Genomic DNA, 72,089 nt, shown 5'->3' on the forward strand with positions numbered 1-72,089 from the left:
ACATAGATATACCTGAAAGAAACCCGTAATAAATGACACACTTGTAGATTCAGTCATGCCAGACATCATTTAGAGGATGGACTTGTCTGAAGTCCCTAAGCTCCTCTTAGCTTCACTTGTTGACTGCTAGTTCATTTACAGCAGAATGAAAACCAAAATTAATGGACAAATGCCAAACAGTCCTTCACCTTCCACTGATCTGAAAATGATGGAGTCAAAAGGTGATGAGTAATATGACAATTTCTCCATATGTTAACATACTGCTTCCCCTCTGCAGAGTGCGTTACCATCTACCAGGAGATACTCAGCTTTTGTGAGCATAATGTTACACCACATTTGTTTTTCTCAGGAATCCACACTAGAACTACTGGAGACACAAAAGGTGTTAAAATATTTGGAAACTGTGAAAACACTTGCAGTTCAAATAGCAAAAAATCATGCCTAAAATGTAAATCACCTCTCATTATAAAGGCCTGACTTTGTTCCACTGCTGGAGTAGTTTAACAGTAATGTGACTAAACTCACTGAGTTGAGCTGATGTAAAGTTGGTATGACATTAGCTTCAGGCATACCTCTACGTGGAGTGCTGATAACTGTTTTAGAGCTTTCCATGCTCCAAGATTAGAAAAAGAAAGATGTAGAAAGGGCTTACATGCAATGAACAGACCTAAAACCTGGGGATGGGTTGCCAAATGCTGCATCATTCAGGTAACCAATGCATGTACAAGGGGGTAGGGTAGTCACAGTACAGACAAGTGCTGGCATAATTTATGCAGGACATACAGAATTGCTAGAAGTGGCTGCTAAGATGGCTGACCACTCTGGTGCGTTCACATCTGTCTGGGCACTAATGCCTGTGCCTGACAACCTCAATGACAAAAATTTATCAAGATGCTTAGGAGGGATTTTTTTCAGGTTCAGGCAAGTGGCTTATAACTGCCTGTTCTCTCGGATCTGCTCCCAGTGTGTTGGCTGCTATAGAGCTGCCTGGATGACTGGCTCAGAAGCCTCCTGCCCATGAGTATAGCAATTCATTCCTTCTCACATGAACAGCACTAGGAAACTCCTAGGTTTCCTAAAGCAGCAGTTTTAGGAAATTCCTGCTAGCACACAGTGGTAGAAAGCAAAATGTGACCTGTGGCAGCAAAATGGAATCCCTTGTGATCCAATAATTAGTCTAAAATTGAAGATACTGATTTCCACGCCATCTTCATTTTAAAAATAAAGCTTAGATTTGTTATCTGCATAGCCTCAGCAGTTATAAAACACTAAATTCGATAGTGCATACTACTTACAGTGATTTTTTTTCTTTTTTTTTTCAGGCAGGTGCCTGCTCGTAGTGACTCATGGGATTCCCACATGCAGAGTTTTCAGAACAATGTGTTTTTTCGTAAAATGTAAAATCCAGTGTAGATCCAGCTGAGTGATCACAATATCTATGGGACTTTGCTTACCCCACAGTACAGTACATGTTGAAAGTGTTTTTTTGTTATGATGGACTTTTTTGGTAACAGATGTCCAGAGAAACTTTTAATACAGTTAGAATATATATTGCCTTTTGAAAGCAAAATCTAATTCTGAAGTGATTTCCCCAAGAAGTTTATGACAGGTATTATGCAGAAACATTTTTAATGGCTTGACTTCGCACCCTTCTTCTCAAAACACAAATTTTGTTTGAATAACATGAAGATAATTACACAAATTTAAAAAAAATACTTTGATATAAAGGGGAGGAATGAGTAATTCTACATTATACAGTGGAATTCAAGCTGTGAAGGACTGCTACAGGTAAGTGTGAAAGAATTTTTTTAGCTGGCATAACTTCATTGATTCCAACACATACCAGTAATCTGAATGTAGTTTCTCGTTATTTACACTGTGTGATATGTCTTTCCTTTTTTTCTACATCAGGATTACACCAGAAGTGCACATTTTTCTTTTTTATTTCCCCTTTTTGGCATTAAATGACTCTGTGTAAGTTGATATTTGGGTTTTCTGTCTACATATTTTGGAAAACCTTTTGTTCTCCAAGTTGATGTTTATTTTTCTGTAATCATTGCCATTACTGTGTCAGTTTGGAAAAAGGCAGAGTAATCTAACCCTCATTTTAGCAAGCTATTCCAGCAAGCAGACTGGCAGAAGGCGCAAGTTGGGGCTGTATATGCTCAATCTTCTGTCCTCCCTAACCTCGACCCAGAGGATACCACACTTACAACCTTCTGGAGAGCTGGAGAGATGAAACACTCAATCCCTAATCCTATGGCACTCGACTTTCCAAATTTCTGGCAGCCTTTTGTGCCAGGGTACCCATGGTCAGAGTGGTCTGTTACAGCTTCACTTGGTCAAAGAAAAGTGCTACACTGGTCTAGTCTAGTAAGACAGGACTGTCTGCATTAGCTTTGTGTAAATATATAGCCTAATATGTGTATATAACAGGTTTAATGTCAGTTCTCTATAGATTTTTGCCTATTTGTGCTGGGACTTCAGCCAAATTGTCATGACTTTTCCCTTTTCCTTCTGTTTTCTCAAGAATACAATTTTTCAGGTGACATACAGTATTCATCTGGATTTATGAATATGCATAAAAGTCTCTTTGGTAAGGGAAAAAAGTGATTATACACTGTAGAAAAACCATTTCAGAAAGATAAGTTAATTTACGACTTTGTAAATTTGATCTTTCTCATTTACTTATGTGTGCACACAGGTGCAATACAGAAGGGTCTGACAGTTAAAACTGGCAAAAACAGAGACAAACTGTTCTTTTTTTTTGTCTTTAAAAATCTCTGTGTGTTCTTAATAATTATTGGGAACCACAGATTTCTAACTTGCGTGTTTTCTAGTGCGAAGAGAAAGAATGTTGGCATGAGCACAGATGTGTTAAGTTCTAGATAATTGAGCATAAAAACCAGTAAAACAGTTGCCTTTTTGGCATCCTGCACCCAGTTGATTGCCTTTGACTCCATGCAGCACTGTACATTAACCATAATATGGCTTCTGTAAAATGCTAATCCCTAGTGTGAGATTTGCACAGTGAAATGCAGCAGCCTAAACCTACCCACTGTTAGACCTTACTCTTGTATTTCTGAAATGTCACTGTAAGATGAAAGTCAAACCCACCCTCCTCAGAACAAATGTATATTCTACTGGCTTAGCACTACTAAGGGCAATAAACTGCAATACTTTTTCTTCTTTTCAGTAATCATTTTCTCCTATTATTTCCTTTTTTGGGAAATTACTGTAGCAGGGGATGCAAAGCAGAACTGCCCTATAGCTACGTATGTATTCCTCCAGATCTGTCTCTGCTTGCTTCTAAACACTAGTAGCAGTTGGTTTGTAGTTCCCATGGGGTGAACTGTTTAATGGTAACCAGAATATTCCTTTCATTACTTTTGATTTTTAAATTACAATTCACTTTCTCCTATTTTCTTTGCTTTGTCAAACAGCTAGACTTAGGCACAGGTTAAAATAGAACATCCCTAAGTGTAGTTCAACAGCTTCTCCTAAAAGTTTTCAAGTGAGGTACATTTATAAGTAAATAAATCCTCTGGCCCTTGTGGACCTGCATATACACACATCCACAGAAAGAATATTCCCATAATTGTAGAAACACATGGTCAACAGCATGTTCATCTTGCGATATGTTGCAGCCATACCTGTTTGCCAATGCTGTATGTTAACATGTTTGGATGCCTGAAGTCACTTAGTGATTGCAAAGATACAGGTGCTCATATACTTAGAGCCCAGAAGTCAGGCTGTTTATCATTTGGCTATGTGACTGAATACATTTTGAAAGCTAATGTTTGCGTCCCTCTCATACAGCACATACCCCGCTCCCTGCAAAAAAACCCGAAACCTCTGTTGTTAATGAGATGAAGAAGTGAGAATTTTTAAAGTTCTATTTCCCTGTGTGAAGTGGATGTGTCAAAAAATTCCTTGGGGGAAAAAAAAATCAAAGAAAACCTTGTTGCAAGGTCCTGTGTCCCATTGGCTGAGTTTGTAATTAAACTTGCATTTGTGCTCAGTCTGAAACAAGGTGTTGTAGGGCCCCCGTTTCCCATCCTCCACCCCAGCTCCTTCTCTCCTGGGCCCAAGCCCAGGCTGTGTCCTGGCACCCTGTACTCCTGCCATCCCTCCCCTCTCTCCCAAAGATGTCTGGGGTGGTTAAGATTCATCAGGTCACACCTCAGCCTGTCAGGATGCGGCGCCTCCTTTGCCCTGCTTCAGCCCATCGCTTCATTTCATCTGCACAGAGCCTGGCGACGAGCTGGCCTCGTTAGACGCAAATAACCACAGCCAGCCAAAACGAGACGGCTATTTCCTTCCCGCTTACCTGTCACATCCCTTTGGCTTTTGTTAAACCAGCCAGCGCTTTCATTAACCCCAATCTGGGCCACGGTAGAGAGGCAAGTGCGTACATGCAGTCATGTGCACATGAGGATACAGAAACACACATGCATGGAGTCTGACAAGAGCTTCTGGTTTTGGGCTGAGGGTGGTGGGTGCCAGGCTACACCCCCCAGCCCTTGCCTCTCCCACCACCCTCCTTTCTCCCCTTCCTCTCTCCACCACATGCTGCCTGCAGAAACTCCTCCTCACCTAGCCGCGCACTGCTTTTGGCCTCTCCCACCTTTCCATATGCTGCTTTCCCAGTATTTCCCTCATTTGCCCAACGTGAAGGTTTGACTTCTTCCCCTGCTTCCCCTCCCTTGGTCTGACACCATGTTTTCTTCACTGCACTTCTTTCCTTCAACCTGACTCACAGTGACTCCCCCCAGCCTGCCCTCCTCCCTGTCATCACCAGCTCTCCCTTTCCACCTCCACTTCTTTTATTGCTTCCCTAGCCCAGCCTGAATCTGGAGTGGGGACATGTGTTGAAGAGATGAGGTCTCACTCCTGGCAAGCCCTACAGCCTCAGCTGCAACCATAGCAAACACTCTTCCTTCGTCTCCTCCGCCTCCAGCAGGTTCCCATTGACATCTCTGCACGTGCAGGGAGGAGACCCCAGGCAAAGAAATGTGGGATTGTTGACCACAGTATTCTCTTGGGGCTGGGGCAAAAAGGTATCTCTCTAAACATGACATTACATACAGTATGTGCACCCCTGAAACTCAACTGCTATTTCATACTTCCTCTACATTAAAGTTGGTCACTGCCGTTTTATTATAGCTTGCACTACCAAGCCAAACAACCAGCCTACTTGTAACAGCAGTGTGAGAACAGAATCAGGACGGCACTGAATGTATTTAAGATCACTAGAGACTCAGATTTGTGTTTTAACATAGGAAATCTTCCAGAGAAGGTCTATCAAAAATTGTGTTATAATATATTCTATATACAGATGTCTACACACAAAATAACTTATAACAGTAAAAGTGAAGAGTGAAAACCTATTGTGCACGAACATAAAATCTAGAAATTACTCTATTCATGGCTGAGAAAATAACACATTGTTTTTACACTGGATCATTCAGTACTACCTTCCTCTTTGTGCATCTGTGCCTATTTCTAACTCCCAGCATAAGGAAAACTACATTTAAATCTGTTTGGTACAGTACGACAAAACCTGGCATTTCCCTGGCATTTTTTGTGAAGCTTAGAAAGAACAGACCACTTTCTTCCATGAGTAGTTTACATGGTATTTTCTTGGCAAAAATATCTACTTCAATAAATTGTGGGTACATGCCTGAGAAAGCTGTTGATAGCGGAGCAATAGCTGGATTTTGGAATCTGAGCTGTTCTCCAGTGGGTGCTGAAGTATTTCCTAACGAGAAGCAAGAATCTGACTTCAGCACAATGTTGGATTGCTTATATTTCTTCGGTGATTTTGCAAGGCATCTTTGCCTTTTCTTGGAAATGAAGGGCAAATCTGTTCTCAGGCCCTTCTTATCCCCTACCTTTCAGCCCAACTGTATCTGCACCTCCTCCCCCTCCCTCTTTTATCTTTTCCTTTCTCCATCCCCTTTAAGTTGTAATTCAATCTCTTCCAACTCATGATCTCTTTTCTCTTTTTGGCACTGCCTCCACCCTCTCTCTCTCATTAGTTTAACTTGAGTTAATTAGGAATAGTAGGCAGCCCTCAATCTGTTATGTGTTAAAATAGAACAATCCAAAACAGAAAGGCACAGACACGACTATGTGATTTCATTGTCTAAGGGAGACAGAAAACCAGTGGGGATTCTCTTATCTAGACTAATATCTTCCCAATGGTTAATCTAACTGGCTTTAAAATGTTCCGTAAATGCAGATCTAGGATAACAATCTTTCCATGTTTCCTTTTCTTTTTCTTTTTTTTTTTTTTTTCCTCATTTCATCATTGGGAAGAATGAGTGAATTGGATTGACATGGAGGTGATAGAGGAAGAGAAATAGTCTACACGTCAAAATGACAATGTATATTACATGGTTAACAGAATGAGTGGTACGTGCAATGGCTGCTGGTATTTTCATGTGCTGTGTTGTACAATAAGCTCCTTTTTTTTCCCAAGTGTATCATCAAGATCACTCCCAATTCAATGCAGATTAAGTGTTTGCTTGAAGGATCTCTTTCTATGAGTGATCTCCCTTGATAAATGTGGAACTGAAGTAAGAATCTAAGTATTCACTTGTTGCTGTTACTGAACTGTGTATATATAAAGGTCATGCCTGGTACTCTGACTGTAGTGCTGATCAGAGACCTTAGGGCAGAGTGTGCTGTGGAAGTGAAATACAACAGATCTAAGAAATTAAGCCCTGATTGTAAAGGTAAGGCCTTGCTTTTTTCATTGACTACATATGGTACTGTTTGGATTAAATGCATGCCCAGGAAAGACAGGTATAACTGTGCAACTAACACAAAAATACATGCCTGCACAAAATATATATATGTCTGTGTTTGCTTGTATGTACATATATATATATGTAAATACATAAATACATAAAGTTTAAGCCTTTAAAGAGAGTGGCATAAGATTCATGGACTATCAACAGCAAAATTTACAGCAATGGTTACATTAAATTGCTAATTTTGTATGTATGTGACTGCATGCATATGAAGATTTATGGCAGTAATTAGTGTTAATAATTGATCCATTAATTAGCAATGCTAAAGCAAATATGCTTTGAAATTAAAAGAATTCCAGTGGTCTTTTTGAAATCTGATATCCAGGAAACAGAATAAAAAATCTATTTGAAAAAAGGGAAGAAAGAGAGACATTGAAAGTACTGCAATCAAAATGTCATTATGTATGTTAAGAAAAATTAATATCCTTTATGCTAAAAACATCTCTTTATGACAGAGAAAACATCAGACTAATGGGGCACAAAAGGAATGTGTAATGACAAAGGATAAGCTTGATTATCAGAACATACAAGAACATTAAAGCATTGGAGAAGATAATATACCCTCAGAAAACATCCTTGGCAGTTTCTTTTGGGGGTGTGTGGGGGAATTTCTAGCTGGACAGAATCAACGAGACCAAATAAGGAGATGTTGCACTAAGTTTAGAGGTTTTTTAAAGTTTATGGCTAATATATTGATTATTTATTTCCCCAAATATTGGTACAAGTATGTGCAAACTGAATTAGATCTAATGAGGAGAGACAGCTTTGGTCCTTATAATGATCCTCTGTTTGATCTTCGCTTTATATAGTAATCCAAAGTGCAGTGATGGGTGTTGGTCTATTTTATGCCACAAATGAAAAATACTTTTCTTTCTCCATGGAATTAAAATATCTTACAGTAACACCCCTGTTTCAATACTGACTATTAAGACTGTTTAATTTACACATTTTTCTTTTTATAAGGGTTATAGGTCACAATGTGAGAGTTGCATGAGAAAAAGGTCTAAACATGTGATTTAATAAAAATCCAGGCCATTATAAATCTAGACACTAGATGACATTAATAATCTTATGCAGTTTTGACATCAGAGATTATATCAATCCCAGTTCTACAGGGATGCTGAAGCATCTTCAGGCAGCCATAAAATACATATGACCTCACACGTAAAACCATTGTTTAGTCAGAAAGTAAAATAGTAGGGAAAAACAGTAAAACTAAATTAATCTAACACCTACCCAACAGATATGTAGAAAGTGCACACCTTTAGAAATTAAGAAAATAATTGCCATTCTACCACACATATAGTAAACATACTTTTAATTTACAAGAGGAAACATGTTTATCCCCCCACATGCAGCAGATTAGAACCATAGTTTCTGTCATTCCTCATTGCTTTCCCCACGTAAACCTGAAGTGCAAGCCCTGAAAATGCTCCATGCCTACAACAGCACACTTTTCAGCGCAACGCACACAAAACCCCTGTCTTCCATCAACGTATATACTGGCATGGCAAGAGTGGGAGAAAGATAGCTCTGTGGTCTGAGAAGAACCATTTTAGTATGTAATAAACTAGGGCAACTATTTGTAACGAGCTGAGTGGAATGACTCTAGAAGATTGTTATGTAACACAAAGAGGAATCCGCAGTCCTGAGTGTTTCTGATTCACTGCTATCTATGAAACGCTCTGGATAGAGCTTCCACAGCAAGCTGGGTTTCAGCCATGCTGACTATGAGACTTTGTCAAAGCTGCAGAATGCGGGATCAGATAATAAACAGCTACAGAACCAAGAGCAAAGTAACGTTTAAAAGGCACAGGTAATGCAGGGGTGGCTGTGTCCTGTGGGAGTTAGTAGCACATAGCTATTCATACATGTGGTTATATAACCAGAAACATTACAGAAGCATAAAGTCAATAGTTTCAGAAGTCATCCTTTAAGAAACACTGCTTCAAGTGGGTTAATAACTTCAGTACTGAAAACTGTTGTAAATCATTTTGGTGTGATGACAGTTTATCATGTGTTACCAATGTTTGTATTGCAGTTGATTTTGCCTTATTCTTGAGACATATAGAGATAGATTAAGATAAATATGCATATAGGACGAAATAATGGTATTTTGGCACTTGAAACAATGTCATTTTGGGATTTGTTATAATGCTAAAATTCACCTCAAAACTAAAACTCAGACTAAGAAATATTTAAAAATGCATTGCTTATATGTTTAGACAAATTGCTAAAAAATACGTAAAAAATACTACTGCTACCTACACAAAGAAATACAAGAAAACAGAAAAGAGGTATTAAAAGCATAAAGGCAACAAAACTCACAATATTCAAGTTGTAGCAGTATAATTCATGATTTCGCAGAATTTGTTTAGGCTAAATATAAAAGAATATTAACTACAAACAGAGTTGTCTTACGTGCTATCTCAGGAACATGCAGAATATTAATCAGATTGCTAATTTCCTCAAAGGCCAGAGGTTCAGCAGAAAATTTTAGTGGTTAATAAGCTCTAATGTGTTAATAGGGACACTGAAAAAGCATTTAGATAGTCAGGACAGCTTGCTGTATATAGAAATATGCTACAATTTTAGGGCATGGCTCTACAGTATGTTTCACCCTGCTTACTATTGCCTTTGGCAAGAAATTCAGAGATTAATTAGATCTATACCTTTAAATGCATTTGCATTGTTGGACTGATGCTAAAAAAGTGTGATATATGGAACAATGAGGCCCCATAAATCTAACATTTTCTCATGAAACATTAACTCCACACTTTTAAATAAGGAAAAGGCCTCCTGTGTTTTAGATTTAAACAGATTATTTTCAGTATCTGGGTGAGAATAGCAGAGTTGGGAATATGCATGTGCTCCTCTAACTTCACAAATGAAATGGAAAACATTGAGAAAGGACTGCAAGGTCCCAGCAGACACAGGAACCACCCACACCTTTAGGTGAGGAAGCTGCCCTCAACAACATCATGCACAGACCCTGCCACTGCAAATAATTTACTCTCACTGACACATGGCATGGTCCTGTCTTCTGACAGATGTTTTGTTTCTGTAAAACAAACCCTTATTTCAAGGAATAACGTGGCTGACACACCTCTAGTTTTAAACCTAATGAAATAAGATGTGATTATTCTAACTGTTAAATGAAGTTTGCTTGTTGTTGGGGGGCGGGGTGTTTTTTGTTTTGTTTTTTTTTTCTTCTTCTGTCTTTTGACTGAAAAAAATAGAAGTATAAAGGTAAAAGTTCTCATTAAGATTTTGGATGATGTCTGTGTCTCAGGTGACAATATTTTCTTTTTTCGTCTTAAAAGAGCAACGAAAGATCTATAAAGAAAATATTTTCATCTTTTACCTAGGCATATTTGAGTGCTGTTATATTTTAATCATGAAGAGAGATATCTGGAATTATTAGGACAAAAAGCAGACAGGTTCTTACTGTAAGGCAGTCACCCACCCAAACTATCTTTTCATTTTTTGAACCCTGACCATCCCTTTTCACAAACACTCCCTTTTTAATCCACTGCATGGCATTACATAGAGTCCGTGCTTCTGTAAATGCTCACCAACAGGCAAAGCACTTTCTACTATGAATATTCATGTGGAATTTTCTGTATTGGCTGTCCAGCTACAGGGACAAACATATTTGACAAAAGATCTTTTATATAATACCCAGGTAGTATCTTTTCTTGATTGTTAGCATATTGCTTAAGCCTGAATTTGAGTAAATGAATTTGATTTGTCTGGTTTTCTAACTTCAGTTAGCATTAATAATTATTCCAAAACTAGTAAAGGAAGTTTAGAGCCCTAAAAAGTACTATCCTTTCAGATCAAAGCAAGCAGCTTTTCTTATTTTGCGGTGGGGGGAAATGAAAAAGAACTCAGATAACTTTTATTTGGAGATATTTGTGAAGTTATGACATTCTCGTGTGTTTGGTAATTTAAAACTTTTTCCAAAATAAATTGCCATGACTTATTTTCAGAAATATTCTTTGTGGTCTTTGAATAAACTGGACAATGAAATGTTGTACAAAAATACATAGCCTTAATACTATGTTGTCAGTGTGTATTATTCAACTAACTCTACACTTCAGTTCATGACAGAATTAGGGATTAGATATCACACAAAGGGAATGGATTTGAAATGCCTTATCAAAACTTCATTACTTTTAAGTTCACTCTTGCAGTTTCCACGGAAGTAGCATGGCCAGATAGCTATTCCTCTATCCTCATAAAAAACCCACACAAAAATGAGTAGATGTGTTGTTGACTTGCTTTTAAATGCATTATGTGTACAGATGTAGCTACACTAAAATCAGACAAGACACTGTAGTCCAATCTAATAAAATGTTCATATTATTTTTTTCACATGCTGTTACAGAGAGAAGAAATGGGGAAATAGATCATGAGACTAAAATTTTCAAAACAACTTGTGCACTTTGTCAGAGTTTCTTACATTGTTTATCCTTCCATCCAAAAGCTGCTGTCTATGATTAAATATTTTTAACTGTATTAGGTGAACTGAAAATGCAATTCTGCAAACACTGAACATTTCTGAACTGTGAGTACTAAAAGTATCGATAAAGTCACTTACATACTAAGCGACATCTTAATAGTCCCCTTTGACTTAATACGAACTTGCCTGACTTTTCTAGATAGATTAACCTACTCTCATTTTACAATTGTTCTTCCTCTTCATTGCAAATTACAACACTTGAATCTCACATAATTTCTCCTCAGAGAACAGATATTCTATAGTTTTTCTAAGAATGATCCTGACTAGAAACAGATCTTTCTCTGCTTTTTGCAGAAATATGACAGTATTCTCTTCTGCTATTAATTAAGTGTCCTTGGCAGTGGAGGACACTTTACAAATGAATGAACAGATAGGTTTCTATTTCTAAGAACTTACAATGCTGGGAAGATATTAGACAGGTATTGCACAGGTATTACACAATTATGACAACTATTTTTTTTATTATTATTATTTCATTTTATTTCTGACAAGAAATCAGCTACACGGATTTTGCTGACAAACTGAACGCTGAAAGAGCTGGTATTGATGAAAGATTGAAAAAGGGAAGCGAGTCTTGTGAAAAACAGACCACAAAGTGTAAGGATTGACAGACGGTAGACTCCATCCTGATACTGCAGTTGCATCAGTGCATAGAGTTACTCGTGAGAGAAGAACACAATGGAACATATTCTAGTGTACAGCGCATTCTAGCTGCTAGCTTTACCACTTACACTTGTAGTGTACTGGATTGACTTAAAACAAGGCAGAGGAAAAGCAGATTTATTAAAGGGCCATGAAAGAGAAAGTGAGGTTTCAGTGTTAGAAAGAAGATTGAGAGCCTCTATACGGCCCCAGCCATGGTGATTGACTGATTAGAGTAAAATGGAAGGAAACTAGTCTTAAGAATGCATTTGCAGTTCGAGCCCCAGCTCCCAGCAACTGACGAATTGTACAATGGCTTTGGGAGTATTTCTCTTCAAAAGGCACATCACAGAGGTATGGACACTTATGCACTGAAAGAGAATGTGAATTGTCTGCTTGTGTTTTCACTGAGGTGGTGAAAGGAGGGTTTGGCCATCATTAATATATAAAGGGGAAAATAATCGGAGTGCAAACTAAGAAACCAAAATTTCCTATTGAGATCTTTTCTAACAATTTTGTTTACATTTTCTCAGCTTGTTTAAATAGTTTGATATATACAATTCTTTTTTATTCTAATGCATATCTTAGCCCCCAGTAGCTAAGTTTTCATCTCATCAAACCTTTCTTTATCTTCATTATTGTTCTAAGTTTTAGCTTGTATGTAGTTTGATAATCTCTCCTTTCTCCATTGCTTCTCCCTTCAATCTATCTCCTTTTTTGCCTTCTAGTTCAGTAAAAGTTTTCACACTTGGCTATGCAGAATTAATACAAATTTCAAGGTGAAACTTCGAGATAAAGTCAGAATTTTACTTAGTTTTGAGCTGAAATTGTAAATCTTTCTTGTCAATGGTAGGAAAGGGGTAGTTTTATGCAAACCTTATCCTGAGCAAAACAACTGTGAATTTATGTTGGCTGTGAAAGACTAAATACTGTCTCCCACTGCCTGCAAAACTTCTGTGTCAGTGGAGTTTGGCAAGCTAACTAAACAAGAAAGAGTAACAGTATTTTAATTTTCCAAGCCGGATTTATAACTTTAGCTATACGCAACTTGTTTTTCAGGGAAAAATTATAAGGAATAAATAGCAACTCTGCCTTTGACCACTGTCTCCTGCCTTTGACTTATTTTTGCTTCTCTGCTTTCTCCAGAATCTGCTAATCATCCTGGTAAATTTGAGTTTATTATTATCATTATCACCATCCCAGAATACAACTTTGGGTTATCATCCAGGTAACGTATAATTTGTAGAATTTTTTGAGTGCTTAGTATAAGCATAATTATTGTGCATAAAACTTAACTTTCTCACTACCAAAGCAATATGTCAATGTATTTGACAAACCCAAGCACTAAAATGTTATATACATGAACTGATTTTTCTTGCAAATAAGAAACCTTGATGTTCTTAGCTCTCATATTCTTCCTTACACAAAGTTACAGAACCAAGAAGGTTTTTTTAATTACTCTGCTCTCTAGTAAATGGAGCAGTCAAGCCAAAATAGACCTAATTTTATTTTAAAACTTTAAAAACATACTAAACTCCTCAGAGATTTGCTTTAATGTTTAATTTGTTTCTTTTCTTGGGACACTTTGGCAGCAGCAGCCAAATGATGTTACACAGAAATAGTGTAAAAAAGGGGTTTATTTACATTCTTAGTTATATAGATTGCCAGTGGCCTGGATCCACTGATGATCAGAGTAAGATTTGGAGCATTAGGCTAAAGTTACATCAAATCAAACAATATGAAAAGCATGAGACTGAAAGCAAACACACCCCACACCTCTCTGACAAAACAAAAAAAAAAAAGGATTAGAGAGAGAAATGATTTTGTTGCTCCTGTTTTCTTAGAAATCATGTAACAATCTGAAAATATTTGCAGCCATTTTTTTTCTCAGAATTACAATAAATTAGCTAAGTACTGGTACATTTTATCACACTGCACTGTTTCCAGGTCAAACACTCTTGATCCCTAGAGAAAGGATTTTTTTTTTCTTTTTCTAGTTTTCTTCTTAGAAAGGACATGAAACGTATTTATTGAATCAGTATCAAAAAGTGGATCTAGTTCTGTCAGTATCTGCAAAAATGTACATATATATACAAATGCATACAAATGTAACACAGCCACAAAACGTATTTCTAATTTTAGATGAAAAGTGAATAATGTCACATGCCACATGCAGGGATGTGGTTTCCACTGTAATCTTGTCTCCTTCCAAGATTTACTGTTAGTGGATTTGCATTTGTAAATCTGCTGGCTAACATGTTTCTGTAACAAAGCAGGAAATTAGTTCCCAGAGTGTATGTTGTTTATCTGATTTCTTTTACTAGGATGTTATAATCTTCTTTTGATCCTGAGTTCAAGGGATCTTACAGAAATTACTAATATATTTCAAATTTGTCACAGCACATATTCCTTTTGAAATGCAACTATTTAATTAAATGGTACACAGGACCTAAAACTATTCCTTTGCAAGACAATGGGAAAGCTCTTGGCAGCATTCAGTGGAAGCTTGACTAATCACATAATCTTTTTAAAAATCATAGTCAAGTGTTTTAGCTGTTAATTCTCACTTAGCAGTGATGCTAATGAGTAACATATGTACACTATTACAATACTTCTATCAACAAACAGATGAGAATTGTATTATAACCATGACAAAGTAGAGAAAAATGAGAATTACAAGTGACAATTTAATGCGGTCAACTCACTACATCTAGAGTTGAAATTAAGATATAAGCTACAGGACAGGGGATAATGTCAACCTTACTAATTACCTTAAAAAGAGAGTAGATTCTACCAACAAGAAAACAGAGACTTTTCATAATGTGTTGCAAAAGTTTTATTCTGTATTGGGATTTCAGTTCTGAGTCCTAGTCCCCCAGAGCACATGTATGCACAGATCTACAATCTGGTTAAATTCCACTTTTTGTTAGAAACACCAACCTCTGACAACATCCACAGAAACCTCTCTGAAATTTGCAGAGAGAAGTCTTGCTTTGTGTTAGTTGTTTGTTTAAGTTAAACTAAACAGTGGGGAAGTAGAGGAGTTGGAAACCCATCAAAATCCTCCATTGGCATTACAATACAAGGAAAATACTTGAGTGTTGCAGTTAATTTGGAAATGTTGTATGATGAATCACTGTGCCAAGTTATTTTTTGTTTCTAATAACTCATATTCCTATTGTAAATATGGTTCTTTCCTAGCATTTCTCATTCCACCTCCAATGTTATAAAAGTGAGTTTTGACCCCTGTGCTTACCTGTATGGGTGGTTTCTAGCCAACACTGTAGGAACTTTCTGCGAATAATCGTGGTGAAAACATGTTGAGGCAGAAGGGGAACAGGATGACACAAATGAACTGTTATTGATTTCATATTAGTTTTACAGAGATCTCAGGGCCCAATACTTCCTATACCAAAAGATACAAAAATAAACCTTTCAAAAACACTGTAGTTATAATCATGCTGATTATTAATATCAAATACTAACATTAGGAACAATAAAAAGTGATATAAGGAAATTAAAGAATATACATTTAGAAATTAATTTTTAAGTATCAAAAAAGAGGTAGATTAAGTATACCACCGATATATTTTATTCTTTTTAGCTGTGCAAAAACTTTTTTAGATGCTTTTTAAAACTTTAAAAGAAGAAAGAGGGTTACTTTCACATGTGAGGCTTTCACAGCTGAAGAACACAATCACTACACACAGGCTTATAAAGCACACATAGCAATTATGTACAATCAATTGAGGCCGTCTAAATCTTGGCTTTGAAACAAAGGTTCATGGAGGAAACGCTCAAAATTACTTGGCTGTAATTGTTGCTAACAATGCAGGTTAATAACTAGTGTTGGGTCTGATTTTGATCTAACACTGACTAGTTTTGCACTTGCATGAACTCTATTGATTTGCATCAAATTATTCATGATGTTTACTGATAAGAGCTTTTATCTGTGACCTGTGGCATAAAAGCTACCTCCTCATTCATAATCAATTATTTGAGGAAATTTCAGACTTTTTCTTTACTTATTACTTGTTCTTATTTGACCTGTGTATTGAAAAATATGTTTAAAAGAAGTTAAATTTTTGACAGGAAAAACAGGAGTAAATTTGTTATTCTGACTCATGCAAAATGGACTTTATTTAATGTCACACTTTTTAAGCATAGAATAGAGATGAAAATAAGAGTATCACAAAAAAATATTCTAAATATAAAAGTCATTCTATGCTTCCAAAACTGCCATGACTGAAGCTATAGTTAATAAAACTGTACTAATTTAGTAATTAAGATGTTGTTGTGATAATACCGTTCTTCTATCAGGTCTCATTTTTACAGCCCAGGTATTCTTTCCAGTTTTCTCAAAGCAGTATTGCAAAAGAAATATAAATGTCCATTAACTTTCAGCAAATACTTAGAAAAGCAATAGACCATTATTAATGTTTTAATTAAATAGTATCCTGTTGACATGAAAACTAGTGTAGCCTGAGTGTAAAACACATACTTTTGTCAGTTGCTAATTTATGAATGGACTCTTTCTATGACCTTAATTTTGCAATTATTGGATGTCATGATTGAATAATAAGGAGGAATTAGTAGAGTATGAAAAATTCTATTGACATAAGTAAAATACAATTCCTTACGTTCTATATTTTAGGGCAAATGTGAACACAAACCTTTACGAGTCACAGTTACATTTTCTTATATGGTTTATCCCAGTTTTGTGAGAATTTACTTCTCCTCCAGGAATGTAGATACATTTTTGATGTATCAGACTATACTAAGTTCTTTTTATTTGTTCTCATTTGTTTGATTGCCTTCTTTACAGAAATTGTCATTCCTTTTACTTTTGTCTGAGTTTTTTGATGATAAATTCAAGAAGAGAGAAAAACAATTACAAGACGTTTCAATATAAGGGAACGAAATATATTACATGTTACCAAATATTCTTGCAACTTTTAGGAAATGCTGTAATGCTGAAATAGCTAGTATTTAGTCTTCTAATTTGTATTACAAAAAAAATTGCTTCCTGTGCCTGAAATAGGTTCTATAGTTATTTTAAAAATGGTGTTAATAATTCCTGAAACACTACTTTCTCTCTCATTGTCCCACAATATATCCAGTTCCTTTAACATTTCCTTCTACATTTTTTCTTTGATGTTGTTTTTATGATTGCATTTTAGTCATTATTTTATATGCAAATTGCCCTATATACAAAAATAAAACATTTGTCCCTAAAATCAATACACAGTATGAAGTATGCTAGAGAAAATACAGACCACAAAGAGTACACATCCGGGTAGCGGAGAGATGAGTGTTCCAAAAATGTATTTAGACTGATGTACCTGCTTCTAATAAAGCATTTTGCTCTAGATAAACCCATCTAGATTTTAAATAAATATTCCTGGGCTCCCAGTTGATCTTTAGAAGAGCAAAGACTCTTCAGCAGAGAGGATGTGTTTATCTTCTCCTGAGGGCCTGCTATCCAGGGAAGGATATTGTTAAGTTTTATTTACACTCCAGAAACAATGTGATAGTATATAAACAACAGATAGGAAGCCCTCTCCCTGTGGTGGTGGTGGGGGGAAAGTGAAAGCCATCTCACCTGGCAGTACATATCTCCAGTAAGGTATTTGTATCAGAGGTAGGTGAGTAGACTTCCTTTATAGCCACCAACAATAATTATTCACCTATGGGATACTGTTCAGTTTACTAGGATACTGAGCTACTTTAGACACCTCCTTTGGAGTGAGAGGATTTGTGCTTTAAAATATCCTGTTTCTCACCACTGATTATGGTGAGTTGTTATACAATTAGCTCAGATGTAGACAGCTGTATGGGTGCAACATAAATTTGTTGAAGTGCATCCCATTCCATTGGGCTAATCATGATATATTGTGTTGTCTGACCCCATCAAAATCAGAGAATGGAAATATGGTTGTTTTTCTAAAGGTGGTTTTTGACTGATTTTCTTCAGCAAACTTGATTTGCAGAGCCACCGGTCCACAGGTTAACCTTGCAGCCCTGTGCTCAGGGATTATGCGTTACTGCACTGCTGCCCATGCAACAGCGAGTAGGGACTGTGGACTTTCCACTCCGAGCCCCAAGCTTCCTTTCTAGGTGCTCTGTTCTCCCTTGCTCTGTTGTTATACTTTGTTGTCTGTTGTGAAAGGATTTATGGTGATCAGCATACAGTAAAGCAGAGAGTGTCTGATCTGTGTATGAAATCAGAAGAAATGATCTTGCTCCATGTGAATCAAAAAAAATATCCAGCTGTGGTTGCACAGGCTTCTGTGTAGGAGCAGAGGAAATGCTTATTTGTCTCTCCCTGTAGAAAGTGTCTTCGGATGAAAGTATCATGGATTCAGCAGTGAATAGGCCTCATGACAGCATCCACTGTCAGCCCAAGCACTGATACCAAGAAGTTCTTTGATATCTTTTGATACCAAGATTACAAAATTAGTAGCACTAGTTTTTCTACTTCTTGCTCTGACTCTTCCCTTGTTGTAGTGAACCAATGCACATCAAACCCGGACATCACTGGAGCAAAGGTATTTGCATGAATCAGCCAAACAGTAGCTAGTATTATGATGTGTGTTCAGACTTGTTTGTGGAGGCATTATGGAGAAATATCTTCCGGTACATTTCTTCATACACTGTTATCGTCCCTGTAGCAAAAGGGAAAGACTTTTCACTAAGTGAGTTCAAATTTCAAACTCAAATGAATAGTTTTGCATCTGTCAGCTGCATCACCCCACAAGTTTTTACCTCACAGAAATTTTATAATGACTAAAGAACCGCTAATTGTGCTCAGAGATATGTGTATTTATATGAAAGGAACGCTTGGATTTTCAGAAATGAAGGATACTCAGTGTGCTGCAAAAGCCAAAGGAATGTGCTCAATGGCCCAGAAAATCTTGTAATTTTGACTTCAGTGCTTCACAATTAGAGTTGTCAGAACATGTACATCCCACCCACCTTTGGACTCTCAGTTTAGATGAGCAAAGATGGTACAAATTTCACACCAGTTCTGCCTAGTTTCTGATGTGTCTGCCTTTCCACATCACACTGAACAGTGACTGCTGTTTCTGTTCTGCTGCCATTAATGGGATGTCATAAGGAAGATTAACAAAGTGAATAAAGCATTTCAGAGCAAGAGTCCAGTGATTTCATGAATGTCAATAATTTCCACTTTTTAAAAATACTTTGGTGCTTTTGACACTTATGTCTTCCACTCCTAACTTAATGCCAGTTTCTGTTAGTACCAGCAGGGGATCTGTATGAATCACTGAATAATTCCCTTTCTTAACTCCCTGTATAATCTGAGTTTGGAAGAAGTGGTTCAGCTAATCAGGAATTTCAGTAACAGTGATATTGTCTCAGTAGAGATTTTTCAAATGATTTTTTTATGATAAGACTTTATAAAGTGTAAACTTGTACTTAAGCATTAATAACTGTCTAGATTCAGCACAGATGGTGCAATACTGCTAGCAAAGTGCAGAGTGCAGCAGCCTATTCTGTTCATCTCCTATTCCAGGGAACTCGAAAACAGTGTCCTAAGTCACCATGGAAGATTATTCAGCTTAAGTGTTTAGAATTACAGCAATTGTAACTTTTTGGAGGTTATTTAAGTTGTTATGCCACCTTTTAGAAGGCATAATTGTTATAGGGTTTAAGGTGTAATTTTGAAAGACCATCAGATGCCAAAGGTATGCAGTTTGGACCATTCCCAGAGCTGTAAATGACAAAAACCGAAAGTAGAGAACATCTACTGTGTGTTTGTCTGCAATAAAATCCTTGCACTGTCCTACATTTGAGGCGATCCAAGATAAATATATGCAGTCTTATCTGATCTACGTAGCTTTGAGCATGTCTAGTACAAGATAATAGTTAGATTTCTTTAATGATCAAATATATGTATTTTGAAGGGCAAAGTCTACTTTCTGTAGAAACCTATGGACCAGAATTTCTTACTGCTGTGATTACAATCTCAGGTTTATACAAAGAGTGAGTCACCTGTCCCCTATTGCTGTAGAATGGAGGCACCCAGACTGTGGGAACTGGGAAGATAGTTTGGCATTCATTCAAAAAAAAAAAAAAAAAAAGAGAAAGAAAAAGACTGCTTTGAAAAAAGACAAGCTTGTGCCTACTTCTGGGGAAAAAAACCCAACAGTTTCTGGCCTTCAGAAAAGTCAAAGTAATTTCTCTGTAAGAGATAATTCTATTCTCAGAACAATCTTCTTCTACGATGTAAAGTAAATATTTCTTTATTAAATTCTGGAAGGGGAATTTCTATAACAAATATATGGTGTTTGGATTGTATTAGCCAAAATACCAGGTAAAATCACAAACCTTCTTTTTAAGTAATTTCCTTTGACATAGGTATGGATTGCCATTTATGCTGCACAAGGGTTCTGAAAACACTGATACAACTTCAGCAAGGTGACATAGGATATACATGACTCTCCTGGACTGACAACTCAAAGCATCTAGGAAGGGCCAGGGCATTTCAGATAGTGCTAGTATTGTGTTTAGGGAAAAGAATCCAGTCACAGGTTACCTCTGGCTGATTCTTGTGACACACTGATTTCATTAGTTGGATTGCCAGCTAGCCCAACTAAAAGCTCTGCTTTTGTCTGTGTGCTGCTGGCTATTAAATTGTATCTCATGTAATGAATATGGGGCTACAACAAATCTCAAGAATATAGGCCAAATAGTTTGGCCACCTAGACTACAATGAACCCAATCAAAAAGTTAACTGCTAACAACATCATCCCACTGCATGATCACATCTGAGGAGAAAGGTTACTTGTACTCTGGAATGCTGTGTTTGGTTAGTTAACTTTTTTTTAATCTTTGTGAAGAAACACATGGACAAATGATTTACAGCTTCTTCCAGCATAAAACTTTAATTTAACTTGCTGACATAGAATGACATATCAGACCTAAAGTTCATGCAGCTCTTGATCCTGTGTTTCAGCTGTGAAGAGCTAACACGTACCAATCAAATATTTGACAAAAAGAAAGGAAAAAAATAGACAGAATCTAACATTTTCCAAGAAAATATTAACAACAAAACTATGTAAACTTCCATGCATATTATCTGTAATATCGAAGTGTTGTATAATCCACTATTTGAAAGAATAGTACAGTCCAATACAGTGCTTGAAGTCTGCATCTTTATTTAGGTAAAATGTGTAACAGTAGTGATGCAGGATGGGGAAAAAAAGTCACAGAATTAAAATAGCAGGAAGCTGTAATAAACAGATACATGGGATGTGAGGAAAAGGAAATCATTTCTATGCTAACCTAAAAGGAATCCCAGGCTGAAAGTGAATAAGCAAGTTATTGGATGGGAGACCATTGGGATGGTCATGAACAGCTGGTCTAAGTAATGCTAGAATTTCCTAGAAAAAGGGAGGGGAGTCAGGCATTCATAGATATGAGAACACAGAGAAGTTAAAGGAATATTGACATTAATGGTAATGCTTGGAGCAAGTCTCAGTGGATAAGGCCCGATGATAGGACAAGCAAATTGCTCAAGATAGCAAGTAATCTTTTAAAGAGATGATACCTTTTTAACAATGCACAAGGTTTAGAGAGAAAAGAAAGGACTCACAGGAAGCATGGTAGTGAAGGTGATTCATGCAATCCAAGAGTGAAAGAGGGAAACAGAAAAGAAAAAAAGAGGGTGAAGTATGTGTTAAATGAATGAATGCTGTGGAAAAAAAAGCAATGATTACCAGCATGTTTGGAAAAGTTGAAACTTTTCACTCAGGGTAGTATCTCTAACGCCTAGCTAAGCAGATTTCAGGCTGTTCTTATAGACTTGGGAAGAGGATAAATGCTATAATTTTCCAAAGAACTTATCATAATTCACTTCTAGCTTAATCATTTTCAAAAAATATCATGAACACGATGGTACCTAAATATAAGAATGTATTTAGAACAGATGTGCTTGGGAGAAAAATTTTTTGCTTTGCTTAAAACCAGACAATTCCACTGATATCTGTCTTACAGCTCCGGTTAAAGTCTGTTTAAGTTAGGCAAATCTGAGCAATTAGCTGGTGAATTAACTAAAGACAAACTCTTTGTGGGTTAACGGAGAAATGGGTGACAGGACAATTATTAGAGTAGGCTTTAGTGTCTAAACCACAAAATTACATGGAAATTAAAAAAAAAAAAAAATCACAAAAATGTGCTACATGAAGATAGCACTGAAAAGCTATATTCCAAATAAAAGTGAACAAACCCAAAATGTTAAGGTCTGAAAGTGCAGTTCACAAAACTTTCAAATATGCCATTCTAAGTTGGGATGTCATGATCCAGCCAGCTGAGGCAGGAGAGCTGAAGGGTGCATCCAAAAGGAAGTAACTGAGCTGGTAACATTGGATATCATGGCGTTACAGCAATGGGAAAGGGCGCCCTTCGTTCACGTAACAGGGTGAATGGCTGAAACTTGTTCAAGTCCACACAGCTCTTTGCATCTCACTGAGATGACTATTGTGAGAACAGAATTCTCTCTTATCCAGAAATTAATTGGACTTTTCTAAAGGCCAGAAACTTTTCCTCCAACCATATGTCCAAACACAAAAATCATCAATGATAATTATAGCATGCTCTTTAATTCAGAAAGTATGTTACGTATAACTAATGCATCCTAAGATTAATCTCATGATAAGTCCTGTATCATCCATCAGTTAAAAGCAACAAAGCCTCCATTGCCAGATGGTTTAGATGATGCCTGATACATGAATTAACCGAGCTCAGTGAGTTTTTCAAGCATCTGTGTAGTTTCAATGAAAGCAATAAGATAATTTCTCTTTATTTCTATGGCAGAAATCCATTTTGCATATGTCAGAAGCTTAGACTGTAAAAACAAGTGCTAATTCAGTCCCAGTTTGTGCTGTGATATTTTCATCAGAAAAGGTAGGACCTAATGAAAAAAGGAGTTTCTTGTGCGTCATGAAATGATTTGCCAGTACGACAGATATAGTTCTCATTGAATAAACAGAACTGGACACATATGCACCAGTGGGTTCCCCACTGGGTAGAAAAGTCCTGTCTGTTAAATAATTTGTTTTGAAAGGCACAAACTCAGATTTTCCAAAGGGCACTGTAGTAAAAATTTTGTCCTTAAAATTGTGATGCTACCTGGAAAAAAATCAACAAGCTTTAGCTTGGTTCTACCGACAGACTTTTTTCTGGATCGATCCATTTTGTCCTACCTTCACATTTCTTGAAAAACATGTGAAGGATTTTGTATCACCATAGTCATCCCTTATCCCTGTGATCTACAAAGCAGGTATTAATCACAGGAATTATAATGTACTCTGAGCATATTAAAGCATAACCTAAGGTGGCTTGGTTTTTATTGAACGCTTTCCAGCTCTGGGAATTCTCACCAACTCTGCAGCGAGAAGGGCTTATTTTGTTTCCAGAGCCAAGTCTGTCTTTACCTTCAGAGCTGCCTTCAAGTACATGAAGAACTTCACTTAAAATCTGGGGACCTGCCTGCTGAGAGAAAGCAGTTTTACAGGTAAAAAGAGGAGGCCTTAAACTATGTTCCCCAGTAAGAAGTTCGTAGTGTCTGCTCTGCCTAAGCAGATTGTTTCAGCAGCATTTGCTTCATCGAGGTCTCAGGTTGGTGAAAAGGCTGTTGCTTTTGGTCTTAAAAATAAGTAGTGTCATTTTCTCTTTGCAATGAATTCTTTCATCCAATCATATTCCTGTATGCAAATATACCATAGCTGGTACAGATAAAAAAGCACAAATAAAGCTAAGAGCTCAGTCAGGACAAAAATCACTGCACTTCCCTTATACCTCATTTCACCTGTGTTTCAGGAACGTCCTCAAACTCCTCAACTGAAAATATGAAGAAGCAAGGTTCAGATAGCAATCCTGCTCCAGTTTTGCCAGCGCTTCCAGAACCACTCAAAGATCTGAAAATTAAGTACACCAAGGTTAGTAGTATTTGTGTTTCTTTATTTTTCTTGTGCATTCAGCCCAGACAGTAGGATGTGCTCATTTTAATCTTATATGAACCATGGAAGCAACTGTAAATCAGTGCTTAAAATGTTTATTCTGACCTGATTCTGGTATTATACATATTAGCAATTAATGTTTAGTGATCCTTTTAACCTAAGTATTTCAGGAATTGTGGAAGTGTGATAGAATCATTTCATATTTCACTTGGGGTGGGTGTTGTTTTTCTCCTGAAACAAACTTTCTGCAGTGATAAGTTTCTCAGAAGGCATAAATAGAGCAAAGAAGGAAAAGTTTCTATTATTATATTATTTTTCAGAACAGCAATAATAAATTAGAATGTTAGCGTATTGCATCATATTACTATCAGATGTAAATAATTATACCAAATAAGCTCATATGGAAAGGGATATGTGAAAATGAAAGTAAAATAAAATTCATTCTACTCACATAATTTTCTTAAGGATAACAAATCTGTTTTTCAGCTTAAACAAATAACTATCAATAAAACAGATAAAGTCTACTGTCACTAATTACTCAGTATTACCATAAACTTTTTGTAATAGCAAATTCTTTCCATATGCAGTTAGAAACACACAGGTAAAGAAGGTCTGAATCCAGACTCGTGTTCCCAGCTCGAAAAGACCCTTTGCCTGGTTTATATCATAATACGCAGAAATCTGCAAGAACTTTGAAAAAACTGTTGGCAGAAAATATTTAAAGTTTGCCCTCTGAAACATTCAGGTAGAATAATTGATCAGAAAGGACGTCTTCTCTTTGGAGATGCCTCGGTTACTGTTCACTTTTTTTCTCATTACCATTGCAATGGAAATAAATTTTATTTTCTAGAACCTCTGCTTATTTTCTTTTTCGAAAGTGAGATATTCATTGATTATCTAGATTAGTCCCTTTGAATTCCATTCTATCCTATCTTTTTCATGGAAAAAACCTAACCAGATTTCAATGAATATGTTTCTTGAATAAATCACACAGGACCTTACTTTGTAAATATTTAACAGGCTATGAAAGCTAGGCAGTTCTGCCATGTGGTAGCTCTCTACTGCTCTTCCTGTCTCAAAAAAAACCCCAAAAAGCTTAATTCAGAGAAGATACTTTAGCACCTAGGTCACAGTGGTGTTCCAAAAAACTACAGTGCTATTTGTTTGATTTTTTATTTTTCCAAAGGAAAACAACTAATATGAGCAAAATGGGTAGCTCAGAAATCTGATGTAACTGAACACGCAAGACATAAATACCTGTAAACATTTCTATCCTTCTAAAATATTTAGTTAACAAAAACCTATTCCACTAATACAAAAAACAACCACAAGACAGTCATCATGGCTGAAATGTCTATAGTACTCAATTAAGGAGAGTGTCACATAGCAAATGCATGTTTCTTTTGCCTTGACAATAAATACCATTTCCTTAAAATCTGCATATAATGTGTAATTGTGCAGAAATGCTATGCACTTGTTTGCAAAAGTGTGTGCATACAAGTGATCAAATCCAACACACTCTTGCAGAGGCTTGACTTTTGCAATGCTTTCCTCCTCTTTTCAAATATCACACAAGTTTATCTGAAAGCCACAACAGTGTACTGAGGGACAGGGAGGGGGGATAATAGAAATGTCATCCCATACCTAGCAGTCATCCCACAATTTAATACACCTTTCCCCTGATGTCTTCTTACCCACCCTGTTCCTCTCCTGTCCCATACAAGTTAGAAGGTGTGCTGTGGGATTTTTTGACTAGTTATGTTGGAGGGATATGAGGGAAGCATTAATTACTGCTGATGCATTAACCTTTCTGTCTGAAGCACCTTGGACATCAGCAGACCTCTCAGCTCTGGAAACTCAATTTTCTCTTTTTCTATCATGGCATAATATCAACCGCCATCACACAAGGATCTGAAAAAAGGTCTGCAGGAGATGTTCCAAGGACTTTCCTCTTTACTTAACACTCTCTCTATTTTATTTTCTGTGAGAGGGATCGTTCTGGGCCTTTTACAGAGATCATTTAACTAAGCATTTCCATATGTCTATGGATCTATAGGTCGGTATAGCTGCATTTCAAATTATGCATGTCACCTATACGTAAAACTAAGCACCCTTCAGGGAATTTGAATTTCAAGAATGGAACTAAATGTATTTTAAACAGTTAAATTGGCTTGGATGTTGAACTGCAAGGTGATCTTGAAATGGTTTCATATCTGAATATCCTTTAAAGATATTCCAATGAACTGAATAAATGTTGGTAGCTGGTTAAAAATGTACTAGGAAATATTTTACTTAGTCGACACTGATGAATTAGACAATCATTTTTTGACAAATTATTTCTGTCACGATGCTTTCACATACACTAAGCCTTGTGGTGCTCCTTTAATCAGAGAAACCCAGATTAGTTAATTATCAGATTGTCAAATTAGATGAGAGGGACAAAACAACACCACATTCTCTCACTAAGCTGCTTGTGGAATATCAGAAAGTGTGGAAGAGTAAATCACTCTGAGTGAAGAAAAATTATAGCTGAATATCACATATGTTGCAACCACTAACTTCACAAACGAAGATGAGGGGAAAACCACAAAAATTTAATTAATGTATCTGGGGAAAGGTAATCAGCTATAAAGGTACTGTAGAAACATACTCTTTTTTAAGATCAGCTGACTTTGTAGATACAAAGCCACTAACTGACAAATCAAAAAGTTTAAATAAATAACGACTAGAAAGATTATGTTCTCTGATTATTAGTTCATTGCAGCAGTAAAATGTAATTCCTGCATCAATAATAACATACAATCCCAAGGGAAAAAAAAAGTTACGTAGAATATTAGCCAAATATCAACTTCTTATAAGAAAAAACCTGGGGGAAAAAAGAGATTTCACATCAGGTATTCTACATTGATATATCTGTTTAAAGCTTACAGTTTCAGTCTTTGGTAGTTCCTTAAATAATTTCACATATTTTAACTGTATTGCTTAAAGAATACAGTGAGACTCCATGACGTATTTTGGGACTAGTAGGTCCGAACTTATAGCACTTGGAATGAGCGTCCTCTTGGGCCACAAATCTCTTTCACATTTAGATGTAACTGTAAGATTTATTGCCATCATCAAACTCAAGCATATCTGAATGACCCCCAAAACCTATAAGAGCAGGTGTGAATACGGGCCAATGATTTTTCAGCACTGTGCATCACCTCACCTGAGTGATGCTGAATTGCCTCCAGAATGCAAGAGCCCAGCCACAGCCCTGGTGCCTCTTCACTGTTCCTGGCCTCTAAAAAAATGCTGGTGGTGTCATTCCCTGGTTTACTGTCTGCACTAGAAAGCTTGTGAGCAGTCAGCTGAGCAGCAGTTGTTGGTGATTGCTTTTAGCTCTGTGAAACAGACAGCTGGGCTGATTTGACAAGCATTGTCAATAAAAGCTTTATCATACCAAGAGTTGTAGGCTATCAGAGGACAGATTTATGGTGGGAAGAGGTTATGCTTTTTCTCGTACCATAAGTTTGGAAGAGTTTCTGGTATCTAAAGAGAAGATAGCTTAGACATTTCATTCCATATTTATAAAGCTACCCTTAATAGCTAAGTTTGGGATAGTCCACGTTTTAAATAGTTCTATTAATTTTCTTGACTACATCTCAATAGTATGGATTATGTTTTATAACAATAATAGTGAATTACATAAAAATTCTTCCCTGATGAAGAATAAGGTTATAGACAGATGCTGAATATGTGATCATGTAGAGGATCTTTGCAACATCAGAAATGAAGTATTTTCTTCTCTAAACTACACTTTTAAGTCACTTCTACAGAAGCATTGAGGCCTGAAACCCTGTACAGACTTTGTACAATATCAAACTCACGAAGAGGGGATCTTTATTCTAAGGAAGATGTAGTAAGAAATTATTTTTCATAAGGTGATGACACCTAATGTAGAGGCCCTAAAATCTATTTCAGCAGAGCTGTGGTGTGGTCCATCTGAGACAAAGCTGTCCAGAGTTAAATACTTTCTTTCCTCATGCAGCACAGACACAAATATGGCACTTCCCATCTAGCAGATACTTTATAAAATGAATTCATGGTCCTTTCAAAATACGCAAGGACTGAAGGGAAAAAAAACACTGGGATGACAAATAAAGGCAAAGAGCAGGTCTTGTCTCCCTGTTCTCTGCTCAGGTCACTTGAGTGACCAAATCAACTGTTTAAACAATGACAGAAATATTGTACTCTGGCAGGTAACTTCAACCCCAAATGGTGAATGGTATCAGATTATCTGAACTGAAATCAATCATTTCAGAGAATCAAGATTTTATTGCACTCTGAAACTGGGGAATAAAGCTGATCAGAGGGGTTTTGACTGCAATAGCCAGTTACCTGGGCTCTATTTTAAATATTAAGCTTTACTAGTGTACAGTCTCATCTAAAAGAAATATGTATTTCCAGGTCTAGTGCAAAGAAGTATGAAAGTCATTAATTCTTTGTGTTGTTGAAATAAAAATCATCATCTTTCCTAAAAATACCAGTGAAATAACAGTTACAAAATCCTTTCTAAATCCTTGCAAAATAAATTTGCAGCCCCTAAACCCCATGGGCTACAGTCAGTCATCACAGACAACCCCCTGCACAGCATGTGCAACAGAAGGGTAGGTCTTTTGCATTTATGTCTGACAAACCAGCACAAAAAAATCTAAGCTGCCAGTGGAGTTCTGACTAACAGACAAAACACTGTAACCTATTGCAAGATGATCCCAATTGTTTTTTTTTCATCAGGACAAGGGAGTTGCCAGAGGCTGCTCTTTGCTGGTACTTCAGTGTTGCCTGGATTCAGAGATCCCTATCCTCTTTGTTCGCAGCATATGCTCCACAGCATATGCTCCACAGCATTAAATGAGCATGGCTGCATGCACATTTATGAGTGCAGCTGCCTGCAATGTATGTAACACTGCTTGCATGGAGAGTTTTGACTTTTTCGTCCTCTTTCCTGACTTTCATACCTGCATATGAAGACTGCTATCTATCTTACGAAAGACACTTGATAGTTCGATTTATACAGCCTTGATACAATGTTGTGTATGTGTTTAATATAATGAAGTTATGTTTTAAATGGGAATGGTATTAGAAACATTAATAAGAAAGATATTCTAAACTAATATTACGGGTGATATTGGTTGGTGCAATAAATGTAATATTTAAACAAATACTTTAAAAACTTCCAAAAATGGTATGTTTTGCTATTATTCCTTTCACAGACAGATATGAATTTGGCATACTGTAACATCATAGCAGTGTTATGTTAATATTTACCTTTTACTTTGTCTCTTTTCTTGGCAATGTACCTAGTTACTAAAGATGGCTTTTTTCATATTAACCATTTAACTGCTGTCTTTGCCCTTTCACAACATTCAGAATTTTGTCTGGGTATTCCTATAATCGACTTCATCACATATCTGAAATTTCCAGGGACTTACATATTTATTTCCCTGAGAGCTTTTGTTAAATCAGGAGTTTGCTGGTCAGTCCTGATGGTTGGAGGCAGCAATGACACTCTATATATGGTGCCCACATAGAAACAAGCAGAAACATACAGGAATATATTAATAGGAAATTGTTACCATATCCCTTCAGAGATAATATTTTAATTGATCTTGATAGTTATTACCAAACTGTTTACCAATTATTAACAACCACTCAGATAGTCAGTGTAAGCAATTTCAATACTGTGCAAAAAATCTGTTCCCTGAAAGCTGTCATGTTTTCATAACATATGTGATTGTGGTGGCAGGGTTTAAATCCCAGGTCTGTGTGACAAAAAGCATTTATTCTGCAGTTTTGGTGTCTTGACTTTGTCCCACCCTGAGTCAGCCATCATTTGCTTTCATTTGCCTCCCCAAAAGTATTTTCTGGTTTTCTACTTAAATGTTCCTGCTAGTCTGAACAGCAACAGTGGGTCCTTTATCCTAACGGAGAGAAAACAGAATCACATCTTTTCTGCTAGTTGGTCTCACAGCTAAGCTGCCATGACTAAAGGTGGTGCAAGATGCCATGATGCTAAAGAGAATAGGCACAATTTGAGCACAAAATACCTGGTACAGTCAGTCAGAGCTTGCCCTGGTCTCGATGACAAGCATGATCAAGATCTCCCATGCACGCCAGCAACACAGCGGCACTGGGAGAGAGTGAGAAAGGAGAGCACCAGTCCATCAGCAGCAGGAAGGTGGGCTCAGGCACTGGCAGAGCGGCTTAGAGTGGCGACCCCATTTCAACACTGACCCGAACCCAGACATCACAGAGATGGTTAGACAGAGGATAACAGGTACTGTTAACATTGGACTGTACACATTATCATGTCCACTTTAAAGAACAGCCTACACCACACTTGGTAGCAACATAGCATCCACTTTTCAACATCTGTGCCATGTATCAGATCTTTCCAATGAGGTTTTCCTTTCTGTTTCAAGGCTGACCTACAGAGTCAGAAATAAATAAAAAGTTAAACCACTTTGACAATTTTACCAGCAGTGACTCAGCGATGGTAGGCTCTAGGGTAACACAGATCTACAGGTAAGGCCCAGGTTCTGTTTTGCATTTGTGAACAGAGATAAGTACCTCAAATTTCACCCAGAGGTCCCTAGCCTTCTCTCTGCTTGTCCTCTAAATTTTCAGAGCTGTGTAAGGTCATGTAACTTCTCAGTAATTACAATTAAAGTAGAGTATAGTTTTAGTAGATTGTTTTATTTTCTATCACTTAGCAATTGAGGAATCAATTAATTTTGTATCATCTTTAATATGACAGAAGGCAAAATTCAGAAATATTATAGTTATTTTAGTAATGGTATAAAGTACACCTTTCAAAGGACAACCTTTACCTTTTTAGAATAGCGTGTATGGTGCCATATTTTCCCTACAAAATAGAAAAGTATTGATTATTCAGGAACAATTGCAGTGGTTTATTTCTTTCTTTGTTTGTTTGTTTTAATGGAAAATCAGACTAATTTCTACAGATTTCATCAACAGTCTTATTAATATTCAGTAACCAAAAACCTACAGAGACTCAGGACTGCTCACTCCTGAAACCCTTTTTGGACATAGTTTTAAGGCATATATAGCACAACTGAAATTAGGACACCAGAACTTGAAAGAGAAGGAAAGTGCCATATCAAACAGATAACAAAATTAATAGTAAAAGTAAAGCAGGCATGGTGGGAATTATTTTGTTCTGTCTTTGGAGAAAGTATTCTTGTATGACACTGATGTCATTTAGATTTTAGAAGGGTTTCAAACATTTAATTATTCCTTCAGCTGTAACAGTACCTTGCCAATTACTTATTCCCACTCAAAAGGGCCTAGGTTTGAATATCTGGTGTTATTATAGCACAAAAGTTTACGGATCATAAACGTTCAATATGGGAAACAACAGTGCCCACCTTGCTTTGTTTACATCTTGTTCTAAGTGCACCAGCAATGTAGCAATCAAGAGTTGATGGTATTTGATCCAGCCATGCAAAGTAAATTCAGCACACAATGTGCTTTCAGCCAGTATAAAAGTTTAATCTTTGAGTAAGGACACAGTTCCTAACGTTTATTAAATTAACTTTGGGTATAAATTTCATTGCTGCTGGGTAAGCTGTTACGATTAACTTTGGTGTAGGCCAGCTGCTGTGAAATTGTTGTTCTTTTGTGCTTCTTAATTGCTAGCTATATGTTTGGCACTCTATGAAAAGCTTGAAATAGAAAGCTATTAAAATAAAAAGTCAGGATATTCTAGCAAGATTGAGGAAAGAACAATTATAGCTTATTTTCTTGGTTTTAATTTTAGACTTTTTCCAGTCCCTGTCAGGTAAAGTCAGGATAAAACAGTTAAATAAGCAATGCATGCTGGCCTGGTTTTCCTGGTATATGGATGTTCCACACAAAGGCAACAGACTAGTAAAAGGTGTTAGACAATGTCTGGGAGGAGAAAAATCAAGAGTGGTGGTGTCTGCTGAGGGAAATCAGAGTAGAGACATAACAGAGATCCTCAGAGTTGGAATGAAGTATAAAAAACTATCAAAATGGACACAAGTAATATTAATTTGCTGTAATACCCCTTGCAATTCAAACAATAAAAATCAGACATTGGCAGTAATAGAATAAGAAAAGAATGTTTGCATTTTATGCCTAAAGGCTGAATGAGAGGTAGGGAAGTGCCACCAATGTCAGGGTGACAAAAGTTTTGATAGCTGTGACCATTAAATTGGAGGTAATCAAGGTATTGATAGAAATTACTGAATAAATAATTAATAGCACCAAATGGTTAAGATCACCTTAAACAGAAGATAGTCATACTGATAATAAAGCAACAACAGCTAAAACGGTTACCCAAGGATAATCTCGTCAAAGCCTGAAGTCATACAAGGCAAGTAGCTTCACCCTTTAAAAGCAGGAATTGCAACATGTGCTGAAGACCAAAACCAGAAAGGTTTGAATTCCTGGTGTTTCACAGAGAAAATTTCAGGTAGGGAAGGGAGAGAAAAGAGCCCCCATATACATGACAATCAGCTGTAATCCTGCTGAGCGATGAGGGCATATACACTGTCAGCACCCACATTTGCTGTATGTTTGTATGATTATATTCACACGCTGAGTGTGGGATTACAGTAACACAGCACAACCCCACTTCTGGCATCCATAGTATAATCCCTGGGAAATAACAGCATTGTGATGTGAAAATGTTCAGACTGAGATCCTGCAAATAGTCTTTCCAAAGGAGGAGTAAGAATTAGCTTTGAAAACTATGATCAGAAGTGCCACTGTTTCCCATATATTTTCATCTAGGACGAATTGAGTTGTATATGTGTACCTGAGGACCACAGTCATCTTCTGCCCATAAGCTACCCTTGAAATTCCCCTCATTGTCAGTCCTTGGACATTTTAATTTGGCCAGTGTAAACATTTTGGGATGTGTTGGTTCAGTCTGGAAGGTTAGTCCTCTTTTCCTTATAAGATTAGGACAGGCAGAAAAACAGCAATTATAGAAATAGGTGTTTGTGATTTCATCAATAAAGTAATTCAACATTTTTTCAAGGCAACAATTATAATACAAGAGAGGGCTTTTCTCCTAATATGTGCTGCTAAGTGTGTTTTTAAGAGCGTGTTTCTGAAATGCACCAACTACCAACAGCAAGGACAGTCTAGACTTTCTCTAAGATTGCTACCAGTGTACTTCTGGTGAATCATCAGTCATTTCCTCTAGACTCATGATTCCTATCTTTATTTAATGGAGTCAACTGTGCTTTTCCTGTGAAAGATTGAGAGCATTATGTTTCTGCTTTTAAATCTTGGTCAGGATCACATTCAATGATGCACCAATCCACAAAGACAGAGGATTTTGGTGAAAAAGAGCCCCTCCTTAATCTCGAATTATTTTTTTCCTGTAACATGAAAATAGAGAAGTATACTTGCTTGCTTTTTACTCTGCTTAAGTTGTTCTTTCTTTGTTTCATTCAATTGACTGTGGCGGGGTTCTTTTAGTCTTGACTTTAATTTCAGAAAAATATGCAACTGATTATTCTTGGTTGGGATTTTCTTTTTTGGCAGGAGAGAGTGAAGAGAAATCAAAGTAAAGCTAAATAAAACAGTCTCTCCAAGATATTACATGTACTGTATATACTAAACCCAAGAATTGCGTTTACTTCTGTCAGGACATGTAACAGAAAGCCCCTCCATCGTTACCAACCCTGTGAGCATAGGAAACCCAGGTAGTTTTAGGTAGGTCGTTTAGGGCGGTACCTCCCTTGTACATCACAGACTTCAGTTTGAGATAGGAAGGACCCTTTTGCAACAGTATCTTTTTATGATATGAAACAAAGTGAAAATATCATGTAGAGAGAGAAAGTTTGCCTCTCCAAAGGAAGTTAATTTTAAAAACCTTTTACTGGTTAAGTGCATAAGTGATTACTCATCTCTTCAGAATAATATAGAAACAGCTATTCCATTTTTAATTCAGGTACCTATCAATCAGGCAGCTCTCAGTTATGAAAGATAGATTTATTCATGAAAGCAGATAAAAGACAACAACTATATATATGTTACTAATATTGTTGCACTATTTCTTCCTCTGCAGATATTTATAAACAATGAGTGGCATGATTCAGTCAGTGGTAAAAAATTTGAAGTCTTTAACCCTGCAATTGAAGAGAAAATCTGCGAGGTTGAAGAAGGCGACAAGGTAGGGTTTTCTTTCTTGCTCTTAACCCTAGCTTTAAATTCAATTCTGCATCTTAAAAGCAGGATGGCATGCGTCCATCAGTGTTGATGTAAAACACCACCTCAGAGATGTACCTACTTCATCCTGTATACCTTCTTCTGCAAAAATAATTCTTAACTTTTTTACTAAGCCTCAATATTGTTTGTAAACAAACACTGAAAAACTGCTTTACTCTTAGGATCTTGCTCATATGAGGAAGGTTCTGAAGAAATATTTTTTGTTAATTTTTTTCATTAATAATATTGCTTTTTTTGTTATCTTTGATCTGTGATATCTAATAATTTAATTGGGCTTTTTGTTATTTTTTCCTGGCTTTTCCTTACACAGTGATGTAATCTGTTCATTACACATTTATACAAGGCTTTTCATTATAGGTAACATAAAGTGGACAAATGCTGACATTTTCCCACATAGGCTCTGCGAAGATGATCATTACCATCAGCATTTTTAGCTATGAACATGTCTTCTCCATACTGCCCCCTTCAAATATTTGGTTTTGTGAAAAATGTATTGCAACATAGTCCTAAAAAAGACTAAAGCTGAAGGTAACCTATCAAATAGACACTAATTCCACCAAAACTGGTTTCCTTACAGCATATTGAATTGATTAATTTACACAGAGGACTAAAAAGATTGTTGACACCTCTAAATAAATATTTATTTTTTATATTTATGAGGTTTCTTACTGGAAAATTATAGATAGATACCATGTAATCAAAGATATAATGAAAACCTAAGCCCTCAAATAAGCAGCTCTGTATTTTTGTTATATTGTGTATTTTTCTTCTGAAAACAATTTGCCTAGTGCTACCATATAGTATAAACATAAGTTATCAAGTAGGAGGTGTAGTTTTTTAAATAGAACAGACAATGTTGCTTAAACAGTTTTAAAACCGATGACAGAAGAATTTTTTTTTTATAAACTGTGAGAAAATTAAGTATGAGACGTGAATGTTCTCTTTCCAATTCACAGCTATACAAAAACTGATGACTGTGACTGAAAATAAAATTGGTTTTCTAATTATTGTTTCGGTTCTTGCAAATATTTATTTCATTTTCTACACTTTCCCCTTCAAAGTCTAATTTTTATATCCAAAAGTGAGAAAATTTCCTCACGTTTCTCACAAAATGACATTTGATGTTCATTTTATTCAAGAAATACGCATATCTAGAATGATTTGTATAACAAGTGTTCTTTAAACTTAGCAGCAAATTGTCCATTAAGCACCTTTTTATCCATGAGAACTACTATAAAACTTATAAGCCATTTATCTATGTTGTAAATTCACCAAAAATTTACTGCCAATATAATACGCATGATCACTTTCAGAATATTGTAATTTACTGTAAAAAGATTCATTCTGAAATGAAATGTTCTTTTGAGAAATACATAGAAACCCAGTTCATTCAACTTCCTGTGCTCATTGAATCTTAGTTACTCTGTTCTGTAATTTCATCATGAATCTCCTAATAAACTTGGGCTCAAACGCTATCTGTCTAGCACATGAGCAGTAGTAACCACACGTTATTAAGGAGGTCATAGTGAAGACACTTTTTAAATTTTTTGTTAGACAAAGATGGCTGAGAAAGTCTGCATGACTCTGGCTTTGGATAATTTCATATATCTAATCATGAGTTTTTCAAACGTCTTGTTCTTGCTTTTCTTTAGTCCCAGTTACCTGTATACAGTGCTCAGAGTCACTGAGATTATTTCAGGCTCTTTTTGTCCTCAGCCAAAGAATTTTATAAGCATGCTGTTAACTTCTGAATCATGTTGCACTAGAACCATACATGTTTTTTATGGAAAATGGTACTTCTTCTACCTCTTCTCTGTTCAATGTTTAAAAACCAAATTACATTGCAAATCAGGTTTGCCTGATATTTGATCATCCTCAAATTAAATTACCCATGACCTGCAACTGTTCACTTACCATTCAGAATTTTTGTACCTCTCATTCCTTACAAGCAATCTAACAACTCATTAAATAAAGAGATAATACCTTTCGACATACAGGTTTGCTTTCTCTCCAATAATTTTGCAAACTAATGTGTAATGACAACTGCTATTAGCTAAATTGCCAATTGAAATGTACAAATCTAGTAAATTACACAGTCATTGTGAACCTAATATTCTAGAGCCTAGTCTTTAGATAATGAGCCAAGAGATTTTAGGAATTTAATTTGTGTGTACAATAGGTTTGACAAAGGGCTGTACACTGCCTTGCAGTGGTATTTAAAAAAAACAAGTGGAGATTACAAAGCTCAGACACATATGTGGGTGGGAACTGTTTTCCTTTCAGTTTGATGGCTCTTTCAAGCTACATTTGCTAATCCTAAAGGCCCCTAGTAATAATAAAGCAGCTCAACAAATGGTCAGTGGGATGTAAAGTAAATGTACTTCTACAAAAAGTCTAAACTAGCTCTCAAAGGAGCTATCAGTCTTTATGCTCATGGTGTAGATTCATGTACTCAAATTAAATTTCATACAGTTGAGGAACATCTTTTTTTCTTACTTTTCATTCATAGACTTATATTAGCTTTATATAATTTTTCCTGGTTTTAATTATTTCTGCACTTGTAGTCAAAAGAACACATGGCACTGTATTTCATTTTAACTTACATCATTCACACAAGTACGAGTTACAGCTTTCCCTTTTTCTTTTCCAGTAAAGGCCAAGGCACACCCCCCAAGTCATATTGCAAAGCTGTATAATACTTATGATAGAAAGACATGAGAAAAATATAGAATGAATTAAAAATTCATTGAATGCAGTTTTCTGGGTCACAGATAAGTGATGAGGTATTTGATGACATTCTGACAGATTCTGAAGAAAAGCAATTCTTAATCAGGTAGATTTCAGCTACCTGATGTAGGTGACTGGTCGGTATTACCCTATAGTAGTGACTGTGCTAGTTGTAGAGATCCTTCCTATCTTTTCCCAAACTTCCTAAAAAGAACTTTCAGAAGTTCTGTAGGCCTCCTGCCTAGTAGGTCTGTGGTGGGCTTTCCAAGCCGCTCATCCACCCCACTCCCAGCTTTTAAAAATTAATTGTTGGCTGCCAACATCAGTTAAAGATTCAAGATCTGGTTCACATTTAGAACAATTGACTTGGGTGTTGACTTAGTCAACTTTGCTGACTTAGTCAACCTTGATAGTGATTTCCCTGGAGGAGACTCTAGCAACCAGCAGTATAAAAAAAAATTTGAAGGAAATCCTTTAAACAATGCATGGAAATTGCTCAGGGAAATGTGCCATGTATAGATTCCTCCTTTTTTTTCCTTGAAATTTTTTTTTAATTTCTAACAAAAAAAACCCCACTCCTTTTTATGTCATTGTTTTCCTGGGAAAAGTTTTACAAGAATTGTGAAATACAGAAGAATTCCATGTACTAAAAGCCTTTTGTCAAGAGATTTTTAACTGGGTTTTTTACATCCTGGAATACCCTTGCACAGAAAAGAGTTTCATATAATTCACTGTAGATTTTCCTGCTATAGCAAAAGCCAAATGATAAATAATAAATTATGCTATAAAAAAGCATCAATGGACTGACAAATTATCTTGCTTAATGCAAAAACAGTGCTTAGGCTTCAGAATATTTAGGCTTAGCATTTTAAACCTGGTCAATTAATCAATTGTTAAAATTATTTTAAAAACAAATGTTCCTTAAAACTTTCAAAAACAAATGCATTGATTTGTCTTCCTCAATAATAAATCTGTGTTCGTTTTATGAAACATTCTAAGGAACAGATTTTTCTAACCTGGTCTTCATCACACCACCAGACACTTTTAGGTAATGTTGAGTACTTTTAAATATTTAACTCACAGATTTGGGCATCTCTTTGTACAAAAAAGAGATTAAATTGCATCAGCAGTGTAACTGGGGGGGGGGGGGGGGGGCGAACTCCCAATTCCAGACACTAGAAGGCAGAGGGTTTGAAAATCTAAGTTTTAAAAATAGAGTTCCTTAATACGTTTTTATTTTAGAAGCTTTAAGAACCCATCTGTTTCTCATAGAACTTCACATTGCTGAAATGATAGCAGAAGTGTTTGAATGAAAATAACCTTTGTATCTAAAATTACTGTACTAATTCCCATTAGATTGAGGTTGGTGTCTCTTATTTATCTTGCAAAGCACCTTTTACATTTAACAACCAACAAGACTGTTGACTGAATCAATTATTGATTATAAACGTTTCTCTGTTTTCTTCACAGGCAGATGTAGACAAGGCTGTTAAAGCAGCTAGAAAAGCTTTTGAGCTTGGGTCACCCTGGCGTACCATGGATGCTTCAGAGCGAGGAAGGCTCTTGAATAAACTAGCTGACTTAGTCGAAAGAGATCGGCTGATTTTAGCTGTGAGTATGATACATGAACAAAAAAACTGGGAAAAAAGCCTATGTCCTGATTGTTAAAGAATGATACAAGCAAGCGTAACATGCTAAACCCTTGGAAAGTCAGGCTGTCTCAATAGTCGTTTTTCATCTGTATTGCAAATGGACCTCATTAAACTGGCTTGCACTCTGGTCTATTGACACCCCTCATCCACAAGGTACTTGAGTATTTGATTAGCTTTAAGATGATACTTAAGCCACCTACAGTTGATACAATTTCAATTGCTGATTCTTAAGGACACAGTAACAAAGACCACATGCTTAACACTTGTCTAAACCAAAGCCTGAACCAAGGCCTAAATTCAAAGTCTGGGTAAGCGCTTACAGATGATACAAGTAAGAACTGGGAGAAATTTTGAATTTCATGGCTATACATTTTGTTATCACTGGTCCTTCATTAATTCCAGCTTGCAATTGACAGTGAGTGAAAAACCTCAACCACAACCAAAGGCAGCAATTAATTACTTATTAGTAGGAAGATCATGGGGGATGGGGAATGATGTCCTGTCTTCACCAACGACTGTGTATTCACTGTTTCACTACTCTTAACAGCAGACACATAAGTTATAGCAACACCACCTACCAATTGTGTACTAAGGCAAGAAAGAACATTTAAAATAGAAATGCACCACCAATTTGACGAAGTGTAGTAACTCCCCCTCTTATTTTAAACCCCACATATGATGCTACCATTAAGACAATCTCTTTGCTATATTTCAAGCACCTTCTGGAAATAACATTTAGGCAGGATAATTGTTTGCACTGTCCTGAAGATGAACCCTGGTTTTCTGCCAACAGTGTCAAAAGTTTAAGAGAGCAGGAGGAGTATTCAACATTCAGGATCATCACCCAGACTGATCTAGTCACAGTTTGAAGTATTTAGCCATTAGCTCCAAACCACACCGTTGATAAGCTCATAAAATTTAAAGCTTCAAAATATGTAAAACCTGCAAAGAATCTATTGCCCATTCTATTGTCTTTATAGCTGTAGTATAGGAAGACACTTGCATGTGTCCCAAACAGTTTTTTAAAAGAAAAATGAAAATTGAAAGGAACTGAGGTTATTTCCTTGAACTCCAAAGTCTGCAACTGTCAAATTTACACTTTTCTTCAACCAAGTTATTTCGCTAAATGAATCTTGTCACCTTGATAGGAACTGAGAGTCATCTAGTTTCTCAGGAGAAAACTTGAGTGCCTAGAAGTGGTGTCCTTAACAATGCTAGATTTATTGGAGTTGAGAGAAAAAATTTTAAGAGTTACATTTTTAATAGGAAAAGTATGCCCCCTTATCAGTTAAATACTGGTTAAGCTGGCATTTGCTTCTTTACTGTACAGCCTAAGGCATTACACATGCAAAGAGGATGGAGAAATTTATTTTTTTTTCCACAGGAAAGCTGAAACATTAAGTTAGTTTTTGTTCCCACTTGCCATTTTCATAATATGAAAGTATTGCTTTTTGCTGGAGCCCCTCCCAAGTTTCTATTTTACTGACTTTATTTTTATTTCCTACACCTTATTCACATCATTGACTGGTTTTCCCTTTTAGATAATGTGTGTGAATGAAGTGCTTTTCAGACTTTGACAAAATGAAGAGAGATTTTCTCCACTCTCAGCTTATCCTAACTGCAGAACTAGTACTATGGAATAGCAAATAGCTTTGTAAACAATAGAGGTCAAAATAGACCCTCAAAGCTCATTGCAAAGGCATTTTCCTGTGTTCATACATCTGGCCAGGATCAAAATTATTCCATTTCAGTGTTTCATATAATGATAAGATGCCTCTCCTGAAGCTCCAGAAGCTCAACAGCCCTGTAGGTCGGCTACTGGAAAAATAAGTCAAAGCAACGTACTAAAAGAGCCACTGAGAATTTTGATTTTTAGGTTTCAGTCTGTTATGGTGTTCAAAGCTATAGAGTTCATAAGTTTGAGGCCAGGGAAGAATTTTCTCCCATGTCTAAACAGAACAACACAGTGATGGATATATTGCCTGAAATGGCAAGGGCATATCTCATTTAGTGACTTCCTTGTTGCTGAAAGCCATCAAGCATTCCTGGCTTCTCCATTTGTTCTGTTCTCTTCCCAAGTATGATATCTGCAATGTATTGTTAACTAAAACTGCGGACTTCACAGGCATGAAGGTGAAACATTGTACTAGCAGGATCAGTCTGTAGACTCAGTCTGAAATGCTAAAGAACCTTGGACATACAAAATAACAAATTTAGAAAAGAAAATAATATTTCTAAGATCTGACTAGATCTTGAAACTATAGTTTGGGGTTTTCCTACTAAGTATCCTAACAGGATTATTCACAAAGCTGAAGGTCCCGAGCTGGAAAACTTGAGAAAAAAATTCTAGCAGTGTCAAGAAGATGTTGACACTATTTAAGAACTGCACATGGTCTTTAACTAGATGTCCCAGCAATTAGGGGTATTAAAATGGCATTAATCCAAACTACAGTCCCTAGATTTGGCTGGAAATCAACCCTATTTAGTGCTGGTGTCTCTGTGGGATCATTAAAGCACTGTGGGTGGAACAAAATTGGTCAGCTGTAAAGTTATAGATGTTGAATGAATATTTGCTGATTATAATTCTAAAAGTTTGTATCTGCCTGGCACGGAGATCCGTAGCATGGAGAGTCAGGCCTGGTTTCAAATAACACCGGTTAGTTCACTCAGTTAGTAGCTAGACAATAAAAGAGAGCCTCTTCTGTATAAGTATGTATTTTTCATAGTGACTTTTTCTTAGTTGAGAGTTCTTGATGGCTCAGATCTTTGCTTTGCACATCAAGCAGTCAAGGTATATTTGTGGGTATTTTATTCCATGCTTTTGAGTCTTGCTCATATAAGTTGCTAATCATGCATTTATTAAGCACCTAGAAAGATGTTCCTTAATAATTAAACAGCATGGGATCCTAAGTTAATGTGACTGTTATTTCTAGGAAACTACTGCCTACCTTGGGTGTCAGCACAAGTAGACTGAGGGAGGCCACTCATTTTATTTGCATCAGTTATTTGCACAGACTCCTAGTCGGTCTTTTCATCTACATTTGTAGAATATTTAATATAAACTAAAAGAGTGTAACTGATTCAGAATGGAGAAATGTTACTGTTTTTTCAGAACATCTTGCCATTACAAATGTGCCATGAACATGTCATCTGCACAGCTCACTGTGAATAAAGTATCATGAAAATTTCTCATTTGTAAATTGCTACCTTTGGTTTTTCAAATGCTAAGTATCCTTCAGAGGGGAATTAATGTAAATATTTGCACTAAAGCTGAAAACCTCTGAACTGAACAACCAAAAGCTAAATTACAAAGAACAAGCATGAAAACCATTATCAATATTTTATATTAACTTTGTAATTGCTGTTGTCTGCAGACAATGGAAGCTATTGATGGTGGGAAACTCTTTTCCACTGCCTACCTAATGGATTTAGGTGCCTGTATCAAAACATTATGCTACTGTGCAGGCTGGGCTGATAAAATCCATGGGCGTACTGTTCCAATGGGTGAGTAGTTTTGAGATAACAAAAGCACAGAACTGAAACCAATGTGATCTGTGAAAAACTGCCTTTTTCTAAAATTTGTGCAACACAAAAAATATCTCAAATGGAAATAGTTTTAGATAGTTCTTAATGTAAGTTATTTAAGATTTATCAAAGTTCTCATTCTAAACCTTTAGTGCAGTTATTCACATTTATTTCTTGTTCTATGCACAACTAATAAGTACTGTTTATTGACCAAAAGATTCTAGCCTGTATGTACATCTAAGAAGTCTGGTAAGTTACTTTTGCATAGCAATGTGTAGTTTATGCAATGGTACAGTAATAAAAACCAGGTATTTGCTTATTAAAGTTAAGATTAGCACAAACAGTAATATTTGTTTCAGTTGTTGGATAATGTATTAGGAAGAGTACTAAGAGATAGGAATGAGGAAACATTCCTTTATTTTGCTAAAATTTCATTCTGTTCCCTCTCCCATTAAGCAGTTCTATGAAAACATTATTTCTAGCCGCCTTCTCTCAGAAGGACAAAGAAAAGAATGGTAATAAAGAAGGAATTAAGGAAAACCAGAGTGATAAATACTTCCAACTTTTTTGCATCATGTAGATGTCTATACTAGGCTTAATGGAACACATGTTTATTTGAATCAAAGAGAATTTTTTACTTAATGGATTTGATTTAAGCTAAGATCTAATATTAAAAAATGTCTGATATGTACCTAGGATCTCAAGTAGCTTTTAAAAGAACACTTTCCAAAAAAAAAGGTGATAAAAGAAAAAAGAAATGAGGAATGCTCATTGGTGTGTTGTGCATACCATATTGAGAAGCAGGGTTATCACTGCAAAAAGTCAGTCAGACTGGCAGAATCAAAGCTTGGAGCTATGAAGAAAGCAGATATTGAATCCAGATGTACTTTATGGTTGGGGTTTTTTGCATAGTTAAGATTTTGAAAATATCATTTATAAGTAAAATTGTATCCAGCTAAGTTTGGTATCCAACTTTATCTTCTTTCTCATTTAACTGTTTCTCACAAATGCTTTGTTTGAAAGTCTAATTTATTTCTTCTTCCCCTAGATGGAAACTTTTTTACATTTACAAGACATGAGCCTATTGGTGTGTGTGGTCAAATTATTCCTGTAAGTTGGAGCCATTTATGTAAAGCACAAATGTTCCTATTACAAATGGAAATGCTTTTGAAATTTTGTCTGTGCGAGTGCATCTGTGAAACATTACCGATCAGAAACTTTCAGGTCCTGAAAGATAGACTATCCTATGTACTCATCAAATTCTACAACATGGATATTTTGATAAGTCAGTCTGATCCAGCCTTGCTTCTCTCCTCCTTGTGTATGGAGGGAAAATAAATCTCAAAAGATTGACTGATGGATTAGTTTGAATGACAGAATTTTGTTTTGTTGGAACTGAAAGAATTAGAAATAAAGAAGTAGGAATAAACAAGAGAGGAATATTTACAGCCTATAAGCAATAACCTGTTTAGGACCTGGAATATCTCCTCTGCTCTGTACAGCATCCAGACAGCTGGATCTTTATTTATGACTAAGACTCATTCACCATGTTAATGGTACAAGTAACAACACAAAGAATGTGTCCAGTAAGCACGGTGATACTACGCCGTATGTTCCCAAGCTCCTAAATTCCCAGTTTTGAAGTCACTTATTTTAACTGAAGATTCAAAAGATCTGCCTTAGTCTGAACAGCCAAAACACTGAGGAACTCAACTTTTAAACTTTTTTGTGAGGTCTACACAGCTTCAATTTTGCTGTGAAAATGCTTATCTGTGTTAGACACTCCTAATCCACCCACCTCTTTGCACATGGTAGGTGTGAGCAGCCTGATCTGACCTGCTCAGCAGCTTACCAGGTTCTGAAATAGTCAGCTTGTCTATCAGGTTTGTTCAGACATGTGTTTTCTCTCCATTGAAATGTGAACCCACCAAGTAGGAGGTTTTTATGTAAACCAAAAACTTTGAGGACTATGTGAACACTGCAAAACACTTTTGCTAGCTTGTCATTTCTGTTTCCCTTCCACTCACACAGTTCCACTTTAATGATGAAGATAGAAAACCTTGTAATCCCTTAGTTTGTGTTATTTGTGCTCCTGTTATTTTTGGGGGTGGGATGAGACTGAAATAAGATAAGGAGAGATATAAAGAACAGCTGCATGTGTAATCCTCCAAGCCTTTGTGACATAATAGGTAACTGTTAACTGTCTTTTTCCCCACTTTCATAAAGGTAAGGCACACAGTGTGGTTTTTGTGCTGAGACTCATGGGCTCAATGGGTCCAAAACTATTAGAAATATTCTCAAAGGGGCAACCCATTTTTCCCCCAGCCACATTGTCCCTCATACTGAATATGGGGTCCAAAGGAGTCAGCTGCTTTACAATCTGGCTGGACTGACCACAATAGAGAGCTGCCAATGAAAACTCCAGGGAAGAGGGCAGGGGTGGCATTACGTGTTATTACCTTGTCTGCCTTAGAAAACTGACTTGATGACAGATGCGATCATTTAAGACAGCAAAACTCCCAATTTCACCACTAATCCAGCAACTTGCTGTAAGGCTTTGTTAGACGAGTACACTTATTGTCTCTTGAGCTTTAAACTAAAACCTTGGATCCCCTGGACTCACATATACCAAAATCACTGGTCTTTGTATAACAGGGCTTGCCAGTTGCTTTTTCATCTTCATTCTGAAAAGAGTTCAACAAAGAGTTCAACCACCCAATTGACAATTTGCGCTATTATCATAGAAAAAGCAAAGGCATTTTGGTGATGTGTTAGAAATAGGATATACCTTCTCGCCCGTCTTTCAGTGGAACTTCCCATTGGTTATGTTCATCTGGAAGATCGCCCCTGCCCTTTGTTGTGGAAACACGGTGGTTGTCAAACCAGCAGAACAAACTCCACTGACTGCCCTTTACATGGGATCCTTAATTAAAGAGGTAAGTCATCAACAACAGAGGTTTTTGCCCTTCTCAGAAATGTAAGAGCATACTGCAGCTGAAATGCCACAGAGGTAATATAAGCCAGGCTGACCGCTGCAAGCACTGCATGTCTAGCCGTGTTCTATGGAACTGACCTTACTGTAAACCAGTGAAGCAAATCCGGGGCAAAAGCATGCATGTCTTTCAGCCTAGTCCACACACAAAAAAACCCCCACAATAGCAATTTAGTAAACTCCATTCCTTGGCAAACATATTTGCATTATAAAACCACAGTACCTTTCAAGGTCAAAAGCAAACAAGGAGTCAAGAGCAGAGTACTTAGAGGTGGGTGGCAATGACTTTATTAGCATAGTTATCACAAAAAAGGACCTGCTTGTACAGCTAGTTTTTATTATTTTTTAATTGAACAAACTTTTCATCCACCTGGGTTTATTATTAATAGGGAGCTGTAAAATTGAACTGGTGACTGCTGCCAAACTTGTGAACTCTCTTCACAGAGAAACAGAGGGAATACACTTTGTGCTGTTAAACACAAGGAGTGGGGTAGTTTCCAGTGTCTCCAAAGTCACATTGACTATTGTGCCCAGCCCAGCAAACGCCCAGAGAAGAAGAGTTATAGTTTCCCAACAAAATCAACAAATGTAATCTAATGTGTTTGAAGAGTTGGCACAGATGTCAATAATCACCAGTGCAGTAAACTTGCAGAGTGTTAATGGAAATGACTTGGCACATTTTATTATTCTGCTTCAAAACAATGATTCAGCAGAGCATACTGACTGGTTATGTGTTAATATTTCACAGAAACTAAATGACTATCAGGAAGGAGCCAAGTCCTCCTTTTATTTCATCACATAGTAAATGCTATTAGATAATATTGGGGAGGAGAAATTGCTTTAAAAAAATATCAGAGATATCTTTTCTGTTAATTTTTAACAATAAGTATCAGAAAGCATATTTTTCTGAAAAAGCCACTTTACAGGGAATGTAACCCAATTCTGCCCCAAGTCTAATGAATTATCTATTCTGATATTCTGACTTCCTGAAAGGAGAACTTATAAGTGGGAATGTGATCAGTGGTCCATTTTGTATGCACACTTACAGCAGTCACAGAGTAGTAATGACCGGTATAACACTAGAGCATTTTTATTAAAAGGCAAGATGATTCTCATTTTACCCATTCATTCCATGTTCAACTGGATGAGAAGCTTAAGTATATAATTGTTACATGTCTTTAGTGTATTATCTGATAGATAGTGTGGAGCTTTAAAAAAAGACAAATATTTATCTTCTCAAGTCCTTCAAGATTTATTCACCCAAATCTAGACGAGTTTTAATTTACACCCAGATTACCAAAATAAACTTGGATCCCAAACCCCTGATAGAGATCAAAACCTCAGTGATCACTTTAGTAGCTGCTTTAGACTTGTTGTGAAACTATCTGAAGATCTAATTTAACTTTTTACTTCTCAAGTGTCCACATTATTAAAAAAAAAAGTCACTTTTAGTAATCCTCACAAGCCTCCTTTGCTAATATGTAGAGAATAGCTTCTAATACAGACATGGAAATTAAATGCCCAAAGTGAGACAGTGTGAATTAGACCCCCCAAAAATATTCTTCTTACTTTTCTCTACAAATTAAGTACAAAACACAATGCTAAGCAAATGGAAGGAACCTCATTGTCTCATCAGTTCCAGCGTAAATATTGGTCTGGACTATTAAATGAGCATAAAAAGCATTGTTAGAATGTACCTGAGCATGAACCTGTAAGGAACCCAAGTCGCTTGAACAAAAGTAATTGGTGTCCATAATGCAGGATGTGAGGTTTAGGAGCTGTAACTCACCAGCTGAAATTCAGCATTTTCCAACTGAAAATGGAACCTTTGCATGTAATTCCAAAGTCCTGTTTAATACAAAAAAAGAGACTCATTTAAGTGATAATATGGGAGATGCATCTTTTTGGTCTTTTAATTTTATGCTTGCTCTGCAAGTGCCATTGAGATCCCATAGCTGCTCCATAAGCCAACAGGAAATCCAGCTGCACTTCATCAAACATGGGAGTTTGCCTGAAAAACTGTTGGAAGAAAATAACCTATTTTGCCTATGAATGTAACATAACTAATACAGAATTGGTGGGAAACAATAGGTTTGATTTGGCGCACAGGGAAAGCCTCTTCAAATGGAAAAACTGCAAGATACTGAAACTGTGCATATCTTTAATTTTCAGTGTAGCAATCTTTTCTTTACATATCTGACTGGTGGAGAAAAGGAAAAATAAACTTATTCCTTGGCCATGGTAGTGAAAAAGAGCTAAAATAAAGTGTTCTTTTTTTCAAAAAAGAGACAGTTCAATAGCCTAAAAGACAGGTGAGGGAAAGAGGGCGTAAATCGTGTGAGAATGAACACATCTGGGGCGCTAGGGCTGAGAATAACTGTATGACTGAGAAAAGGTGGCTGGAGAACTGCAAAGGGAAGTAAGACTATATGAGACATATTCTAGTAATTATCCTTCCCCAAATTTACAGGGTTCTCTCTTCCAATTCAGGCAGGATTTCCACCTGGAGTTGTGAACATTGTGCCAGGCTTTGGACCCACCGCTGGAGCAGCAATTTCTCACCACATGGATGTAGACAAAGTAGCTTTCACAGGCTCTACAGAGGTACTATAATGAATGCAAGAAAATATAAGCAGGAAATGTGCCCCTCTGATTCCCAGTAATGATTTAATGTCTAACTGGGTCTATGTAACTATTTTAACTTTTTTTCTTTTTTTTGGCTGCTGGTTTGTTAAACAAAGTCTGTTTAATGATTTGTTGTTTATTATTAACTTTAAACATATTTAAACAATGTCTGTATTGCGGGAAGGCCCTTCAAACAAAGGCACTCCATGAGATACAATAGGTTCTAGTATACCAAGGCTATTTTAAGTCGTCCTTTAAAAAGAAAATATTTTCATAACTTTTTGTTTTCTTCTTTTTTATAAGAATAATTATTTTTAAAAATGCAAAAAGTGAAACAGGCTGTGCTCCTTTCTCTTCAATTTTAATAACAACAGGATTGTAGGAAGGTACTTCACAAATCTCATTCCTAGTTCTGCACACACTGAGGTGAGGTGATGGCTTTTTGATATTTGAATGATACTGATGATCTGGTCTTGGAAGTGTATTTGAATATGTGTCGGTTTAATAATTGAAAGGAAGGTCACTGTTAATTTTCCCTAACCTTCACTCTGAAGAACTGTGAGTGATATGATTGAAAATTTCTCAGTGCAGGCATTATATAACTATATCCTTAACACAGTACATTATATTATCTGTCTGTATGCATGCTATACAGAAAAGCTGCCAGCTGGTCTCTTAGCTTCTTAGACGTACACTCCGAAGATAAATATCATTGCCTCGTGTCAAGGATCAGTACACACTGAGTGCAAGAGCTATGTTTACTCTTAGAAACCTTTAGCTCTAAAGTAATGGGAAAAGAAAACAACCCAAAAACCCTACATCCAAGAAATACCCCACAGCTGTTCCCAATGGACAGTAACAACTAAAATTCCCAGTACCCCATATCGCTCCAAAGGCAGGTAGACCAGAGGGTGTATACATAGACTTTGGTGACAGTCCTTCCAACAGTGTAATTTAGCAGTGAGAAATGAAGGCAGGAAGGCTGGCAGAGGGAGGAAGTTATCTGATGGTTGCTACACACGAGCTGTTACAGACTAAAGCCACATGGGCTACAAGCATTTTTTCCCTTCACAGTTTTTCCAGGACAATTCGTATTAAGTAGTTCTTTTAATTATGCCATCAATGGAAAGAAGCAGGGTAGGGGTTCTGCCTAGCAGTGTCCATTTCCTCTTCTTCTTTCTTCTAAGGGAGAAACTGGAATAAGGAAGAGGTGGCCGTGCAGGCAGTGTAGACAGCTACTTTTTCTCTCATGCACTTTGTGCATCAAAGGGCTTTCCCATGTATAAGAAAAAGGTATTTCAACCTAATGGGAGTAACTGGCAGAGGAGAAATCAATGCCCACTTTAGATTACAGATACAAGCAAGTAGAGTGGCGGTAACCAAAAAAGCACCTGACATCTTTGGCTGTTAACTTGAGTGTGTCCAGCAGGAAACTCTTCCTCGTTCATAGCATTCCTTGTTCATAGACTGCAAGTCACCTGCACGTTCACTCTTATTTCCTTTTTTTTTTTTTAATTTATTTTGTTATTTCTATGATTATTGGGATAGTAGACAACTGTGAACTGATTTTCACTTTAGAGGAACTCAGAGAACTTTTATTGAGGTCATAATAAAGTTTTTGAGATGAAGCTGTCCTCTCCCTACCTTTTAGGTTGGCAAATTGATTAAAGAAGCAGCAGGGAAGAGCAATCTGAAGAGAGTTACATTGGAACTCGGAGGAAAAAGTCCTAACATTATATTTGCAGATGCAGACTGTTAGTAGCATTTTTATTATATAAACCTACTATGTTTTCAAGTCCCATGTACTTTTTCTTTTCTTTTTGGGTAAATTATTTGTACCTCTTCAATGAAGGAATAATTATTAATGTTTTCTGGTCACACCATGAAGTTAGAATGCCACCAAAATTTGGGGTCTCCTGAATGGCTATGAACCTCTGACAACCTGTCAAGTCTTACTGTAATTAAGGAACATCCTAATGCAACAGGAAAGCAGAACCAAAAGCAGCTAGATGGATCTTATACAGGTTTATTAACTTTCTAGCTGAATACTCCTCTTGGTACTGCTGGTAGGGCAAATAATGTTGAATCTACATTTCACATAGAAGAGCTGAATGTTTGTTTGTCTGGGTGTACTGTGCTGCTCTTGATAACAGTAGTTTTGGACATAAATGAATGGATGAATATTTGTGTTTTAAAGGGCCATAAAAATAAAAAGTGCTAAAAAGGGAAATGAGCTGGAGGGACAAAGGTTTGTAAAGAATGAATGATGTGACCATTCAAGTTTATGATCTGATGAACTCTGCATTTCTTTGCAGTGGACACTGCTGTGGAATTTGCACATATTGGTCTGTTCTACCACCAGGGACAGTGTTGCATAGCAGGATCTAGGATTTTTGTGGAAGAGCCTATTTATGATGAGTTTGTTCGCCGGAGCATTGAACGAGCAAAGAAGTATACTCTTGGGAATCCTCTGTTGCCTGGTGTACAGCAAGGTCCTCAAGTAAGTAATGTTACGTATTTCCAATATAATTGTGACATGACATCACAGTTTAATGTACTTCTAAATGTATTGTTGCATTAGTTTCAATGCTAAGTACAGTTGTCTAGTTGTTAGTCTGGAGGACCAGAAGAAAGAAACTGGAGTGATGGTTGTTTGTGCCACTATCATAGGCCTAAGGGTGAGGTTTCTTTCTCTTTTCTAGTTCCTGTTATTATGTAATGGGAACAATTGTATAGAACTGAAATTCTTTGGGAAAGCTCCAATGCAACAGCTGTAAAACTGCGAGTACAATCCCCCATGTCAGAGACTGCTAACATTATATTCAAATAGTGCCACTGTAAGTGAGTAGCTCAAGGAAATAAAATTTAATAGTGTCTTTTTCCCTTTTTTATGTTGTTTTATTATGCTGCTCTCAGTTTTAGACTATTACATAATTAAAATGAATATTTTGTACTTTTTCCTGCTTATGTTAAAAGGTTATACCAACAGCTTCCCTATTAAATGAATGCTAAAATGCAACGTTAAAAAGCATAGCTACTACAATGCTGTGGATTCAGTGGATCACATTAGAGCATTGTTAGCTTTCACCTAGAGTCTTATTCCCACATCAGCTTGTATGACAGGATATACACTTTCTTGGCAGAGCTATTATGCACATACTTGATTCTCACAGAATAAAGGAACTGTATTAGAAACAAAGCAAAAGGTGGACACAAAGCAACTCCCACACATTTGCTAATGTAACCTGTTCTTCATTGGTTATCACCATCATTTTTTGTAATCAAAGACACCAAATAAATTGGAAAACTGCATTCCCCACCACACAAGCTTTGGAGAATTTAAAAATAGTAAGGATGCTATTTTGATATCCTGCAATGTGTCTTGCTAACAAGCTAATATGTTCAGCTGAATAAATTTAAATGCCAGAGGACAGGAAGACTGAAACAAGTAAACTCCAGGTGTCTGGTGTACAGCTAATACAAAACTAACAGGAATCCACTCCCATGTTCTTGTGGCTTTACTGAGTTTGAAATTCATGCTAACAATTTAAATGAGAGATGAAAGTAAACTTTTACTAAAAAAAAAAAGGAAGGTTAAACATGTGAAAAAAACCATTACTGAAAACATTTGAAAGAGCATGAAGACTCTTTTCTCCTCCAGTCTCATCACTTGCCTTTCTTGACCTCTTTTTCTTCTTAGCAAGCTTTAGCAGAAATCTTGACTTTTTCCCAGGTTAGCAAAGTTTCTCCTTTTAGAACTGGTATGATACCATTTAATGGAAAATTGTAACCGTGTAGTTTAGGTGCATTCCTTTCATGGTAATTATGTTAAATATCTCTCTTTGCCTTCAAATTCCTTGTAATGCTTTGACTAATTCTTTCTAGAAACAAAAAATGATAGCCTGTATCAGGCATAGTCACTGTGCCCTCTTACCCTAGAGCCTCCTTGAAAGCCATATTTGTCCTCCGGTTCACAGGCCCTCTGGGGCAGCACCTGCCTCAGGCAATGAGTTTGGATAATGCTTTGCACAGTGGGCACCAAAGAAGAGCCAAAAGCTCTACTGGAATTCAAAAGGTCATATATATGCTAATTTACACATTATTAAGAAAAATAATGATGATGGTAATAACAAAGGAACGACTGACAGCAACGTGAGCTGTATCAACTAAACCTCATCTTCTCTTAAACATGTTTATGCACAAGAGATATTTGGCCACCAGGGTAGCAGAAATTTTATGTCTTCAGCATGCAGTAAGGCAATTGTTTGAAAGCAAAATGACAAAGGGAGCGCAGCAAGCTAAGAATCATCTCCTTATAAATATCCTTATAAATTCATATCCTTATAAATATAAGTTTTTATCACAGCTTTAGCTGAAGAGTGGTTTAGTCTATTACACATCCAGGATTCCCCAGAACCTTTGAAAATACTGTTGTGTTCTATGACCATGGTAAACTTGTTGTTTAAACTGAAATGCAATCTTTTTATTGCACAAATAAGAGAATAAGATATATACCTACTCTGCTGACTGATGAGTATGATCACAAAGAAGCTTCTGTGCAAAAGTCCCCCCTAGAAGTAATCTTAATATCTTCATGAGGCAGTGCTTGAAGGGCTGAACTCTGAAAGAGTGAAAGAATCATGAAAATGGAACAAATAATAATAAAAAAGAGGATTTTAGAGGCCTCTACCAAATAAGCTTTACCATTGAGTTTTTCTCAACATAAATGTTATCTTGTGCACAATTTCCCTTCAGTTCTGAAGTAGTGATTGGTTGATTTGGAGAGGGGAGGAAAGGAAGCTATGTGTGACCTGTTTCTACTTCCCTTTTAAACTATTTCCTTTTATCCATTTTGTCACTGAAAACTAGAAGGGGTTAGAGAAATATAAGCCCCTATTGTACTGCCACCATAAACTCCTTTCCAGCCAAAGACCATGAATTTTGCTTACTATAGAGCCAAACCGCAATATGCTTGACATATGTTGAATTTGTTGGTAAGCTTGAGTGTGTGGAGGGGCAGCAACTGGCTTCATGCTGTAAAAATCTGCCATCTATGTTTCTCAAAACATAAGTGTAAGTGTCTTTATTCCACCAATAAATCAGCATTGAATGTCAGTTATATTTTATTATTGCTTTTAACTTCCTTTAGTAGTTTAGGAAAAGAGTATGGCCAATCTAGCAGACCTAGTGAAGTACAGAAGAACCTTACTGGCTATATCAAGCCCTCTTTTACTTTTGTAGAATCAAGCTCAGCAATTTTTATTTCGATGAACCATTTGCAGATGGAAAGAGTACTGGGAGAAGTATAAAACACATTCATTTTATAGATTTTTTTTCTGTTTTTGCTAAAGAAAATCATGATATCAGTCCCTCTACAGCTGATTCTCCTATGTCAAAATTTCTGATTACTGGTCTATTTGAGAAAAGCCAGCAAAGTTTTGAGACGTTAGTGACAAGAGTATTTGCAGGGCTCTCCAGCTGTTCCACTTCAACACATGCAGTTGAACAAATCTGGAACATTGTTAAGTTTTGGTTAATAAGTTAGAAGAACAATTGTTAACAGTGTGTGCTGTTTTCATCCCTGTAATATCTTTTCATTTAGATTGATAAGGAGCAATTTCAAAAAATTCTGGAGCTAATTGAGAGTGGGAAAAAAGAAGGAGCCAAACTGGAATGTGGAGGAGGTCCATGGGGAGACAAAGGTTACTTCATCCAGCCCACAGTTTTTTCTAATGTTACAGATGATATGCGCATCGCCAAAGAAGAGGTAAATAAATTCTTGGCAATCTGGACTCTCACTGGAGATTGTCTGTTTAAATGCCTGTACAAAATATCCATTTAGAAGGTCAAGTGGCTACATAAAAATGCTCTCAGTAAATTTGTCTTTCCACCGCAGTGGTGTTTAAAATGCCTTTCTTGTTTTCTGATGCCCGTTTCACCAACTCAGTGGAGGTAAGGGAGAGGAGTATGAGGCTGCCCTGCCATCAAAGGCTCCAGCTTAAGCTGGCAGCAGATAAGAAATGCTGAGGTTTGGATTGTTTACAGCCCATGTCTCACATATCAGAGTCACAGTAACCTGTAAGAGAGAGGCAAACCTTGAAGGCACAGCTTGCGAACTCTTTGCACTGCCTAAGGAGCCACTTAAGTTGGGGTTTGGACACAATATGCACCAAGCAGCTGTTTGCAATAGGAGAAAATAGTTAGATTTTGCTTCCACATGCGTTTTGTTGGTGGCAGTTACAGCAAAGCAGAGTTTTGCCTCTGCAGGGTTATTTAACACAGATCAGTTTATAGATATGTCTACGCAGTGTTGAAGGAGCTTTTACTGACCCCACTAAGGTGGCAGTGCCCGTGCAAAAGGCAAGGAATGGAAGAAAATAAGGAATTCAGAGCTGCTATGCCATTGAGAAAACCAGTTCTGTAAACACAGCCTTGAAGTCTAGTCATGACCTCTTCTCTTTGCTTTATGACATTCATCTTGATTAATAACTGCTGCAAATGTGCTGCAGTTGGTGTTCATTATGCTTCTTCATACTAGAAAGTTCCTTCAAAATTGTTACAAATCTAGGTGTTGCTTTATATAATCAGCAATACTGCTTATGCAGTCTGCTGAACATACCTAGCACATTCAACAAGAGTCAACAGGCTGAGTTAAAATGAACACCAGAGCATCTAGAGGCAATTGTGATGAGGAGAGGGCTGTAAAACAGGAGAGAGCTCCATGAGAAATAATTTGGATAGTTTCTGCTGGTCTGGGAGGCAGGTGGGAAGCTGCACAGAGGTATGTTTCTTCACAGATCTATTAGTTTCCTTTGGGTCAGTAGTACAAGAACTGCTTCTCTCACACTATTTTCAGTGTATTGAATAATGAAACCCCAGAGAGCCAAGGCAATTTAAAGAATATCCAGGTTCTGAAACTCACAGCTTGAACAGTGGGGGAACATTCAGTGGTTTCCTGATCTATGTAAATGAATCTCTGCAACTCTAGTTAGAAACTAGCACTAAACACTTTCCAGGAAAATCAAGAGAAAAGCTCACAATCTATGGGAATGGAAGTAATTAGCTGTGGTAATGCCCCCCTGCCCTACCCAGCCTTGGAACTGTGTGACGGGCATGGGCACCTCTGGCTGAGAACGCAGAGTGGCAGTAGTGGGAAAGCCAAGCCTGAGGGACTACTATCTCACATAACACCCGTATGGAAAGCAGAACTACTTGTTTCACTTGGTGTACATGCCCAGTTGTGCAGCTACCTGCAGAGATAAAAGTCTAATAGAAACTTTAGGGGAAGGAAATGTTGAATGTCTTTCTCAACTCTAAAAATGGAGCTTACCAAGAAAATACCAGTTCGTTGGTAACCAGTATAGATATGTAACACGCTATGACTCCATGCTAACTACCTTTATCATGGATGCCTTTTCATCTTTATTTGATTTCATCATTTATTTACTTATTTATTGTTTTATTAATCATTTTACAATAGGCTATCTTGATTTGCTCCATACTACAGAAATCTTATCTTTATGTGAATTTATAATCCTTTTTAGAACTCTATTTTGAGATGTATGCTCTTGACTGAAAGAACTCAAAAATAAGGCCATCTGACATAAATAAATTTTAAAAATATAAATTATTTATAATACTAAGCTATATTAGTCCACTTCATATGTTTACATGTGCCTGAAACAGATATTTGGACCTGTTCAACAAATCATGAAGTTTAAAACTATAGATGAAGTTATCAAGAGGGCAAATAATACTACCTATGGCTTAGCTGCAGCAGTTTTTACCAAAGACATTGATAAAGCACTGACGTTTGCAGCTGCTCTTCAGGCTGGAACAGTGTGGTAAGTAATGGCTTTTTAAATTCTTCCTTCAGAACTGCAGGTGCCAACAGCAGTAATTGTAGGACATTTTAACACTTCTTTGGGTGGTATACTTTTATATTTCAATTCCTTGTCATCTTTAGAGAGGTAGATTTATGCCATCCTCCTGTGTCTCTCTTCCCCTCACCATTCCATACTTCATGTGCTATTAAATAAATACTTCCTGTAAGTCTTCACAGTATTGTCCTGTAAACTTGGTCTGAAAAAGGAAATTGACATGCTATATAGTAAAGGAGACAAGAGGAAATACAGTGAGAGTACCACTTTCTTTTCCATTCAGTATCTGGGGATAGCCCAATACATTCTTAACTTGCAGGGATTGTTTTCTGTACTGTGTAAAGAAATTAATTATCTGAAGTTCTGTGGCCATTAACCTGGGCAGAACATCCACCTGTGATGGAAAAGATTGATAAAACGTGCTTGAAAGAAGGAAGAAAACACAAGTGGGGGAGAACTGCTACAAGTACAAGGACAACTATTTCCAGCAATGGAAAAGAAAGAGGCAAACTACACGGAGCTAGAAAAGCAAAGGCTGAGAGGTGCAAAAGTGAAAGCTTAGAGGAATAGCAGACTGAGTCTAATGGCTATCACTGACAGAGACCTGCGTTTCCCTGCAGTTATCTCAATGCATCAGAAATAGAACAACCAATTTTACTTGAACGCAAAACCTGTATCCAATTTACATTTTATCTGAAAGAACTTGCAACCAGCACAAATTCCTGCCCAGGTCTTGTGACCTAAAAACATATGCTTTCTAAAAATAAGTTAACAGTTTTTACTTAGGAGTTGGTGTTCTTTAAATGGAAGAAAGATTAAAATAAAAGTGGAATCTTTGGTTTTTACTTCTATGTGATGGCTGTCTAGGAATCCTTAACTATGAGCAGAATCTCTTTTGTTGAAACCAGTAGACTGGTAGCAGGATAAATTATTATAAGATATAAAAAGAGAGAATATCTGATTTGACAATGTTGCAAGACAAAAAGATCTTCTCAGCTAGGGACCAGGATGCACACTCTGCTGAAACTCTTAATACTCCAAATTCAACTGTGAAATTCCTTTCTTACTCGTTATTGTATTTTTGTTCTCAACCACAATACAGAATATGGTTCAACATTGAGTAGAACCAAACAAAACTTCCTAAATATATACTGAAGCGATCCTGAATTTATCTACTGGAAGTGTACCTGCAGAAGACTTAACTATGACTAGTCTTTGGTTTGAAATCTTATGCACTAGTTATCAAAGAATTTTATCATAACTATCAGAGAAAGGTATGACTGTCATTCTGCATGAAGACCCCTGATGAGTGTTAGAACCCTGATCGTAAGTGCAGTTTCTGGTAATGCTTTGTTTCTGTGAACCTTGACCGACACATGTTTTTTCAAATATGTTACTCAGATATAGTTTGTGAATATCACCATAGGTTTTTTACAGTTGACAGAAAAATGCTGATTTTTCAGAAGTGAAAAAAGTTGTTTCACACTGTCAAAAGTAATTTTGCTGCTCTTCCAGGGTCAATTGTTACAGTGCAATGTCTGCTCAGTGTCCTTTTGGAGGATTTAAGATGTCAGGAAATGGACGAGAAATGTAAGTAAATACTTTTTAAAATGTATTCACAGGAACTGCAAAATGAAATTACACAGCCCAATTTAAACATTCATAACGAGGATGCCCAGTCTGAGATTTTGTCAAATTAGTCTATATAGTGTTTAAAGGCTTCATGTTGTCAGAAACCATGTCAAGCAAAGAATTTCTCTATAAAACAAAGGAGAATATTACTTAGATACACACTTTTTCAAAATGACCGTTTTTAGTAGCTTGCAGTCTACTGGTATGCAGTTCTGATCATTGTGTTTATGGTTTGCAGTTTTTGCATATAGAAAGTGTCATTTGCATGAAGATATATGTGTTTGTAGTTTCTGTAACCCCCTTTAAATGCTGGGTTTTTGAGAATGCAAGACATTTCAAAATCCTTGATTTAAACAAGATTTTTCAGTTTAAAAGTCTTGTAACAGCAATGTTTTTACAGTACATTCCAGCTTGGTCAAAAATTATGACAAAAATAGTCTTCTGTAGTCTTTGGGTCTTTGGTCTTTTCCCAAGCTAGAAGTGGAGGAGTACACAAAAATCATAAGCTAATCAAATTCTTTCAAACTTCTAAGGTTTAGTCCAGTTTCAATTTGAATCATGTCCTGTCTTACCTGTATTCATCCTGATATTCATACTGGCAAAAGAATCATGTAATGTGTAACATCATGAAACATTTGATATCCTACATGTTCATTAGATTATGTAGAATTATGTCTTCTGGAGTTTTTTGGAACATAAATCACAAGCAGTCCTTTGTTAAAAATGCCATATAACTGGGAAAAACAAATTATTTTTAAAGCAATGGATAAAAATCAAAACATGTAAGTCTTCCCTTTTATTAAGGCAAATGCATAGTACTTTTAATGAATAATGGAAGTAATTAAAAAATGTAAGTGCAGGTGAAGTACTTCAGAGCTTCTTTTTCTCTTTTTTCAGGTTTTTTTAGGAGATAAAGGTTAGGGTTTTCATGCTTGCTCACCACTGGGCTCAATCTGCTCTTGACAGCAAAAATCCCACTGACTTCAAAGGAAACAGAGTTATGCCAATTCTGAGAGCTTTAGAAAATGTCAAAATGAAAAAAACCGATAACTTAGGCCATTACTATCAAGGACTGTTTTGCATTTGCTGGGTGCCAAAATTTGGGAGCTCATCAATTCTGAATTACAGCCTTTTGCAGAAATATTTTGGGGATTTATTTGCTGGAAAGAACAGGAAAACAATAACAGGTTATCATAAAGATTAATATCCTCCCTAATGGTGCATTTTGAAGGAGTTAAGCTTTTGTGTAAATGAAGTTTTTCCTAATGTTTGGTTCAAAATCACAATTAGTGGACCAATAAAAATATTTCTGCTAAAGGGCAAGGAAAGATTAGCACCAGATAGATGTCTGCCATGGAAAAAGTTTTTGTAAACATGTGGCAATCAATTTCAGAATAGGCAAAAATATGTCTGAAACAACTGCACTGAAATAATGAGGAAGTTGGTGTGTCAAGCCATTGACTTCCTTGAATCCCAGAATAAAATTCCCTCTGTAATTTTTGGAATGATAATACCATTATGAATTAAACTACTGAATGTTGCATACTAACAGAATGCCTCTTCAAAAATTAAGAGAATCAATAAACATTTTCCTACAGCACGAGAGTCCTGAGCACAGACTTCTGTTTTGCATGCATACGTATCTAGTAAGATGGCAGTGACAAGTGGATAACATTATACTGTAGCAAACCCTTGTTCTATAAAACAATCAATTATGTTTAAATAGGGTGGGGTTGTGCTCAGATATTAAACATCTAGGCACACAAGCAAGATTCATCTCATCATTTAAAACATACAGGTGGAATCATGCTAATAACATGTCAGTAAGATTTAAGCATTTTTCACTGTCTGGGAGATTTCATAGTGGATTAATTATGTCCCCCATTTACTTGAGATGAAATGTCTATTCTTTGACTCTGGAGAAAGCTCTTGACATCAGAGGAAGGCCTTTGCAAATAACTTGTTGAACATGCTTGTGAAGACCTAACATGTGCCTGATTTGCTGCACAGAAACCCAATTTAGAAATGCACTAAATTGATCAAACGTCATTCTTTTGCACAGAAATTAAATTGCTCTCTCTCCCACTTTTCTCATGAGACAGTTGCTGTAGCTTTTCAAAAGGCTTCCAGCAGCAGTCTGGCTGCACACATGTCTTCTGACTACGTCCAGTATACTTGTTATATATCCGGCCAATTGCACAGCACCATTGAAAATCCCATTCAGGACATAATTCATATAAAAAGCATTAGCATAAATATTGCTCTTCATTCTCTTTTATCTAGGGGAGAATATGGCCTTCATGAATACACAGAAGTTAAGACTGTCACAATCAAAATCCCACAGAAGAACTCATAATGCTGCTTGAGATGCAGAATTTAACATCTTCAAATGAATCTGAAAAGGCTATCTGAATTCTGAAAAGTTTTATATCCCAAATTATTCATTAAACTTTTTGTTTTCTGATTGCATAAGAGGTACTTGCTTACATTAAGAATATAAAGAATAATGTAGAAAATTTTAACATGATTAATTGAGAAAAGGAAACTTTAATGTCTGGTACATAGCTAAATAATTTTGAAATTCATGTTCAGAAATAACTATTTTTTATTTTCATTGGAAGGTCTCTGTACTGCTACAAATATGTTACTTTTTCAGTATATTCTACAGGTATGGTTTGAATTTGTGTGCTTTTCTAAATGTTAGCTGGTAAGCTCTCTTTGCATTTTCTTTTCTTTGTGGCCTTAACAAAAGCACTTATGAGTAATTAGCAGATATATACTTTTCTGTGTCTTTCAAAAATAATAGACTTCTAGATATATTTCCTAGACTACTGAATTTGTTCATCATACTACACATATGTAATCTGGATAATATTAAACAATATTAAAATCCACCTTCAAAACCTAATATTCCTTTCATTAGTCTTTTCTATTACACTGGTTTACCACTAGGCACTCTGTAGCATATGTTTTATACCCTTAAAGAAGCACTACTGTCTCAGTGGTGTGTTTAGGTCATCAGAAGTATACTATATCGGCTACATGGAGACCAAAGTCCCTAATTCTTTGACAGTATTATAATTGGAAAAATATGAACACACAGAACACTGGATAACTTGCAAAGAGCCAGCACTTGACTTTGTAGTGATAAATATATAAAAAAGTCTTAACAGATAACAAGCAAGAAATATTGAAGGGAAAGAAGAGAAGGGGAGGTGAGGGAAGGCAATCTCCTTTGTGATTTATACCTGCTCCATTTTTCCTGTACTTAGATGCCTGCCTATAACTAGGATGATTTCCTTCCCCTCTTTCCTCCTCTAGTCCTTTGCTTCCCTTCATTCTTTTTCCTCATCCTCCCTTTTTCATATAGCTGCTTATTCTCATAAAGGTCCTCTGCAAACATATGAGTCCCAAGCTGATCACAATCCCTAAGGTCTCTCAGTCTGTGCAGCTTCTCTGTTTCACAATTCTCTGCCAGCACAGCTATCATCACCCTCTGACGGCTGCTCACCATCAGCAGCCACCAGATAAGCTCTGGGACAGTGGTCTACAGACACCAAGGACAGGGTCGTATTTTCTCAGGACTGAATCCAGAGCCACAATTCAGCTCTTGTTAGAGAGGGTCAACCTTACATAAAACCTGACGTACAAGCCCTGCCCATTAGGAAGAACACAGCACACCACAAATTTTTAAGCAGCAAGTGTGGAGAATTTGCACATTATTGAAGGAAAAAGGTTTTGTTCATTTGGATATGCTTGTCAATTTTTAATTTTTTTTTATAAGATGGTTAAAAAAAGCCCCTGAAAACTCACTGCTATAGTCAGCAGCAATTACTAAACTTGTATTTTATGTTTGGTTTGAAACATTGACATTTTTCATACTGTTCTCCAAGGCAGTGGATGCCTGAGTAAATAATGTACAACAAAATCCCAGCAGATTTGAATGGGACTATTTTTTTTTCCAGTGAACTACCTTTCTATCTTCTTAACACTATTGAATGCATACCTTTAATTTTTGTGAGGGTATGACCAGGAGAAGCTTTTGCAGTCTTCTTGGAAAGTTATCTGTTTCAGGCAATTTTATACCATATAGAAAAGCAAGTCCTAGAAACTCGGGGTCCTTAAAGTCATTGTTGTACCATCACCAAGGCCATCCCTGCGCCTTCCTCAGCCCCTGCCCCACTGTTTTTTTTAAGAGGGGGGAAGCTGTTGAATGGCAACAGCAGGATAGAGGGACCCTCAGGCTATTTCAGTCAAAATAGTGAAGCTGTAAGGAATTCTCATTCTGTCTCAAGAAAGAAAATTACTGCTAATCCTCGGCTACCAGATATCCAGGTCTTAAGACACACAAGAGAATATATGGAAAAAATATTCAGAGCAAGAAAGGCATCTGGATTGGATAAGGAGTGAAAATTCCCTGATGAAGTAGGTTTTAGGGAGGAATTTGAAAGATGTGAGATCTTGGCAGGCAAAAGGGCTTGGGGGGCGGAGAGTGGGGTATTCCATCTGGGACACAAAAGATCAGTGCAGAAAAGACAAGTGCAAGAAAAAGAGGGAGAAAGCAATGGGGCAATAGCAGAAGTATAAGGGTTCTGAGGAGGAATGAAATCAAAGCTAAGGATCACCTTGAGATTCTGAAAGATCTCACTGTAAGATCTCATTATAATTCTGTAAGAGTTAACATGAAGGGCTTTAATAGATGAAGTGTCCTTCCCCAGCCCCTCCATTATCATGTTTGCTGTCAGATTGCATTTGTTCTGCCTGATCCTTCTGCTCTCCCTCTTCTCATTCAAGTCATGCTCCAGTTCTGTTGTATTCCATCTATTCCCCTACTGAAAAGTGAGATCTAAATAACTCCTTATTAGGAAAAGTCCACTTTAAAATAAAGTAGCAAAAAAAGAGTCTCTGAAAATTTGGGTATAATAGTTCCCTGTGAACTTAGTGGGAGGCCCTAAGGACTGAATTATAACCTTTGCTATGCTGAGAGAAAAACAGTGGCTTGATGAATATACTGCTCTGGAAACAAAAGTTGAAGATCTGGAAGCACAACATAAATTGACTCAGTCAAATAAAAGGCTGCATAGTCTTGTAGGAAAGACATAAATCACTTGTTGCATGAAAAATTGGACAGGCATAAAGATCCAATAAACAGAACTGAATATTGGGTGGTTTGACTGTTGAAAATCCAACTAGTGAAACAGTCCTCGAAGGGCAGCAACAAAGATGATTCATACACAGTGTAATAAACTGGCCATGCAAAAGGAAGAGACCACAGCTGCTTTTATACATTACTAGCAAGCATTGCAGAGAGATTTGGGAGAAGTATTAACCAAAATACAATAATGTGGTCCTCAATGGGAGCAGAATAGAAATAGCTAACTCTTCCAAGAAAAATTATTAGTACTGAGGGTTGTTTATAAGCAACCAAGCTAGAAGAGACAGCAGCAAGGAGAAGGTTTGTTTTACTATTTTTGTTGATACCCTCATATTGCTTATAGATCTATGTAGAGTATAAGATTATGAAGAAATAATAGCTTGACAATTACAAATGCTCAATACACCCCAATCCAAGATGGGTCTAGACATAATGAGCAATTTGACAAACTCTGACAAGCACTTCAAGTTATTAAACAAACCAGTGCAACTGGGCACCATACTCTCACTGTGAGGGCAGAAGAATTGCTTAGCCACCAGTACCTCTTTCATGGACTATTAAGAAACTTCGATAATATAGCATGATCTACACAGCACAAATCCAGCTGTGGCAAACAGAATAATCACAGAATCACAGAATCACAGAAAGATAGGGGTTGGAAGGGACCTCTGGAGATCATGTAGTCCAACCCCGCGCCAGAGCAGGTTCACCTAGAGCAGATTGTACAGGAATGTGTCCAGGAGAGTTTTTAATATCTCCAGAGAAGGAAACTCCACAACCTCTCTGGGCAGCCTGTTCCAGTGCTCTACCACCCTCAAAGGAAAGAAGTTCTTCCTCGTGTTTAGATGGAACTTCCTATGATCAAGTTTGTGCCCGTTACCTCTTGACCTGTCACTGGGCACCACTGAAAAAAGACTGGTGCCATCCTCCTGGCATGCACCCCTTAACTATTTATAAGCATTAAGATCCCCCCTCAGTCTTCTCTTCTCCAGACTAAAAAGACCCAATTCCCTCAGCCTTTCCTCAAAAGAAGGATGTCCCAGTCCCCTAATCATCTTTGTAGCCCTTTGCTGTGTCTTCCCCAGCAGTTCTGGGGAGCCCAGAACTGGACATACTACTCCAGATGTGGCCTCACCAGGGCAGAGTAGAGGGGGGGGATAACCTCCCTCGACCTGCTCGCCACACTCTTCTTGATGCACCCCAGGATGCCATTGGCCTTCTTGGCCACAAGGGCACATTGGTGGCTCATGGTCACCCTGTTGGCCACCAGGATTCCCAGGTCCCTTTCCACAGAGCTGCTCTCCAGCAGGTCAGTCCCTAACCTGTACTGATGCATGGGGTTATTCCGCCCCAGGTGCAGTACCCTACACTTGCCTTTGTGGAATTTCATAAGGTTCCTCTCTGCCCAACTCTCCAGCCTGTCCAGGTCATGCTGAAAGGCAGCGCAGCCTTCCGGTGTGTCCACCACTCCTCCCAGTTTTGTGTCATCAGCAAACTTGCTGAGGGCACACTCTATCCCTTCATCCAGGTCATTAATGAATATATTGAACAGGACTGCACCCAGTACTGACCTCTGCAGAACACTGCTTGTCACAGATCTCCAACTAGACTCTGTACCACTCATCACAACCCTCTCAGCTCTATCTATCAGCCAGTTTCCTGATAGATAGTGATAGCCACCCCACTGTCCATTCATCTAACCCACACTTCCTAAGCTTGCCTGTGAAGATGATGTGAGAGACGGTGTCGAAAGCCTTGCTGAGGTCAAGGTAGACAACATGTACTGCCCTCCCCTCATCTATCCATCCAGTCATGCCATCGTAGAAGGCTATCAGATGGTCAGACATGACTTCCCCTTGGTGAATCCCTTTTGACTACTTCTGATAACCTTCTTTTCCTCCAGGTGCTTTGAGATGATGCCCAGAATGAGCTATTCCATCATCTTTCCAGGGATGGAGGTGAGAAACTACAGGGATGGCCTGTAGTTTCCTGGGTCTCCCTTCTTGCCCTTTTTGAAGATTGGAGTGACACTGGCTTTCCTCCAGCCCTCAGGCACCTCTCCTGTTCTCCAGGACCTTTCAAAGGTGATGGAGAGTGGCTCAGCAATGACTTCTGCCAGCTCCCTCAGCACTCATGGGTGCATTCCATCAGGACCCATGGACTTGTGCATGTCCAGTTTACTTAATTGGTCTCTAACTTGATCCTCCTCAACCAAGGGAAAGTCTTCCTTCCTCCAGACTTTCTCTGTTACCTCCAAAGTCTGGGACTCCTGAGGGCTGGCTGGAGCAGTAAAGACTGAAGCAAAGAAGACATTCAATAACTCTGCCTTCTCTGCATCATCTGTCATCATGGCACCTGTCTCACTAAACAGCAGGCCCACATTTTCTCTAGTTTTCCTTATCCCTCCAATGTACTTGAAGAAACCCTTCCTCTTGACCTTGACATCCCTTGCCAGGTTTAATTCCAAGGAGGCCTTGGCTTTCCTCGTTTCATCCCTACATACTCTGACAGCGTTCTTGTAATCTTCCCAAGTGGTCAATTCCATGTACTGTAAACTTCCTTCTTCCACTTGAGATTTTTCAGAAGCTCCCTGCTCAACCATGCAGCTCTCCTGCTTCCCTTGCCTGATTTTTTGCTCTTGGGGATTCACCAATCCTGAGCCTGGAGGAAGTGGGATTTGAATATCATCCAGCTCTCTTGAGCCCCCCTACCCTCTAGAGCCCTAACCCATGGGATTTCTCCAAGCAGTTCCTTGAGGAGATCAAAGTTAGCCCTCCCGAAGTCCAAGGCTGCAATCCTACTTGTTGTTTTGTGCATACTGCACATGATCCTAAACTCTATCTTCTCATGATCGCTACAGCCAACACTGGCCCCAACCTTAATGTCCTCCACCAGTCCCTCTTTGTTTGTCAGTACCAGGTCCAGTAGTACACCTCTCCTTGTTGGCTCCTCCATCACCTGAGTCAAAAAGTTATCATCAATACACTGGAGGAACCTCCTGGACTGTACATGCCTGGCTGTGTAGCCTTCCCAGCAGATATCAGGGTGATAGAAGTCCCCCATGAGAACCAAGGCCTGTGATTGTGAGGTGACTCTCACCTGTCTGTAGAAGGCCTCATCAGATTCCCCATCCTGATCAGGTGGCCTGTAATAAACACCCACAACAGTGTCTCTCATATTAGCCTGCCCCTTAATCCTTACCCACAGGCTCTCAACTTGTTCTTCATCTGCCCCAGGGAGAGCTTGATACATTCCAGTTGCTCCCTCACATAGAGCAACTCCCCCACCTCACCTTGCTGGTCTGTCTTTCCTAAAAAGAACATAGCCATCCATGACAGCATCCCAGTCATGTGAGCTATCCCACCATCTCTCAGCAATTGCAATGAGATCATGGCCCTGCAACTGCACACAGATCTCTAATTCTTCCTGCTTTTGTATCATCATACCTTACCAAATGATACAAGCTGTCAAGGCTTTACCTATGGGCTCCTTGCAGGCTGGTGTCTCCAGTAATATGGATTCTACATTAGTTCTGAATATAGCTCCTTATTACACCTAGTGACCGCGCTTAGGACCGAGGAGCACACTGTGTTGTGACAGCAAGAAGGAGACTGGCAAAATTTGAGTGAGATTAGAGATTTATTGCCCTTGGAAGAGAAGAATGTCTGACAGGCAAATAAGTGAAGCAAGTGAGAACGAGCAACACTGTCCACTATCAACTATATTCAAGAACCAAGAAAGACTTTGTATGAGTGTGAAGGAAGAAATGTGTCATGTGAAAATTGTATTTGCACTATAAATATGTCCCATGCATAGACACATCAACACATATTTTAGAACTCTTATTATGGACAAACAGCATATGTTGCTATGCGCAGTACTTATTAGAGAAGTGACTCTTACATAACGAATCTTTGACCCTGCTTATCCACTGTGTTGATGGCAATCTTTAAAAGACATAAGATTCTGTAGCTTTCTCCATCTCCAGAAAGCCTCAAGGAAAAGAATCCATACAAGTTATCCCCTATAAACCCTCATTACCAATCAACAGAGCACTTATTTCAGCACAATGCATGGGCCCTCATACAGCACATTGGTCAAGTTCAAACTACAGGGAAAAACGCCAATGCATACATTTGGATGATGAATGAACACAAGAAAATCATAATTTGTCTACAGATATTTATCCAGCAAAGGAGTATGATGAATATATACAGTAAACACTCATTGCAAATTACTTATTCAATATTAATATATTAATTATTATTCAATATGCTTAACCTATTGTTTTCTCCTAGTGGGGAATTTCCATGGAAAATTGGTCTTCTATTTCTTCTATGTGTACTAAGTCAAAATGCTCTAAAATAAAATAAATGTAAGTATTTATTTTTTAATGTCCTGAGCAATAAAGGGGTTCTGTTTGTTGAATATGGGAGGCCTTGGGCATAGGCTAACTAAAGCTAGAAGAAGGAATCTGAAGTCACAGCTCAATAATTCCACATGTCATGAGGGATATTCAGTCTGAAGGAGGAAGGAGTTACAAGCACTCACCATTAATGCTGTTGTGGCTGTAGGGGTCTAAAGGCAAAACAACACGATTAGAAAGACGTAAAATCTTTTACAAGACCAAGTTAAAAAGCAGAAGAACAAAGAAACTCTTGGGTACAAAGTGCCTTCTCCATGTCACCTGCTAGCTGCCTGTTCTCAGGCTTGATCACAAATGAGGGGGAACAATCCCAGTCGAAGTAACAGTAAGGAGGCAGAGGAGAAGAGCACTCCTAGCTCACATACCCGAATTCCTTCTCAGCAAAAAAAAAACCCCATATATCTTCTTTGTTAATCTCCCCTTATGGCATCTAACGTGCAATGGGAAAAGCAGTAAGGTTTCTACCACTTCAGCCTCCTTCTCTTGATGCACGTAATCCCCTGTGCTCCATGGCTACCTCTCTGTTAACACCTATATAAAGGAGGTGTTTAACATGAAATTAGCTTTCCATGTCGAATGCCATAATAAATAATTTCAATATGACTGAGAAATAAAATTGAGTTATTTACATGGACAATTACCCATGGTATTATAGAAATGGGTAAAAAAAACCAGTCCTCTCTGCAGAGCTAAAGAAACTTCACAGTCGAATAAATAACATGTTTCATAGCTTGTATTTTGCTGCTTTGTTGATGGAAAGGTTAGGTTTCATTATGTTTCTCTCTAGACCTCAGCAAACAAGGAGAAGCAAACAATTGGTGCTATTAACACTAAGGACAGGTGAATCTCCATGAGAAAGTATCCTAGGAATCAAAACCTTACGCTCAGCAAAACAAGGTGTGTGTTTCATTCACAGTATGTTTCCTCAGCCTGCACTGTGTCACTGTACTCCTCTTCAGAGAGGTCTTAGTTATCTTTAACAAAAGGAAAAATATCCATGCATTACACTATTCACCAATACAAGACAGATCATGTCTGACGATATGTCTCTATCTCAGGAATCACCTGTTACTGTTTTCTTTTCTGTATGTATGTGATATACTAGCCACCACTAAACAAGGGAGCCCTTGCAAAACCTTCAAATTTTATCTGTCACTTTTCCCTGCCTCCATGAATGTGTAGGCTGAACAGTTAACCTCCACTGGCTTATTCACTGCCAGAAATTGGGCTACTTATATGTGGCTTTATGGACACTGGAAGACACTTTTTAAACTTTATTTAGCCAAATGACTAATTTTTTATGAGATGTATTTGTTGCACATGTTTACTGCCTATTTGCTTCATTCTTATTTTTTTCTGTTAAATACTTTGCTTACAAAAACTACATTTAAGTACTAACCCCATGCAACTGTTGTACAAATATAAGCTTATATACATATAAGTCATTGTATTATGGAGTATGTTTACAAGAACAGAACATGGCAGAATGTTATTTCATAAAAGGAGATTATGAAAATTAAAAACTTTGACATACTGGACATATATAACAAAATATAGAACAAAATATACATAGACATATAGAACAAAAATACATATGCCTTCTCCTTTACACCAGACATACCTGTCCAGATCAAGGTCACAGCAGTTTTTACTGCCTCCTTCTCTGCCTACTTTCCTAGCACACAAGCAGCTGCCTGGGAGGAGAGTGGGGTGAGTCAGTTTGACTCAGATTTTTGTGTGGGTTTATGTCACTATTGCAGCTGGAAAGAAGAGATTCACAGCTCATTAGGAATTCCTTCATGTCATATGAAGAGTTGTATGGGAGAAGCTAGCTGTGTATTAAAGTGATTGATTCCTAACAGACTGAAACTTTTCATAACCACCAAATCTAGCAGAGTCTGACACAATTTTTGACTGTTAAATCAAGCACTCAGCACTGTCCATGCTGGCACTGACTTGTCAATGACAAGAGACCAGCCTGAACACTCTATAGCCTATACAAAAATTTCGGTCTCATCCATGAAGAGACTTTTTAAACTGAAGATTTCTAGGGATATCAGCTGTCACTAGCATTAATTTTGACAGCTCCGGATATCCATGTCATTCAGGTAAACATCTCCTGTGAGCATTGTTATGCTCTGAATGGAAGAACCAGATATTCATCGTGGTCTGGTGCTTTACTGCCTCAGGGCTGCTTGCGTGACGTTACAGCTTTAACTTCCAAAAGCATGTTTTATCTGAAAGATGCATTTTAGCTCTTTAATTTTTAAACAAACCAAATGGAAATCTTTAAAACTAATCTTTCTCTTGAATGCTGCATAGAATAAATTATTTTGAAGGTGAGACTTTTAATAATGGTATTCAACCAGGGAAATGTATAACAAAAGTGAGGACAGAAGAAAGAGCACACCAGTTGAGAGAATCCAGAAACAAGTTAAATATTTAAAACTAAAATTCTCATTGTATAAATAAGACATTACATGATTAAACAGAAAATATCTGTTTACTTTTTAGTCATTGTGCTTTCTGTGAGAAAACTTGCTGCTCTAAAGTACTAATGCACAAATCTGTGAGTGTGCGTGGCAGTGGACTACAACCACCTAGCAAAATCCATAATGCCAAGGTCAAGCCTTGTTCATAATAATCAGATGAAGGCAGAGGGACTCCACTGAATAAGGTGGACAAGATCTGATCTCCCCAAACCTTTATAGGCTTATAAAGGTAAAGCTCAAAAAACCAATCAGGAGCAAAGGTATAAAGTAAATTAAGAATCCTTGCTGAGAAGGGAGAAAATATATATGCTCACAGAAAAGATAGGAAGCAGAAAAGTCAATCAGGATTTGATGCAGAAAATCACACTGAAACTTTTGCAGAGATAGAAAATATCTCATCCTATGTAATAGGATGGAAAATTAAGGCATTTACAATATTTTAGCATTTGTAACAGTGAACTTTTGGTTACAACATTTGAAAGTAACAATAAATGAAACATTCCACCTCATGACATTTTTCGGTCATCTTCTGAAAAGCCCAGCTCCTAAGCTTTATAGATCTTCCTTATATATTTCCTTAAGGAATACATAACCCAGAAGGCTAGAGATCAGCATATATATGAAGAATTTAATATTCAGAAAAAAATTACATAGAACAAACTCAGCATAATAGGCAGATTCAGAGAATTCATAGTTAAGTTTAGACTTAAAAGAAATGCAAGTATGTAAGGCAAAAAAACCCACAATGCAGCCCTCAGACATCAGTAATATTTACAGCGATACTCTGTAGTTAGCAAAGGAGAAGCCATTTGAGAACCTGTGTAGCCAGGTTAGAGGAACTCATTTATTTAATTTAATTTAATTTAATTTATGTTTCAGCTTTTTATATTTTCTCCCTTTTTGTCAATACTTAAGAAATAGCCGCGTAAAAAAGCAGAGTCATCCACAGATAACCTACTAATGGGTAGGATGCCATTCAGCTCGATCTTTGATTTAGTTATTAATGTGGATCTCAACGAGGCTTTGAACAATGGCTTATCTGTAAAATCTGATTCTACTGCTATGACATTTGTGACAGATGGATCTTGTTTTCTCTTCACAGTAAATACATTTTTCCTTTGCCATAATGCAATACAAGCAGTTCCTCAACAAAAAAAAAAAATCTATATATGAAGAAAAGTCATCTGTCAAAAGAATACCTGCAGAAGGATTTATATAAAGGAAATGTTCCTAGCCTCAAGGAGGTGATGGCACAACATTATTTTAACTCGCCTCGTCTGCCAGTGAAATAAGAAACACATGAATGAACAATGATATAGTTACTGCAGAACCAAGAAGGATCCTATTTTAACCTAGGATTGAAATATTCTTAATTTCATTATCTGCCTTGGAGAAAATCATACCTTTTATGCCACAATCCTATATAAATTATGTATAGAGCTACAGTAAAATTGAGTTAAAACATTTTTTAAAAAATTATTGGTTTATAATTTACTCTTCATTGAAATCCCTCCTAGAACACACCTGTGAACTCCTAGGAGATTGATAAAATAGCATAAAAGCTACCCTGCTCAGGGCTGCAGTCTAACTGGAAAGCACCCTGTCCATGAACATTTCCAGGAGGTGCCCTGAGCTCTCAGTATCCGAGTGGGCATATTAAGAACATTGAAATGAAATCTGCAAGATCTTGTATGGTAAGCACCGAGCTAACAACTGCGAAACAGTCAAGAGCAATGGGGCAACTAAACACAGCACAGACTAGTGGCCAGCTTCCTGCATTTGCAGGGAATAGTGCCTATAATCACTAGGCTCTGGAGTCGTTCTGTCTCAATCTCTGGCACAAGAATACTTTGTTACCAGTGAAACTGGAGAAAAGGAGAAAGTACCACCTACAGAGCAGACTGCTGTATCAGCATTTCCTGGAGAGCGAAAAGGCACCGGGAAAAGTCTGGTACCAGAGATTTGAAACTGGACTCCTGCACAACAAAATCCATTCACCACCAGGACCCTAGGACAGAAGAAGGGGAGCACTGGCCTGACTGTTCACACAGTGCTAGTCACGCTCCGCAATGCTTACATGCTTAAAGCTGGTAGGGTTAAAGCCTGAACCTGAGTTTGTTAGTCTCAGTATAATTTCGGCATATACTGGGTGACCTGGCTTTTGGCACTTGTAACAATCAAGTTTTGAGCAGATCTATGCATGCCCTAGTAGACATTTGGGTAGCAAGGTAACTTTGCTACTGGAAAGATGTTTCCACAGAAACTTCAGATAATTTCAGGCAAGGCAGCAAGAAGGGGAATTGTTTTATTCTGTAATTCTGAATACACACAATGGAAGTAGAAGTTAAATGCCTCTCTTTGTGGATTCAGCTACTGCTCCTTAATTTCTATCTCTCAGCTAGGTGCAGGAAAAGTATCCACTAATTCCTTGACCACCCAGCGGAGAGGTCTCAACTGAGTCACTTTGGATGGCCTTGTATTTGTTTGTAGACTAACCCTAGAAAGCGAAGCCAAACTGAAAGAGCATTTTCAAGCAGCAAAGCCTCCTGCAGCGATGCTGGGATATAACCAAAGTTCACCACATGTGCAGAGATGGTACCATCACTTGAAATGTATCATGAGCAATTCTGCTATTTCCCTTTGGCACATTATAAAACACCACAGAAAAATAATCCTACATAAGTAATAAAATATTGCTAGCAATGAATACAGTGAAGAAAATTATCCTGATGATGCTGCTTTTTTATT

At 37.2% G+C, this 72,089-nt stretch overlaps 1 protein-coding gene across 1 annotated transcript; it reads left to right on the forward strand.

Moving 5' to 3' along the window:
• Positions 1-6,637: 6,637 nt before the first annotated feature.
• On the forward strand, positions 6,638-59,643 carry ALDH1A1 (aldehyde dehydrogenase 1 family member A1). Its single transcript, XM_059834012.1, has 16 exons — positions 6,638-6,740; positions 13,132-13,213; positions 18,493-18,533; positions 23,827-23,945; positions 34,075-34,179; positions 38,433-38,573; positions 41,989-42,118; positions 43,188-43,249; positions 44,947-45,075; positions 47,622-47,735; positions 49,408-49,510; positions 50,072-50,256; positions 53,359-53,523; positions 55,443-55,600; positions 57,152-57,226; positions 59,552-59,643. The coding sequence occupies exons 1-16, from the start codon at positions 6,638-6,640 to the stop codon at positions 59,622-59,624; spliced, it is 1,785 nt and encodes a 594-aa protein (XP_059689995.1). The 3' UTR covers positions 59,625-59,643.
• The last annotated feature ends 12,446 nt before the right edge of the window (positions 59,644-72,089 follow it).

The sequence above is a fragment of the Gavia stellata genome, chromosome Z (assembly GCF_030936135.1).
Source record: "Gavia stellata isolate bGavSte3 chromosome Z, bGavSte3.hap2, whole genome shotgun sequence".
Lineage (NCBI taxonomy): Eukaryota > Metazoa > Chordata > Aves > Gaviiformes > Gaviidae > Gavia > Gavia stellata.

Coding starts and splice junctions, on each gene's coding strand:
- ALDH1A1 (XM_059834012.1), top strand. CDS start 6,638: ATGCCTGGTACTCTGACTGTAGTGCTGATCAGAGACCTTAGGGCAGAG. Junction 13,214..18,492: donor AACTTTGGGTTATCATCCAG/GTAACGTATAAT, acceptor CCCTTGTTGTAG/TGAACCAATGCACATCAAAC. Junction 55,601..57,151: donor CTTCAGGCTGGAACAGTGTG/GTAAGTAATGGC, acceptor CTGCTCTTCCAG/GGTCAATTGTTACAGTGCAA.